The 72,089-nt window shown below is 40.3% G+C and overlaps 1 pseudogene; it reads right to left on the bottom strand.

Annotated features, from left to right (window-relative positions):
* Positions 1-35,092: 35,092 nt before the first annotated feature.
* Positions 35,093-70,056, bottom strand: LOC122690253 (annotated as a pseudogene).
* Between the last annotated feature and the right edge of the window lie 2,033 nt (positions 70,057-72,089).

The following is a 72,089-nucleotide window of genomic DNA, read 5'->3' as shown; positions in this document are numbered from 1 at the left end:
TTGTTTCTTTGCTTTAGCTTGACTGAGGTATAATTGATATGCCAAAAAATTACACATGCTTAACATATATATATTCTTGAATTTGGACCTGTGCATAAACTCATAATAATCACCAAACCAAAGTCCTAAATATATCCATCACCTCCAAAATTTTGCCTGTGTTCTTTTCACACTCCCCAGATTTTACAGAATAGGAAATTGAGGTCTAATCAGGTTTACTGACTTGGAAAAATATAGGCAGACCTGGCATCCTGGAATCAGAAATGAAGAGACAGATTACAGAAGTGGCACAGGTCAGCAGGAAAGCAAAATTTACTTGATTTTGGCCTGCTGTGTGGCTGAGACTCATGCAGTCTGTGTGTGGACATGTAAGGTACTAGTCTCTGCTCTTCTTAGTAGCAGGATAACCCCCAGCCAGGTTACCTAATCTCTGTATATCATCACTTCACCAGCTACAAAATGGTGTAGAAATCATATTCTCTACCTCCCCAGAATGTTGTGCAAAATACATGAGATTAAAAATGGTACACATTCAGGAAAGCTGAGTTCTTTGTCGTTTCCTGAGGTCAAGGATCCTGCTTTTTGCAAACTTTAAGTTCCAATCATCCTATGACCATGCATAAATGGTCATTCAATTACAAAACAGTATGAGGACTTACTGAGTTCATCTGATACAGAGTGTGATAAGAGCTGAAGATTGGAAAGTAACTATTTGGAAATCACTGCTTCTTCCTTCTCAACTAAGGTCTCAAAAGGAAAGGCTCTTTCCTAAATGGGATCTCATTTACCTCTATATCTATCTCATAGATTTTATCTGGAAAACAGCCAGCACAGGGGAAATGACTTACCCAAAGGTGGATGATGTACCTGGTGCCAGTATCCTACTGCAGTGTTCCTTTGCGAACCTCTTTCTGGATAATGTCGCATATATTATTCTGGAGAAATTAACACAGAAGATAAAAAGTGGAATGGGAAAGTATACACAATAAAGTGACATGGGGTGATGGTTTTGGTGGTTTCTTTCTCAAACCATATGGAGCTGGTCCAGTGATTGTTTCCTTCTTCCTAAATTAATTGACAAGTTACGCCAACGAAGAGATAGGACACAGAAGTTAATACATAATGGAAACTTATACATTTCTCTTCTGCTTAATCTTTCCAATTGTCATCATAGAGTAATGCTATTTGGATTATGTCAAGGGACACTCCTATAAAGGAAAGATGGGTATGGGATAAGAGGGAAACTAACATCTATTTGGTGTCCTATGTACAATATGCTGTGTATGACACCTGATATATTTTCTTCTTTTGCTCCTCAGAACAACTGTTTCCATTTTATAAATTAGAAAATGCAGACTCAGAAATGTTATATAATTTCTAAGAATTATATAATTTCTAAGAATATTATATAATTTCTAAGAATTATGTAAAATATCCTACCATAACTGTAGAGATCACAGAAATGCTAATCCTGAGGTAGTGCCCTCCTCATGTAAAACACTGCATCCTTTTTACTTTGTGGCGAGTCAGAGCTTAGGGTTAAGTGTTTTGAACTGAGTATTTTTTCCTTGACAATCATGCATGTATGTATGGCCACTAATACTTTTCTTTCTCCAGGTGGACACTTTCAATGACTATAAGCATCTAGATCTCAGAAAAGAGATCTTCTAGGACATGGATTTTCACTAAAGTGTCTGGCAAATAATATTCACCCAATAAAAATGCATTGAAATCACAAGTCCATGCATCAGTGAATGCATGGAGAGCTCCTATGACAAAATACCAAAATGGACAAAATGTGTAAACAGTTCACAGATGAAGAAATTTAAATGGCCAATAAGCACAAAAATATGTTCTAACTCACTAATAATTTAAGGAATGCTAGTGAAAGCACCTAAATATCCTTTCATTATCTATCATCTGACAAATACGAAATATACAAAAAACAAAAACCAACAAAAAATTCAAAAACATTTGAAAACTGGCTTGTATGTATGGGGGGGGTGGGTTGGGGAGGCTCAACTTCAGCATAAGTCAAGGAAACAGAACACAATCAGAAATAAATGTAAATATTATGAACAAAAGTTTAGAGGTGGGTAAGAAATGAGCATGCTCTGACACCTTATGACAGAATTTATTGAAATCAAGCCCCAGGGAAGATGGCAGGGAAATTTTTACATATGTACAAAAGTAAGCTGGTAAGAGGATATTTGCTGCAGGATTGCATGAAATAGGGAAGGAAAATGGAAATATAGGAAGCTGTCTAAATGTCCATAACTATGTGAGTAAAGGCTGACAAAACCATTTATACTTCTCTATGGGGCAGGACCATGATGGCTACTCCATTTCATCCAAGGGATTCCTGTCCACAGTAGTAGATATAATGGTCATCTGAGTTAAATTCACCCATTCCAGTCCATTTTAGTTTGCTGATTCCTAGAATGACAACGTTCACTCTTGCCGTCTCCTGTTTGACCACTTCCAATTTGCCTTGATTCATGGACCTAACATTCCAGGTTCCTATGCAATATTGCCCTTTACAGCATCTGACCTTGCTTCTATCACCAGTCACATCCACAACTGGGTATTGTTTTTGCTTTGGCGACATCCCTTCATTCTTTCTGGAGTTATTTCTCCACTGATCTCCAGTAGCATATTGGGCACCTACCAACCTGGGGAGTTCCTCTTTCAGTATCATACCTTTTTGCCTTTTCATACTGTTCATGGGGTTCTCAAGGCAAGTTACTGAAGTGGTTTGCCATTCCCTTCTCCAGTGGACCACATTCTGTCAGACCTCTCCACCATGACCCGACCGTCTTGGGTGGCCCCACGGCATGGCTTAGTTTCATTGAGTTAGACAAGGCTGTGGTCCATGTGATGAGATTAGCTAGTTTTCTGTGATTATGGATTCAGTGTGTCTGCCCTCTGATGCCCTTTCACAACACCTACACTTTTACTTGGGTTTCTCTTACCTTGGACGTGGGGTATCTCTTCACGGCTGCTCCAGCAAAGTGCAGCCACTGCTCCTTACCCTTAGAAGAAATGGGGTAGCCATCATGGTCAACGAAAGAGTCCAACATTCAGTACTTGGATGCAATCTCAAAAACGGCAGAATGATCTCTGTTCGTTTCCAAGGCAAACCATTCAATATCACGGTAATCCAAGCCTATGACCCAGTAATGTTGAAGAAGCTGAAGTTGAATGGTTCTATGAAGACCTACAAGACCTTTTAGAAATAACACCCAAAAAAGGATGTCCTTTTCATTATAGGGGACTGGAATGCAAAAGTAGGAAGTCAAGAAACACCTGGAGTAACAGGAAAATTTGGCCTTGGAGTACAGAATGAAGCAGGGCAAAGGCTAATAGAGTTTTGCCAAGAGAACACACTGGTCAAAGCAAACACCCTCTTCCAACAACACAAGAGAAGGCTCTACACATGGACATCACCAGATGGTCAACACTGAAATCAGATTGATTATATTCTTTGCAGACAAAGATGAAGAAGCTGTATACAGTCAGCAAAAACAAGACCAGGAGCTGACTGTGGCTCAGATCATGAACTCCTTATTGCCAAATTCAGACTTAAATTGAAGAAAGTAGGGAAAACCACTAGACCATTAAGGTATGCTACTGCTGTTGCTAAGTCACTTCAGTCGTGTCTGACTCTGTGTGACCCCATAGATGGCAGCCCAGGAGGCTTCCCCGTCTCTGGGATTCTCCAGGCAAGAACACTGGAGTGGGTTGCCATTTCCTTCTCCAATGAATGAACGTGAAAAGTGAAAGTGAAGTTGCTCAGTCATGTGCGACTCTTAGTGACCCCATGGACTGCAGCCTACCAGGCTCCTCCATCCATGGCATTTTCCAGTCAAGAGTACTGGAGTGGGTTGCCATTGCCTTCTCCGATTCAGGTATGACCTAAATCAAATCCCTTATGAATATACAGTGGAAGTGAGAAATAGGTTTAAAGAACTATATCTGATAGACAGAGTGCCTGATGAACTATGGACGGAGGTTCTTGACATTGTACAGGAGACAGGGATTAAGAGCATCCTCATGGAAAAGAAAGGCAAAAAAGCAAAATGGCTGTCTGAGGAGGCCTTACAGATAGCTGTGAAAAGAAAAGAAGCAAAAAGCAAAGGAGAAAAGGAAAGATATTCCCATTTGAATGCAGAGTTCCAAACAATAACAAGGAGAGATAAGAAAGCCTTCCTCAGCGATCAATGCAAAGAAATAGAGGAAAACAACAGAATGGGAAAGACTAGAGATCTCTTCAAGAAAATTAGAGATAACAAGGGAACATTTCATGCAAAGATGGGTTCGATAAAGGACAGAAATGGTATGGACCTAACAGAAGCAGAAGATATTAAGAAGAGGTGGCAAGAATACACAGAAGAACTGTACAAAAAAGATCTTCACGACCCAGATAATCACAATGGTGTGATCACTGACCTAGAGCCAGACATCCTGGAATGTGAAGTCAAGTGGGCCTTAGGAAGCATCACTACGAACAAAGCTAGTGGAGGTGATGGATTTCCAGTTGAGCTATTTCAAATCCTGAAAGATGATGCTGTGAAAGTGCCAGCAAATTTGGAAAATGCAACAGTGGCCACAGGACTGGAAAAGGTCAGTTTTCATTGCTATCCCAAAGAAAGGCAATCCCAAAGAATGCTCAAACTACCGCACGATTGTACTCATCTCACACGCTAGTAAAGTAATGCTCAAAATTCTCCAAGCCAGGCTTCAACAATACATGAACCATGAACTTCCAAATGTTCAAGCTGGTTTTAGAAAAGGCAGAGGAACCAGAGATCAAATTGCCAACATCTGATGGATCATTGAAAAAGCAAGAGAGTTCCAGAAAAACATCTATTTCTGCTTTATTGACTATGCCAATGCCTTCGACTGTGTGGATCACAATAAACTGTGGGAAATTCTGAAAGAGATGGGAATACCAGACCACCTGACCTGCCTCTTGAGACACCTGTATGCAGATCAGGAAGCAACAGTTAGAACTGGACATGGAACAACAGACTGGCTCCAAAGAGGAAAAGGAGTACATCAAGGATGTATATTGTCACCCTGCTTATTTAACTTGTATGCAGAGTACATCTTGAGAAACGCTGGGCTGGAAGCAGCACAAGCTGGAATCAAGATTGCCAGCAGAAATAATAACCTCAGATATGCAGATGACACCACCGTTATGGCAGAAAGTGAAGAGGAACTAAAAAGCCTCTTGATGAAAGTGAAAGAGGAGAGTGAAAACGTTGGCTTAAATGTCAACATTCAGAAAACTAAGATCATGGCATCCAGTCTCATCACTTCATGGCAAATACATGGGGAAACAGTGGAAACAGTGGCTGACTTTGTTTTTCTGGGCTCCAGAATCACTGCAGATTGTGATTGCAGCCATGAAATTAAAAGACGCTTACTCCTTGGAAGGAAAGTTATGACCAACCTAGATAGCATATTAAAAAGGAGAGACATTACTTTGCCAACTAAGGTCCGTCTGGTCAAGGCTATTGTTTTTCCAGTGGTCATGTATGGATGTGAGAGTTGGACTGTGAAGAAAGCTGAGTGCCGAAGAATTGATGCTTTTGAACTGTGGTGTTGGAGAAGACTCTTGAGAGTCCCTTGGACTGCAGGGAGATCCAACCAGTCCATCCTAAAGGAGATCAGTCCTGGGTGTTCATTGGTAGGACTGATGTTGAAGCTGAAACTCCAATACTTTGGCCAACTGATGCGAAGAGTTGACTCATTGGAAAAGACCCTGATGCTGGGAGGGATTGGGGGCAGGAGGAGAAGGGGCCGACAGAGGATGAGATGGTTGGATGGCATCACCGACTCGATGGACATGAGTTTGAGTAATCTCCGGGAGTTGGTGATGGACAGGGAGGCCTGGCGTGCTGCGATTCATGGAGTCGCAAATAGTCGGACACGACTGAGCAGCTGAACTGAACTGAACTGATGGGGCAGGAGGAGAAGGAGATGACAGAGGATAAGATGGTTGGATGGCATCACTGACTCAATGGACATGGGTTTGGGTGGACTCCAGGACTTGGTGATGGACAGGGAGCCCTGGCGTACTGCAGTTCAAGGGGTCGCAAAATGTTGGACACAACTGAGCGACTGAACTTAACTGAACTGAACTGATGGGCTTCAAGGCAAAATGGAAATAAAAACCCTGAAATTCCAGAGTTAGCTTCTGATCCGGAAGATAACAAAGCTGTGTCCCTGATTAACTGAAATCCCCTAAAGTCAGTCCTGGAGGAAGGCATAGCAGCCCACTCCAGTATTCTTGTTTTTGCTTATCTGGTGGCTCAGCGGTAAAGCATCCACCTGCAATGCAGGAGACGCGGGAGACATGGATTCCACCTCTGGCTTGGGAAGATTCCCCTGGAGGAGAGAAATGGCAACCCACTCTACTATTCTTGCGTGCAGAATCCCATGAGGGGCCTGGCGGGCTACAGTTTATAGGGTCGCAAAGAATCAGACACAACTGAAGCAACTTAGCAAACACACTCGCAAAGTTAATACTCTGTTCTGAATAATGGTCATAATAATGGGTAACTTGAATAGCCACTAGGATTAAAGGACATGAAATATAAAGTACAATTCCTTAAAACACTTCTACACATATCACTTGCCTTCCCTCCAGATCACCTGTCTCAAGGGCAATACCTGAGCTTCTGCCGGAGCCCCACCCCTCTCTTCAGGGATGAGCCAATGCATGTGGCCTGGACACTGAGGTCAGTTGACAGTAGGGGCAGGATTTTATCTCCTCTGTCCTCTTCCTCTCCCAATGGGGTAGGTGAGTGAGTACTGTGGGACAACAGCAGGGGTGTGTGACCATTTCTGCAGCCCTGAAAGCCCATCTTCTGAAAGGGCAGCTGCTCTGTGTCCTCAGGGAGGGTGAGGGATGGGACCTCATCCCATCCTGACACTTACCTGAAGAGGTGACCCAGGCTCTGTCACCATGATCTTGGGCATCTGTGACTGGGACTCGCAATACCTTTGTCACAGAGCTGTCCTGAGGGGTGAATGAGGAAACCTGCCAAGAGTGTATGGCATGTGGTGGGACTTCAGTGCCCTTTAAATGTTAGGGTACAGCAGTGGGGTCTATCTGAGCCCTGGTCCTAAGGAAGGCACTGCAAAAAGTGATTTCTCACTGATTCTCCTACAGAGATTACATGTATCTAGGGGAAGGGAGCAAACAACTCTCTGACAAGTGCTGACTTGAAGGGTTTGAGGTAGTAGGTCCTCTTGATTTTTTGGTGTTACAGAATCTCCTAAGAGCTGCTCCACATAATACCTGTGTGCTGATCCTAATCCAGTCCCCACGCTGGGAAGACAGGAGTGCCTTTGACTCACCTGGTGAGCTCAGTGAGAGATGGCACCAGGACAGTGGGCTGTGATGTTTGTCTAACTTCTGCTCCTGGACTGCTCCCTATGTCAATACACTGGTAAGAAATTCTAGACCTGTATCACATTCAACATGGCAGGGGTCCTCAGATCATGTCATGCCAGGATTTCAACCACATGCTGCCTCCCTTAGAGGCAAAAATCCACAAATTACTACCATTGCTTTGATAGACAAGTATCCATTCTTCCAGTCACTCATAGCTAAATATATATTTAGCTCAAACCCATACTCTTCATTAGAAGTATCCCATTAACTCTATAGTGGAAATATCCTGCCAGAGGTTAAATCTGAGATGACATGGCTCCTGCATGTTAACTTTTATACTTTCAAAGAATTGAAGATGTTTAAAAAAAATTCCCCTTTGGATCTCTTTTCCCCATTTAATCACAGACCTTCTCTCTCCCTCTCTCCCCCTTTCTCCTCTGTCCTTCAAAATCAAAGTTCCAGAAAGCATTTTCTGCATGTCTTGTTAACATTCTTCACTTCCCACTAACCTCTTATCTCAGTGTACTACTGAATCTGTCCCCATAATTGCAGTGGACGTGCTCTTACCAAGGTCACTAGGTAAATATGTTAGTACATGAATATTGCTCTAATGATTCCCTAAAGTATACATGGGCTTCCCTGGTGGCTCAGTCAGTAAAGAATCCGCCTGCAATGCAGGAGACCAGGGTTCAATTCCTGGGTCAGGATGATCCCCTGGAGGAGGAAAGGGCAACCCACTCCAGTATTCTTGCCTGGAGACGCCCATGGACAGAGGAGCCTGGCGGGCTACAGTCCATGGGGTCACAAAGAGTCGGACACGACTTAGCGACTAAACCACCACCACCACCACCAAAGTACACATGCTTATGCAGACTGCTTCTGTTACTGAAACAAATCTTTGACTGTTTCCCAGGTTCTGGAGCGTGAGGTACAAACCCTGGCTGTCCTGTTCTCTAAATGTGCAGCCCTAGGCCAAGTTCTCTCTTCCTCAGCTTTTCATCTACAAAATGGAGACAAGCAATAGTGTCTACCTCATAGGGGTGCCTGGACCATTAAATGAATTGATATGGGGAATACTGTTAGGACTTTAAAATGTAGCCATATTTAATTTTCATGTATATCTTTATTCGCATTACTATCCCCACAGGCACAAAAACAGGATACAGAGTGATGTTTATTCACAATGACATTTAAAGTATATGGTTAGCGACTGTGTTAGTTTCCTAGGGCTGCTGTTACTAATTAACAGGAACTTCATGACTCAGAACAAGAGAAATTCATTATCTTATCATTTTAGAGACCAGAAACCTGAAATCAAGGTTGTAGCAGGGCCAAACTTCCTCTGAAGCTTCCACAGGAGTCTCCTTCTTTCCTCTTCCAGCTTCTTGTGGCTCTTGGCTTTCTTGGTTCATGGGAGCATAACTTCAGTCTCTGCCTCTGTCTTCACATGGCCTTCTTCCCTGTGTGTGTGCAATCTCCCTCTTTTCTCTTATAAGGATGCCAATCTTGGGGGTTAGGAACTGTCCTAAATCCAGTCATCTCTCGAGGTCTTTAACTTAAATATTAAATATTAAATAACTTAAATATTAAAGACCCTATTTCCAACTAAGGCATGGGGGTGTTATGATTTGGAAATATTGGAGGGCACACAATTCAACCCACTAGAGTGACATAAGCAAGCTACAAAATTAAATGTAAGATGAGACCTTATGTTTTGTATAAATATATAAATGTATGCTTACATCTGTAAATATATAATACCTGCATAAGAATAATTCTGGAGGAATATAATATAGATGAAAACATTAGAAGGACTTTTCTTCAGATGGTGGGCTTTGAGGTATTATTTTATTTCCCTTTGTATGTCATCTAATTTTGGCTGTAATAAATTCCTATTGCCCTTGCAATTTATAAAATATTAAAAAGGCTGGAGAAACATAAGCATTTTCTGCCCCAAACACAGGAAAGTTATCCACTTTAGAAGGGGAACATTTCTGAAGCACAGGAGGGGAGACAGAATGTTGGAGGAGTCCCTTCCACAATGGAACAAGACACAGATCTCCAAATTCCAAACCATGCTAATTAAGATCAGTTGTTTCAAATTTTGCCTAGTTAACTGAGAAAAAAAATGGGACATTAATTAGTTTTATTCTGCTATGCCTTGATGAGGTTGAGGATCTAGTCAAATGAGAAGCACTGGTATGCTGGTTAGATGGTGGGGCTCAGAGGCCACCCAGAATCTGTTCACATCTTAATTTTGTGACTGGTTAGCCCTGCCCTCACCATGCCTCAGTTATCTGATGCTTACAGTTCAGAAACAATAGCTTCTCCTCGTAGGACATGGTGAGAGTTAAATGACCAAGTATAGGTTTAGCATTTACAACATTTTAGGGCCAGAAGGAGTCAGCAATAATATTAACCATTCTTATTACTGTTATACCTAAATTGACCATTAGTGTGTAAGGCTATTCTATTATTATGTAGGCTTATACTGATTGGCTTGAATTGAGCTCCATAATATTGACGTTTGTAGAAAAAGCAGTTCACATAACTGTATGTAGGGTATCATCTCATTGCTCATCTTAAATATACAGGTTATATTTGCATAACAAATTTGTGAAAACAAATACACTGTCAACTCTTAAGAGAACTTATCCATGAATAGTAGACTTTAAGGATTTCTAATTATTTTTGCTATCCTGAATTTTTCTCTTCTTAAGGTCCCCACAATTAACATGGGATTATAGATAAAGAGAATGGGACATTTGACTAAATAGTATCACAGATCATTATTGAACAATACTTAATTTTATCTATTTAACCAATGTGAAAATACAAGATTTTAAAAGCAAATACAAAAAGTTACATAGTTGTGAGCAAAACTTAGCTCTTTTACTATTGAAAAGACAGTTTTCTTATTTCAAGACATGATAATGACAACATGAACCACAGGAAATTATTTTGGAAAGACAGAAACCATCACTTTTCTAGGCAAATTATTTGAAAGGTACAGAAAAATCTTTCCCAATCTCTTATCTAGAGTCGACCAACGGTCCACAAAAATCTTGTCCTCTTAGTAGATGAAAGAAAATTAACTTTTAACATAGATACAATATTGATGTTAAAGCTTATTATTTAAACCTTAGAAGAACTGATGCTTTTGAACTGTGGTGTTGGAGAAGACTCCTGAGAGTCCCTTGGACTGCAAGGAGATGAAAGCAGTTAATTCTAAAGAAAATCAACCCTGAATATTCATTGGAAGGACTGATGCTGAAGCTGAAGCTCCAATACTTTGGCCACCTGATGCAAAGATCTGACTCGTTGGAAAAGACCCTGGTGCTGAAAAGATTGAAGGCAGGAGGAGAAGGGGACGATAGAGGATGAGATGGTTGGATGGCATCACTGACTCAATGGACATGAGTTTGAGACAACTCTGGCTCCTTTACTTTCTCTCCTTTACTTCCTCCCCTCTCCCCCACTTTAAAGTAGATGCTCTCTGGATTTAATGTAAATAATAGAGCAGTAATGAAACAGTAATGACAAGCAATATAGCTAGGTCATCTATATCTATTTAGTGTGTCCGGTATTCTCCTCTTTCTCATTCTGAAACACTCAGTTGTTCTATTAAAAATTTAGGACAAAATTACCTTTTCCTTTAGCAAAAGTGAATCTCCATACCTCACACCCTTTTTTATCTCCAAATATACTACTTTTCTTACATACAGAAATAAAATAATCTTCCATAGTATTTTTAGTAGTTTTAATTATATGTATTAATTAGAATTCTTGGTGCTTACAAGTTATAAACAATACTGAAAACTAGGAAGTAAGCAATTGTGAACTCTTCCATACCAACCTTCTGTCGATTGGCAAATTTATTAATACATTTGATAATTTCAAAAAGCATGTGCTTCCTCACAGTATAATCTTTCAATGTGGCACAAAACATTTTTTTGAGTATTTATTTATTTGACTGCTCTGGGTCTTAGATGCAGAATGTAGTATTTAGTTCCCTGATCAGGACGCGAACCCAGGCCCCCTGCATTGGGAGCTCAGAGTCTTAGCCACTGAACCACCAGGGAAGTTCCAAAATATTTTTACTAAGGGGACAGAAGTAGGTAAACCTAGACTTATGTTTAGCAATTAATGTGTCAGTGTATTAATATATTTGAAGTGCTTTAGATATTCCAAGAATATCCATAAATTAACCCAGCAAAATTCTAAGGTTGAAAGTTACTAAAAATATTTGGGAAACTATTTTTAAGGAGACATTATAAAACATAATTACATTTAAAGTTCTTTTATAAACTTTTATCTTATGTACATTTCTTTAATTCACTTGCTCTTAACAAATATGTTTAGATCACTCATGAAGTTTTAACAAGGCATTAAATAGCTAGGCATAATCTTGTTATTTTTCTTGATCACAAATATTTTAAGAGATAACATGAATTTATTACTAGTACATCTAGGCAAAATAAAAGTCGTATTGGTATTATATATAATGTTGATAACTCTGAAGACATGTCTCTCTTAATTAATTCAATGAACTTAAACTAGCTTTTTTTTTTTTTTTTTTACTGAAGATTACCTCAGATCATGCTAACTTGAAAAACATTTGTGTTAGTCTCTATTCTATTTCTGAGAGTTTAGGGATATTTAGTTATATAAGCACTTATTTTCCTTTAAGCCAATTAATTAGAGATCTTTTACAAATCTTTTACCATTTAGAGGTAGAGGAGAATCATACATCTCTAACAGACATGTAGACATACAGATAATTAGAGAGATAGCTGTCATTTAAAAAAATTTAACAATGATATAGTTACAATAATTTATTTATTTATTTATTTACAATAATTTAAAACACTAATTTATAAAAGAACAGTTGGATCCAAGTTGTGGAAAAAATTAAGCTTATCTGCTCTAGATGCCTAAGCTTTTACTACTATTTGTAGAGAAGACTTTTAAGGCTTTTCATTTGTCTAGATTCCAAATAGCTCTTTATTTCTTTAACTTCTGACAAGAATCACCTCCTTGAAGTTTGCATTTTAAAAGGGTGGCTCTCAGGTCCTAGAAAAGATGGAGTTGAAAGTTTATATCTCAAAGGCACTGAGAAAAGATGTAAATTTTCTCCAAGGATGAGCTTTGGAGCATATTTGCCTATTATCAAAGGCCTAGGATAATTATTGTTTGAATTGTCATTCTTTATCTTAAATGCAAGACACTTCTATCTCTAATGTTCTAGTTGTTTATGATTATCTGCAAGCATTTTGAGATGAATACCAGAGATCTGGAGATGGTTAAAAAAAATATGTAGGTTTTGAATTGCTTTAAGAGACACATTTCTGTTCTTGTAAAGACTCAATTTATAAAAAAGGGACAGTTTTGTTTGTTTGTTTGTTTGTTTTTAATCTCTCAAAGAACTAGGTTACAACTTGGATGTTAGCAAGGGGCTTGCCTGCCCATCCAACTACATTATCTTCAATTGTTTTTTACATCAGAGAAATTTCCAACTGAGTTGCAAATCAAGAATTCCTGTGTTCTAGATTTAGAGGTCTGTGCGTAGAATGTTTTAACAAATCACTCCACAAAGGCTTCAGCATGTTTCTTTTTCTCTGGCTATGTAGTTCCATTTCAGCTTAGGAGAAAAGTCTATAAAAAGGTACTATTAGCTCTTAACATCACCCACCAATTTGGCCAACTTTTGACCATAGAGCTCCTTTAAAAAATAAATCCTTTCACATATCTTATTATCAAGTTTCAGTCAGGAAAAACAGTAAATATTACTGGTAGTACTAAACACCTTTGAAATCTTTTCTCTTTTTTTTTCTTTTAAACCAAAGGTATACCTATCAAGTGACTCAATGAAAACCAAAGGCTTTTATGACTTAACCATGGATATAGAAGATGTCCCTAAAGAGGGCACAAAAGATTCATTCCTCCAAAGTCCAGAGCGAACCACCCCTAAAGCTGGCCAAAAGAAAGACTTGATCAATTCCCCCTAAGAGCAGGCAACAGTCAGTAGGACTCTAGCTGCAAGTGGGGTGCAACCCACATTTCTATCTGACTATAATCTTAGAACCTCCAAACTGACGTTCAAGTTACCTGAACACACAAGAAATGACAACCTATATGCCCTGGGCAGGTAGAAAGCCACGGCAAGTTCTCAGAACATACAACAGGACAAATGGGGAAATGATGGCTGTCACTGGGAGGAAAAAGATCAATAGCCAGTGGGTACCTGAAACCAAATTCACAATCACAATTCAAAGATTTAAATATTACAAATGTTTTTCTCCTGTCAATTGGATTTGGAAATGAAGAGACAATGTAAAAATTTTACCCTCCCTCTCCTGACAAGACACTACAGACAGAGATCCAGGAGAGCTGACTTTGGTGAGAATTCTTACCCTTAGCAGGCTTCTGCCAGTTTTTCAGGATCCCATCTGTAGGCTCCAGAGTAAATAGGATGCCCTGATGAATCCCTGCATGGTTGCCAAAATGGTAGGGGAAGAAAAATAATTTCCCTTCTACCTTTCAGTGTTCTTGGCTGAGATCCTCTGTAATAAAAGATATTAGCAAGAGAAAAACAAACAGAAGTTTATTAATATGACAAAATTCAACATCTATTTATGATTTTTAAAAAACCCTTCAGAAAGCAGGCATGGAAGGAACATACCTCAACATAATAAAAGCCATGTATGATAAACCCACAGCAAACATTATCCTCAATGGTGAAAAATTGAAAGCATTTCCCCTAAAGTCAGGAACAATACAAGGGTGCCCACTCTCACCACTACTATTCAACATAGTTTTGGAAGTTTTGGCCATAGCAATCAGAGAAGAAAAAGAAATAAAAGGAATCCAGATTGGAAAAGAAGTAAAACTCTCACTGTTTGCAGATGACATGATCCTCTACATAGAAAACCCTAAAGACTCCACCAGAAAATTACTAGAGCTAATCAATGAATATAGTAAAGTTGCAGGATACAAAATTAGCACACAGAAATCCCTTGCATCCCTATATACTAACAGTGAGAAAACAGAGAAGTTAAGGAAACAATTCCATTCACTATTGCAATGAAAAGAATAAAATACTTAGAAATAAATCTACCTAAAGAAATGACCTATGTATAGAAAACTATAAAACACTGATGAAAAAAATCAAAGATGACACAAATAGATGGAGAAATATACCATGTTCGTGGATCAGAAGAATCAATACAGTGAAAATGAGTATACTAACCAAAGCAATCTATAGAATCAGTGCAATCCCTATCAAGCTACCAACAGTATTTTTCAGAGAACTAGAACAAACAATTTCACAATTTGTATGGAAATACAAAAAACCTCGAATAGCCAAAGCAATCTTGAGAAAGAAGAATGGAACTGGAGGAATCAACCTGACTGACTTCAGATTATACTACAAAGCTGCAATCATCAAGACAGTCATCAAGACAGACAATGGTCCTGGCACAAAGAGAGAAATATAGATCAATGGAACAAAATAGAAAGCCCAGAGATAAATCCACACACCTATGGACACCTTATCTTTGACAAAGGAGGCAAGAATATACAGTGGAGAAAAGATAATGTCTTTAACAAGTGGTCCTGGGAAAACTGGTCAACCACTTGTAAAAGAATGAAACTAGAACATTTTCTAACACCTTACACAAAAATAAACTCAAAGTGGATTAAAGATCTAAATGTAAGACTAGAAACTATAAAACTCCTAGAGGAAAACATAGGCCAAACACTCTCTAACATAAGTCACGGCAGGATCCTCTATGACCCCCCTCCCAGAGCAATGGAAATAAAAGCAAAAATAAACAATGGTACCTAATTAAACTTAAAAGCTTTTGCACAATGAAGGAAACTATAAGCAAGGTAAAAAGACAGCATTCAGAATGGGAGAAAATGATAGCAAATGAAGCAACTGACAAATAATTAATCTCAAAAATATACAAGCAAGTCCTTCAACTCAATTCCAGAAAATTAAATAAAAGACCCAATCAAAAAATGGGCCAAATAACTAAACAGACATTTCTCCAAAGAAGACATACAGATGGCTAACAAACACTTGAAAAGATGCTCAACATCACTCATTATCAGAGAAATGCAAATCAAAACCACAATGAGGTACCATTACATGCCAGTCAGGATGGCTGCTATCCAAAAGTCTACAGCAAAAAATGCTGGACAGGGTGTGGAGAAAAGGGAACCCTCTTACACTGTTGGTGGGAATGCAAACTAGTACAGCCCCTATGGAGAACAGTGTGGAGATTCCTTAAAAAAACTGGACATAGAACTGCCATATGACCCAGCAATCCCACTCCTGGGCATACACACGGAGGAAACCAGATCTGAAAGAGACACGTGCACCCCAGTGTTCATCACAACACTGTTTATAATTGCCAGGACATGGAAGCAACCTAGTTGCCCATCAGCAGATGAATGGATAAGGAAGCTGTGGTACATATACACAATGGAATATTACTTAGCTTAAAAAGAATGCATTTGAATCAGTTCTAATGAGGTGGATGAAACTGGAGCCTGTTATACAAAGTGAAGTAAGCCAAAAAGAAAAACACTAATACAGTATATTAATGTATATATATGGAATTTAGGAAGATGGTAACAATGACCCTATATGCAGGACAGAAAAAGAGACACAGATGTAAAGAACAGACTTTTGGACTCTGTGGGAGAAGGCAAGGGTGGGATGGTTTGAGAGAAAAGCATTGAATCATGTATATTACCATATGTGAATCAGATCACCAGCCCAGGTTCAGTGGATGAGACAGGGCACTCAGGGCCAGTGCACTGGGATGACCTTGAGGGATGGGATGGGGAGGGAGGTGGGAGGGGGATTCAGGATGGGGAACACATGTACACCCATGGCTGATTCATGTCAATGTATTGCAAAAACCACTAGAATATTGTAAAGCAATTAGCTTCCAATTAAAATAAATAAATAAATTAAATATATATATATATATATATATATATATATATATATATATGTTTGCCTCATGTACACAGGGGGGATACCCAGGGAAATGAATTCCTTGCGATGGCTCATGTCACCACCTTAAATACAATCTTCAGCCAAAGGCAAAAAAAAAAGATGTTGGGGGTGGGAGGAGAGGCTAGTTATTAGAGGTTACCAAGAAAAGCAAGGTTAACAAGGGTAAGGTTTATTATGCAGACTGAAGTCAGTGCCTTCTCCATAGACAACAGTTCCATGTGTTTTAAGGTCCTCCTTCAGAGGGAGGAACAAAGAGGGAGACACTAATGGAGATTTCTGTGATAAATGTACATGTTCCTTACTAAAGGGTAACTTCTACTCTGTTTTGAGAGATTCTCTTGTGTCTGCTGTTTCTTAAAATAATCAGCTCAAAATATTCCTTACACCAAAGAAGCATATTTGGGTAACATGTTCTGCTACACTTCATAACAATAACTAGTACAAATATAAACAGAGAATTCATGGAAAGGACAATATGTATGTCAAGTAACATTTGAAAATACATTAGCTAACAAACTATATGAAAACATGAAAAGCTGTTATTTTCATTGGAAAAAGACAAGTTGCAGAATATGAATAATGGGATTCTATATTGAAAAAGAAAACCTATATGAATAAATATTTTTCTGTATCTCTGACTATGATAATGTTTCACCTACAGAGAAACACATATGGAGAACATGCACCAATCTATTGATAGTGGACACCACTGGGTCAGAGGACAGGTATCAAGTAGAAAGGAGAGTTGGGTAAATTTATGTTATAATTTCTGTATTGTTTGAAATATCATAAACAGGAAAATTCATTAAGATAAAAATTTGAAAACAGAAAATACTTTTTAACATATAAATAACATACTTGAAATTTTTAGTGTTTTGGAAATATATCCAAAGAATACTCATTTATAGAGAAAAGAAGCTGAGTACAATTTTTGACAATTTTTATGTACAAGTGTGTTTCGGTTTGGGTTTCTGTGGCTGAAACTTGATAGTTAATCTGTGTGCTTCTGTGCCTCAACTTTTATCACCCTAAATATTACAGGCTCTGAAACCATGCTCTTTGGGTTCAAATCCATTTTGTGTCACTTTCTAAGTATGTTAGCTTGGGCAAAGTATTCAGCTTCCCAGTTCTCAAGTATCTTCATCTGTAAAATAAAGATGAAAAATGTCACACTACAATTCTGAGAATAAATGTTACTTGACCCAAAATAAACGCTAGCTAATTTGAATACTTTCATATTTTTATGAGCCATTAGTATTCTTGTAAGCACTGAAATTATGGTGCAAATGACTGTTTACTGACACTTAATGACATTCAATTCGTGTTGTTAGTGAAAAAAGGTAGCATATAGCACTGTAAGAAAGGTGAATTTACTTTCAGACAGAAGTATGACTGTACTTGCAGAGAAAAACGAATAGGATGGTAAATATCTGGGTAAATAGACTGTTTTTCTTTTCTTACATTCTGTTAAAAGATAAACTGTGGCATATTACAATTTTTAGAAGAGTTTAATTGAACAAAGATTGATTCTAATTGAGCACCAAACAGGAAGTGATTAGGAGTGCTCCACTGATAGGAGCTAGGGCTTTCCAGGTGGCTCAGTGGTAAAGAATCTAACTACCAAGCTGGAGATGCAGGTTCGATCCCTGGCTCAGGAAGATCTCCTGGAGGATGAAATGGCAACTCACTTCAGTATTCTTGCCAGGGAAATTCCATGGATAGAGGAGCTTGGCAGGCTATATAGTCCTGAGCATGCATGCACACACATGCTGACAGGAGCTCAGAGAATGACTTACTTAGGGAAGGCATGAAAGCAAAGAAAAGAAATTATTTGGCTGGCAAGAGCTTAAAACCCACTTGGCTATTTGTGGTTGGCTGTCTTTAGCTTTTGATTTTGCAACCTTGAGGTATTCACAGGCTTACATTTTGGTTTTCTTACATAGGCCACTATGGCGTTAGGGCCACCTCTAATGGATTCCTTGTTTAATTACTTTAACAACTCCACCTTTTGGTATTAGTGCCACTCTCAGTCACCATTAAAGTTGTTCATGTCTTACCATGAAAATTCATAGATTATGATATCAGGTCCACGGAAGAATTATTTTTACTGTTTATCTCGTTGTTCATCTTGTTCCTGTGAAAATACATCTAAGACCTTTGAGAGAACACAGCAAGTAAACTCTCATAATGATGAGAATTCATTATAAGGATTTGACTACGACATTTGGTTATTTATGTGACACAAAACATTTTAAGATTACAGCTGGAATTATAACTGATAACATTCCAGGACACATTGGATTTCTAGGACTTCTGTACAATTTCTGGAACACTTATATTAAAAACATATATCAGACTTCTCTGGTGGTGCAGAGGATAAGAATCCACCTGCCAATGTAGGGGACACAGATTTGATCCCTGGTCCAGGAAGATTCCACATTCTGCAGAGCAAATACGCCCATGTGCTGCAACTACTGAAGCCAAATGCCTAGAGCCTGTGCTCAGCAACAAGAAGCCACTGATATGAGAAGCTCATACTCTGCAACTGAAAGGTTGTGGCTGTGAGCTGTGAATGACACTAGGATTCTTGGCCTCCAGAGGAGAGGATTTCAATCTAGGGCCAGAGGCGAGGCTTAATCACTCAGAGATTTTGTTTGGCAAAGTTTTATTAAAGTATAAAAGGGATAGAGATAGCTTCTGATATAGACATCAGATGGGGAAGAAAAGATAACCCCTTGACAATTTTTAGCAAGGCATCTTATGCTGGTTAGCAAGCTGTTGATCATAGATATAAGAAACACCTCATGGCTGAGAGAGTCACACCAGGTTTCTCTCTCACAGCATACATATCAGAACAAGGAGAGTCATCTACAGAGGAGATCTCTCTGGGCAAGATATATTGTATCCGTAAAACAATTGACATAAGTCTTGAAGGAAAACAGGCCTCCAAATGAGATACATAAGTTTCAATAACATAGCTTAAGAAAAGCACTTCCATGAGTCAGATGTATTGCTTGGTTGGGCAATTAGCAGCTCAAGGTTTGGGGAAAAGTTAGTTTAAGCAGACCAACTGTTGTCATAGCAACAGAGGATCAAAAGGAGCCTCCTACATGGCTAGAGTGCAAGCAAAGGAATATAGAAAAAAAAAAAAGAAGTCAGCCACTTGCAGACAAGCAGACGCTGGCTTCCTACTGCTGCTTGGGGACCCTGGCCTTCCTACCTGACTATTAACTATTTCACAACGAAGAGTAGCACCTGCTTTCCTCAACTAGAGAAAGCCCGCGTGCAGCAACAAAGACCCAGTACAACCAAAATAAATAAATAAATATAAATTTTAAAAATCATGTATCAATACAAATATAACCTAAGAAGGTTTAGTATCACTTATTTGATAATCCTTCCCATGTATTTAACCATATCAAATAAACCTAATTATCTTAACATCTTGTGTGAGTTAGTCACTCAGTCGTGTCTGACTCTTTGCGAACCCATGGACTGTAGCCCACCAGGCTTCTATGTCCATGGGATTTTCCAGGCAAGAATACTGGAATGGGCTGCCATTCCTTTCTCCAGAGGATCTTCCTGACCCAGGGATCAAACCCTCATCTCCTGCATTGCAGGCAGATTCTTAACCATTTGAGTTACAGGGAAGTCTTTAACATCTTACCAGGTGACCTTTGAGATTTTCCAGAGGTCTTCTGGGAAATCTCAAAGTTAGTTAAAGGTTAAAAAGACTCCATTTATAATTTGATTTTGAGAAGATGTCAAAAATTTCAAAAGATTTGAACATTTGATTAAATAAGATCATAGATCATTATGAAATAAATAAGTCTATTTAACCAAATTGACAGTAGATTTTAAAGGCAAATTGAACAGTTTCAATATTGAGAAGACTCAGTTCTCCCAAGAAACCAAAGACCTGGTAAAGAGAAGATGAAGCACTGGAAATCGGTTTGATAAGACATAAAATCTTTGTTTAGCAGGCAGACTACCCAAAGGGTAAAGAAAAACCTCTCCTAATGTTTTATCAAGATAAGGGCAATAGTCCAAGAAAATAGTCTTTTTAATAGAAAGAAAACCAAATTCTGACTTTACACCAATGTACTTTTGATATTGACTTGTTCTTTAAAAACATAAATTCATTCTAATTTAGCAAACTTGACCATGCATACAATTCTTTTCTCGAAAATATACAAACAACTCCTGCAGCTCAATTCCAGAAAAATAAAAGACCCAATCAAAAAGTGGGCCAAAGAACTAAACAGACATTTCTCCAAAGAAGACATACAGATGGCTAACAAACACATGAAAAGATGCTCAACATCATTCATTATCTGAGAAATGCAAATCAAAACCACAATGAGGTGCCATTACACGCCAGTCAGAATGGCTGCTATCCAGAAGTGTACAAGCAATAAATGCTGGAGAGGGTGTGGAGAAAAGGGAACCCTCTTACACTGTTGGTGGGAATGCAAACTAGTACAGCCACTATGGAGAACAGTGTGGAGATTTCTTAAAAAACTGGAAGTAGAACTGCCATATGACCCAGCAATCCCACTTCTGGGCATACACACCGAGGAAACCAGAACTGAAAGAGACACGTGTACCTCAATGTTCATCACAGAACTGCTTACAATAGCCAGGACATGGACGCAACCTAGATGCCCATCAGCAGATGAATGGATAAGAAAGCTGTGGTACATATACACAATGGAATATTACTCAGCCATTAAAAAGAATGCATTTAAATCAGTTCTAATGAGGTGTATGAAACTGGAGCCTATTATACAGAGTGAAGTAAGCCAGAAAGAAAAACACCAATACAGTATACTAACGCATATATATGGAATTTAGAAAGATGGTAACGATAACCCTGTATGCAAGACAGCAAGAGAGACACAGATGTATTGAACAGTCTTTTGGACTCTGTGGGAGTGGGTGAGGGTGGGATGATATGGGAGAATGGCATTGAAACATGTAAATTATCATAAGTGAAACAAATCGCCAGTCTAGGTTCGATGCATGATACAGGATGCTCGGGGCTGGTGCACTAGGATGACCCAGAGGGGTGGGATGGGGAGGGAGTTGGGAGGGGGTTCAGGATGAGGAACACATGTACACCCATGGCAGATTCAAGTCAATGTGTGGCAAAACCAATACAATGTTGTAAAGTAAAATAAATAAATAATTAAAAAAAAAAAAAAGATTCCCTTCCCACAAACCTTCTATACATTCAGATTTTGTCCTGTATTTTCTCTTCTTTTTCATTGATTCTATGCTAAATACATCCCCTAGCTGGTATTTACCCTTATAGCTACATATCAGAAAGAAGGCCACAGAGCCACTGAACTGTCAGACTCAATTAGTGGGTTACTGACACCAGTTTATGACTGTCTTTGAAACAACGCAAGAGGAAGAAATCAAGAGCCTATCACCTTTGTTCTTCATCACTGACTCCTGAAGACAAGTCCTTCCTTGCCTTATATAAGTCCCTAGGTTCCTCATGGAGGGGGGGGGTCACAGTTCTTGAGGCATGAACCTACTGTCTTCCCTTCTTTGCCAGCTGAGAATAAAAGCCACCTTTCTATTTCCTCTAGACTCTGTCTCCATATTTTTCATTTGGCTTTGGTGAATAGAGAATATTTTGGCTGGTAACAATGTCACTGTGTCAAAAAGTGTTTTCCTCTAGGACCTTTATAGTATCCGGTCTTAGGTTTAGGTCTTTAATCCATCTTGAGTTTATTTTTGTTTATGGTGTTAGATAATGTTCTAATTTGAAGGTAAGATTATCTTAATGCTACTTAAACGACTCCAAGGGCAGAGAAAAAAGTAAAATGATTAAGCAAGTATAAAATTGATTTTAAAAAATAACAAAAAAATTCATTAAAATTAAATTACACCCTAAAAGCATAAAAGGAATATGAAGGAATGTTCTTAAATATTAGCAAACACAATTGAGCAGCACATAAAAAACAGATCATGATATTATGGAGCTTATTCTAATAATGTAAAGGGGCTTCAATATGAGGACCTGGCACAGCCAAATAAATAATAAATAAAAATAAAAAATAAATAAGATACAGAGTATCATATGACATTATTCAAAATCTGGATACAATATCCAAAAACCAGACAAATCTCAAATTGAAAAAAGACAATTCACAGACACCAACACTGAAATGATGTGGATGTTGGAATTATCTGATCAGGAATTTAAAGTAGACCTTATGAAAATGTTTCAAAGATTACTTACAAATAAGCTTGAAACAAATGAAAAAAAAATATCAAGTCTCAACAAAGAAATACAAGATACAGAGAAAGCCAATTAGAAATTTTAGAACTGAAACATAAATAAAAAGCTCAATGGATAGACTGAAGAGCAGAATAGAGAAAAGAATCAGTGAACTTGAAGACAGTATGTTAGAGATTATACAATCAGAACAAAGAGAAAAGGGATTTTAAAAGAGAACAAACCCTCAGGGATCCATTGATCTAACAAAGGATATACTATGCTTCTCATTTTTGTTCTGGAAGGAGAGGAGAAAAAGTGCATGGGTGAAAATGGATTTGAAAAATAATGACTCAGTTAGTTCAGTTCAGTCGCTCAGTCGTGTCCGACTCTTTGCGACCCCATGAACTGTAGAACACCAGGCCTCCCTGTCCATCACCAACTCCCGGAGTTTACTCAAACTCATGCCCATTGAGTCAGTGATGCCATCCAGCCATCTCATCCTCTGTCGTCCCCTTCTCCTCCTGCCCCCAATCCCTCCCAGCATCAGGGTCTTTTCCAATGAGTCAACTCTTCGCATGAGGTGGCCAAAGTACTGGAGTTTCAGCTTCAGCATCAGTCCTTCCAATGAACACCCAGGACTTATCTCCTTCAGGATGGACTGGTTGGATCTCCTTGCAGTCCAAGGGACTCTCAAGAGTCTTCTCCAACACCACAGTTCAAAAGCATCAATTCTTCAGCGCTTAGCTTTCTTTATAGTCCAACTCTCACATCCATACATGACCACTGGAAAAACCAGAGCCTTGACCAGACGGACCTTTGTTGGCAAAGTAATGTCTCTGCTTTTTGATATGCTATCTAGGTTGGTCATAACTTTCCTTCCAAGGAGTAAGCGTAAGTAAAAGTAAGTCTTTTAATTTCATGGCTGCAGTCACCATCTGCAGTGATTTTGGAGCCCAAAAAAACAAAGTCAGCCACTGTTTCTACTGTCTCCCCATCTATTTCCCATGAGGTGATGGGAACAGATGCCATGATCTTAGTTTTCTGAATGTTAAGCTTTAAGCCAACTTTTTCACTCTCCTCTTTCACTTTCATCAAGAGGCTTTTTAGTTCCTCTTCACTGACAGAAGGTGGTCCACTGGAGAAGGGAATGGCAAACCACTTCAGTATTCTTGCCTGGAGAACCCCATGAACAGTATGAAAAGGCAAAATGATAGGATACTGAAAGAGGAACTCCCCAGGTCGGTAGGTGCCCAATATGCTACTGGAGATCAGTGGAGAAATAACTCCAAAAAGAATGAAGGGATGGAGCCAAAGCAAAAACAATACCCAGTTGTGGATGTGACTCGTGAAAGAAGCAAGGTCCGATGCTGTAAAGGGCAATATTGCATAGGAACCTGGAATGTTAGGTCCATGAATCAAGGCAAATTGGAAGTGGTCAAACAGGAGACGGCAAGAGTGAACGTTGTCATTCTAGGAATCAGTAAACTAAAATGGACTGGAATGGGTGAATTTAACTCAGATGACAATTATATTCCTGACCACTGTAGGCAGGAATCCCTTAGAAGAAATGGAGTAGCCATCATGGTCAACAAAAGAGTCCAAAATGCAGTTTTGGATGCAATCTCAAAAACGACAGAATGATCTCTGTTCGTTTCCAAGGCAAACCATTCAATATCACGGTAATCCAAGCCTATGCCCCAACCAGTAATGCTGAAGAAGCTGAAGTTGAACGGTTCTATGAAGACCTACAAGACCTTTTAGAAGTAACACTCAAAAAAGATGTCCTTTTCATTATAGGGGACTGGAATGCAAAAGTAGGAAGTCAAGAAACACCTTGAGTAACTGGGAAATTTGGCCTTGGAGTACGGAATGAAGCAGGGCAAAGGCTAATAGAGTTTTGCCAAGAGAACGCACTGGTCATAGCAAACACCCTCTTCCAACAACACAAGAGAAGACTCTACACATGGACATCACCAGATGGTCAACACCGAAATCAGATTGATTATATTCTTTGCAGCCAAAGATGGAGAAGCTCTATACAGTCAGCAAAAACAAGACCAGGAGCTGACTGTGGCTCAGATCATGAACTCCTTATTGCCAAATTCAGATTTAAATTGAAGAAAGCAGGGAAAACCACTAGACCATTCAGGTATGACCTAAATCAAATCCCTTATGAATATACAGTGGAAGTGAGAAATAGATTTAAGGGACTAGATCTGATAGACAGAGAGCCTGATGAACTATGGACGGAGGTTCGTGACATTGTACAGGAGACAGGGATCAAGACCATCCCCATAGAAAAGAAATTCAATAAGGCAAAATGGTTGTCTGAAGAGGCCTTACAAATAGCTGTGAAAAGAAGAGAAGCAAAAAGCAAAGGAGAAAAGGAAAGATATTCCCTTTTGAATGCAGAGTTCCAAAGAATAGCAAGGAGAGATAAGAAAGCCTTCCTCAGAGATCAATGCAAAGAAATAAAGGAAAACAACAGAATGGGAAAGACTAGAGATCTCTTCAAGAAAATTAGAGATATCAAAGGAAAATTTCAGGCAAAGATAGGTTTGATAAAGGACAGAAACGGTATGGACCTAACAGAAGCAGAAGATATTAAGAAGAGGTGGCAAGAATACACAGAACTGTACAAAAAAAGAATAATGGCTAGTAATCATCAAGTCTGGCAAAAAATCTAAACCTGCACTTTTAATTAACAATTCTTTATTCAATTTATTTAAGCTAAAAAGAAGTTCTCCATTTTTCTCACCACCCCCCCCCCCCCAGCCCTCACCTACTGCAACTACCAAACTATTCACTGTATCTATGAGCTTGATTTGGGAGGGGGGGTTGTTGTTTTAGATTCTAGGTAAAAGAGATCAAACAGTATTTGTTTCTTTTTGAATTACTTAGCATTATGCCCTCAAGATCCATCCATGTCATCCCAATCAAAAATATTTCTATTCTCTCTTATGGACAAATAGCACTCCATTAAATACATGTACTGCATTGTCTTTATCCATTCACACATTGATAGACACTTAGGTTGTTTCCATATCTTTGCTACTGTAAATAATACTGCAATGAACATGAGAATGCAAATACCTTTTCAGATTATTGTTTTTATTTTCCTTGGATAATACCCAGAAGTGGAACTGCCAGGTCATATGATAGTTCTTTTTTTTTTTCCAATTTTTTTCCGAACCTCAAGTGGTTTTACCTTAGTGATTTCACCTATTTATATTCCCATCAACAGTGCACAAATTTCTCCACATCTTTGCTGACACTTGTTATTTCTTATCTTTTTTTAATAACAGTCATTCTAACAAGTGTAAGGTGATATCTCATTTTGGTTTTGATTTGCCTTTCCACAACAATTAATAATGTTTAACAACTTTTCACGTACCTGTTGGCCATCTGTATGTATTTTTGGAAAAATGTCTGTTCGGATCTGCCCATTTTTAAATTGGATTATTATTATTTGCTATTGAGCTGTATATGTTCTTTGTATATTTTGGACATTAGTTTCTGATCAGATATTTGCAATCATTTTATCCCATTCAGTAGGTTGTCTTTTAATTCTGTTGATGGTTTCCTTTGCTGTGGAGAAGCTTTGTAGTCTGATGTAGTCCCGTTTATTTTTGTTGATTTTGCTTTTGTATCAGATTAAAAAACCACTGCCAAGATCTATGTCAAGGGAAGTACTGCTTATTTTCTTCTAGGAGCTTAATGACTTCAGGTCTTATGTTCAAGTCTTTAACCCCATTTTGAGTTCATTTTTGTGTATGGTTGAAGATACTGGTCAAGTTTCATTATTTTGCACATGGTTGTCTAATTTTCTCAACACCATTTCTTGAAGAGACTGTCCTTTCCCCGGTGTATATTCTTGGTTCCTTTTGTCATAAATTAATTGACCAGGGACTTCGCTGGTGTTCCAGTGATTACAAATCAGCCTGCCAATACAGGGGACACAGTTTCCATCCCTGGTCAAGGAAGACCCCACATACCGAGGAGCAACTAAGCCTGTGCACCCCAACTACTGAGCCCATACTCTAGAGCCCATGAGCTGCAACTACTGAAGCCTGTGTGCCTAGAGCCCATGCTTGCAACAAGAGAAGCCACCACAATGAGAAGCCTGCACACCAGAACTAGAGAGTAGCCCCCACTCACTGCAACTAGAGAAAGCCCACACACAGCAACAAAGACCCAGTGCAACCAAAAATAAAATAAATAATAAATAATTTATTAAAAAAAATTAGTTGGCAACATATGTCCCTAAATCTATATTTTTAAGAAATTGAGTGGACCCAAAGCAGAATAAATCTAAAGAAGTTTTGGAAGAAACAGATCATAGTCAAAGCTCAGAAAAGTAAAGTCAAAAGAAATCTAGAAATCCAGGAAAGAAACACAGTGTATTACCTATAGGAGAAAAGTGCTATAAAGGACAGGAATTTCTCATCAGAAATGATGTAGTCCACAAGGAAGTGGCACATTTTCCAAGTGCTGAAATAAAGGAATTGACAACCTCAAATCCTGTATCTAGCTTAATTACCCTTCAGAAATTATTGGAGATTAAAACGGCATTCTCAAATGAAGAAAGACTAAGGAAAAGTTTTCACCAGCAGATACACCCTGAAGAATGAATAGAGGAAACAAAATGGAATTAGTAAAAGAATAAATCTAGAAACATCTGGAAGGAAGAACAGCCCCAAAATATGATTGAATACTTTCCTTTTCCTCTTGAAATTTCCAAATTCTGTTTAATAGTAGAAGCAAAAAATATAACACCAGGGATGTCCCCAGAGGTTCAGTGGGTAAAACTCCACACTTCCACTGCAAGGAGCATGGGTTTAATCCCTGGTTGGGGAACTAAGATTCTGCATGCCATGCAGCATGGTTAAAAAAAAAAAAGCAGTATAATACTAACTGACGTGGCTTCAATGTATGTAGAAGAAAACTTAAAACCTCTTATTCTACAAATCGTAGATGATAAAGGGACTTTATTCACCACACCAATGGAAAGAGCTGGGCATGCAGACCCTTGCTGCTGTTTGGGGCACATATTATTTACTAATATGAGTGTATGAATCAATGAATGAGTGACAGATAAGGATACACATTTTCTCCATATTCTAAACAGGCAGTTTGGAAGTGAACATCACCTCCTTGGATATTTGCTTACTTTTGCCTCGATGATCTTTTCTCTTTCCTTAAAACATACCTCTATTTGAATGTAATGCTTTCCAGATGTTCCAAACTGTACTAATAGCGCCTATCTGATTTTGTCAGATCAATTCCCTGGTTATTAAATACTTCTTCTCTAAGGTCAAAGGATTCAGGGAAGCCTAGGAATTATCCCTTGCATCTTTGTTAATCCCGATCTTCAAGAGGTTAGAAGAGAGATGAATTTAAGATAAATGAAAGGGGCATTGTGGGCCCACACAGTAAAGCATGAAAGCTACCAAGAAAAGAATCCAAAGTGATAGGGCCAACTGTGTATGAAGGAACATCTCCAGATAACACATTCCTACAGATAACACATTTCTATTAACAGAAACAAACTATAATATCCCAGGGGAAATCCTGTGCAGAGATTCTACTAAACACGGTTTTAAAAGGTCAGTTAGTATGGACAACAATAAAATGCACATTTGAGTAAGGTGGGAATAACCCATGTGCCTCCTACTGCACAGAATTACCCAAACATAAGAGGGGGTGGTTGAGTCAACAAATTTAGTTCTGTTTGGGAAGTGGTCATGACGTTGGATTTAACTCTGCAGAAATAAGTGCACAAAAGCTAAGTCCAGCCTGCCCAAGGTCCACTTCTCCTCGGGGCCCCCACCCAGTTGCATGGCTCCATGCAGCAGGAGAAGGAGGCAGAATGCAAGGGGTCCCATCCACCTTGGCTGCGTCTGAGCCAGGAGGAAAGGTATAGGAAGAAGGAAAAGAACCAGTAGCAAGAAAATTCATTTCCAAGACAAAATAGCGTCTTGCCTCTGTTCCCCAGGAAATACAAACTTTCTGCTTTCAGGTTCTGGAGCATTCTAGAACTCAAGCCTTGAATCAGCATGGGTTCCACTTGAGCCCAAGTTGGCAGCATGTGCTGTTTGGGGGTCAAGAAGCCCAAGTTATCTGGAAGTGGAATATGCAGTCACAGGAACCAGTCCACAACTGTCCTCAACTGTAGTTCAGGACCTCTTCAAAACCACCAGCCCCTGCATGGCACCGGCATTTGGGAGAATGTGTCAAGCTTAACTCTGGGACCTGTTGATGCTACATGTGAATGAATCCTGCATTGTCTTCATTTAATTTATCTAAAAAATCATTTGGTGGGCCTCCCTGATAGCTAAGTGGTAAAGAATCCACCTGCTAAAGCAGGAGACACAGGTTCAATCCCTGGTCCAGAAGGATACCACATGCTGTGGGACAACTAAGCCCATGCAACATAACTACTGTGCCAGCACTCTAAAGCCTGTGAACTGCAACTACTGAGCCCATATGCTGCAACGACTGAAGCCTGCATGCCTAGAGCCTGTCCTCCACCAGAAGAGAAGCCAGCACAATGAGAATCTCCTGCACCACTACTAGAGAGTAGGCCCCGCTCACTGCAACTGGAGAAGGCCCGCGTGCAGCAATGAAGACTCATTGCAACCATAAATAAATCAATAAATCTTTAAATAAAAAGTATGTGGTAATGGTGCAGCTTTACTAAATGGGCAAATATTCAAGTCAAAAGATCTTCTGAGTTTTCTTCTACCAGGAATGGGAGCGGGGGAGAAGCAACACAATCTAAGAAAACATACGCATGCTCTTCAAGGCACCACTGTCTCATTTCTTGGAAGAAATGGTGAGACTGAGGAGACTGCCACCATCCTCTGCTGTTGCAATGCGGGAGACCTGGGTTCAGTCCCTGGGTTGGGAAGATCCCCTGGAGAAGGGAAAGAGTACCCACTCCAGTATTCTACCCTGGAGAATGGTGGCAGAGAGTCGGACATGACTGAGCAACTTTCAAAAAGAAAAATTCTCCGTTGTTCATGAGAATACAGAATGTGCAAGCGAAACATCAGGATGGGGCTGAGGACAGATGCCCTGGGCCAGGCTGCATCACCCATCTTACTGCTCTGCTGTGTTCTCACATCCTGCCACTTTCCCCTTACAATGTTAATGAAAGAAAACTTTTGAACAGGAAGGGAATTTTTTAATAGAATTCATGGTTTTATTTGCCAAGATAATAAAATTACTTTCTCCAATAACATATGACATCAATTTTTCAGAGTAGAGTGGTCATTTACAATTTATGAACATCCCTCACCCTGTACATGCCTTAGTTGTTTTTTTTTTTTTAATGCCTTAGTTTTAAAATCCTGTAACTCCACAAATTCACAGAAATCTAATGGGTATGATTTTCACATAGACGGGCTTCCCTGATAGCTCAGTTGGTAAAGAAGCTACCTGCATTGTGGGAGACCTCGGTTTGATCCCTGGGTTGGGAAGATCTCCTGGAGAAGGTAAAGGCTACCCACTCCAGTATTCCGGCCTAGAGAATTCCATGGACTGTATAGTCCATGGGGTCGCAGAGTCGGACACGACTGAGCGACTTTCACTTCACTTCGTCACATGGACAAAAGGTGTGATTTGTTCAGAATTAGCACAGAATCCAGGGTATGAATAGGACCTTGACCCCTTTGTTCATTTAACCTTCATCTTCACAATGTTTGCTTTTAAAGAAGCTGTGTGATTCTCATTGCCAGTATTGTCCCTTGTGTCATTTGATGGGATGCTCAGACACCATCTGCCTGGAAGAAGCTTTATCATACATTTGTACTAATCAGGTGATTGTGAAATAGCTTCTAGAAAAAGATACTATGTTCTTTATTCCTTGAAACAGAAAATTTAGCTACATACACCAATTACTAGATGTTTTAGCAAGAGCAAATATCGCAGTAGGATACCAGTTTTCTCATTAACACCAAAACAGGAAGGGGTTGTTATAAACAAATGTGATGACAGGTACTGTTAGGTGCCATGGATTGATAGCAGGATGGTCAGCTCTGGACTAAACCACCCACCTTCAATTTGCACAACAGTATCGATACTCAAGGTTATACTCACTACTGTTGAATTGTTCTATGTTAAAAGTTGTGTTTAAATTCTAAAGGTTAAAAAAAGCAAAAAAAAGAAATTGATGCTAAACTTTCAGGCCTGAGCATGTTTAGTGAGACTGGTCATGCAAGCATTTATAGTGCCATGCTCTTCAAGCCTATATTTTCTGATAGAAATGTTGCTCTATTTGTCTTCCCCAGTATATAGTGTTTTTATTTCATTGAGGGTGGGATCCAATACCTGCCATTTAACAAAATGAAGACAAAATAGAAAAAACAATAAACAAAAAAGGAAGTGTGGGGGGAAAACTAATGCACAAGAGTTGGGCTAGTTAAGTCCAGCACCACACTGAAGTAGACTCAGCGATTTTGGAGTGAAGAAGACTTACTCTCACATATTCTCTCATGCTCCCACAAAACTCCAGCCACAAATGTTCTCAAGTTCCTCTTGCCTTGCCATGGGGACTCGGGAGTTGACCAAGGAAAACTACTTGGCCCCATGAAGAATGGTACTGTCAGTGTCTGTCATGAAAGGAGCCTAGTCAGGAAGCAGTCTCAAAGTATATGGTCTTGATCACCTCATGAAGATGTGTGGCAAGAGGCTCTCAGGAAATATATGAAGTCTGGATCATCCACATGGCACCTCTGCATGGGAACATGGTGGCTCTGAACTGGAACTGAACTGCCTTCCACTCACTTGACCAAAGCAATGAGACTGACCAGTATGGGTGAAATGAGTGTGTGTGTGTGTGTGTGTGTGTGAGCACGTGCATGCACACGCGCATGCATGCCCACGTGCATGCACAGTTGTGTCCCGTTCTTTGCGACGCCATAGACTGTAGCCTGCTGCAGACTCCTCTGTCCATGAAATTTTCCAGGCAAGAGTACTGGAGTGGGTTGCCATTTCCTACTCCAGGAGATCTTCCCAACCCAGGAATCGAACCTGTGGCTCTTGTGTATCCTGCATTTGAAGGTAGATTGTTTACCATTGTGCCACCTGGGAAGCCCAAGGTAGGTTTAAAGAGAAGGGAATGTTTTCTGATTTCCTTTGTCCTTGAGGGCTCAAGCTGAAGAATACGTAACCACTGCTTGAAAGGAACCAGCTCCTCTTGGCTGGATTGGATCAGAGCTCATTTCATCCCAAGTCTTGAGTGCCTTTTCGTCTGGAAAAGTGGCTTGTCTCCTACTATACACAACTGGGACATTCTCTCTGTAATTATGAATTGTTTTACATAAACTAAAAGAGAATGTCTTTGATCACTAGAGTTTGTCAGTGTTGGATTGCTTCCACTGTGATGTTCTGAAACTTTTTCACCTCAACCTATTAAAGCAGCTCATGTTAGAGACACTTCAACATGAACGTTTTACAGTTGAGACATTATATATATTTTACTGTTTATAATAAATGCCATCTATACAAAGCCTGGTGTTAATTTTAACGTTGGCACAAGATCTGTTTTCCATGATATGTTAACATCTACAATTTCACTGTTGAGGCTATTTTTTATTGAGATTCTGAAGCCAAAGGAGCCTTGTGTTCTTTTTGTTCATTTTTCCTATTTCCTTGAAATACGAGATTTTGTATGGTCTTCACTGTGAAGACTTCAGATCAATCCTTGTATTACACTTGGTTGTCTCTTAGCTATATAACTTCTGAGTGTAACTCATTGAACTCTTCAAAGAAACATTATAAGGAATAAATCATAATAGGTGTGAAGGAAAGCAGGGTTGTGATACACCTCACTGAGCTGATGAAAGGGGTTGAGGTAATGAAGGAGGAGAAAAGCCTGAGTGATCTCAGGGACGATGCAGAGATGGAACAAACCAGAGTGTGGGGAGAGCTAACGGGTGGACAGAGTGTTCTGGTTAGGAATGTGACCCCGGGAGGCAGACAGGACCTCACTGGCAGATGGAGTCCATGGGACCTGGGGTCAGAGAGAAACTAAAGGGCGTGTATGGTCTCCAGGAGGTATGGGGGACCCCTTAGTCATGAATCCTTCTGCTTTATGCCTGCTTCCTACTTTAAAGGAGACTCTGGGAACTTAGCATCAACTCAACTTCCCTACTGTCAGTGGACCTGGTCCTTCTCTGCCCTGTAGACCAGTGACAGAAGCACGGGGCGCTTTACTCCTTACCAACGTTGTACACCATATCAGTGTATAAAGGGGCTGTGTAGTGTCCCATGGGAGCAACTATGGTCCTTCCCCAATCAGTCCTACACCCGGATGGCCTCAAATCCCTGGAGTGTCCCATCAGTTACCTCTGAGCCCTGTCTGCTCACCTGGCAGCCCCACTCTTCACTTCAGTCAGGATGGACTCCCCATCCCCTCCTTTCCATCTAGCCCCCTTAGGTCCTGCCCACTATCCCAGGTCCAGCTCCTCTTTCAGGAGTTTCTGATGACTCCAGTGAGCCCTTCCTCCTCTTTTTAAATTAGGGGGTTCTATAGAGGTGACACTGGAGAAGGCAATGGTGACCCACTCCAGTACTCTTGCCTGGAAAATCCCATGGATGGAGGAGCCTGGTGGGCTGCTGTCTATGGGGTCGCAGAGAGTCAGACACGACTGAAGCGACTTAGCAGCAGCAGCACAGAGGTGACACTGGAGAAGGCAATGTCGACCCACTCCAGTACTCTTGCCTGGAAAATCCCATGGACGGAGGAGCCTGGTGGGCTACAGTCCATGGGGTCGCTAAGAGTCGGGCACAACTGAGCGACTTCACTTTCACTTTTCACTTTCATGCATTGGAGAAGGAAATGGCAACCCCCTCCAGTGTTCTTGCCTGGAGAATCCCAGGGACAGGGGAGCCTTGTGGGCTGCCGTCTATGGGGTCGCACAGAGTCGGACACTGAGCAGCAGCAGCATAGACGTGACACTGGAGAAGAAAACGGTAACCCACTCCAGCATTCTTGGCTGGGAAATCCCATGGACAGAGGAGCCTGATGGGCTACATTCCACAAGGTCACAAAAGAGTCGGACACGACTGAGCGACTAAACAACAACACACACTTCTGCCTCTCTTTTGTACCTTTTGTATTTTTCTCGGGTAACCTCTTCCCTCTCCTCCAAGTTCTTCTTCTCCCTGTCCCTCAGTTATCATTTTGTTTTGTTTTGTTTTTTAGTTTTCCTATTATAAAATGGGATTTAGTAAAAATGACTACCTCACAGGGATGCTGTGAGCACCAAAAGTGACAATACATTTAAAAACCTTGGTAATGAGAGACGTTATCTGTATCTATTTCATCTTATAAATCTTCATTGCAATTTCTCTCACAGTAGGCACGAAGAATATAGAATGCAGTGTGCTGATTATTTACAAGAACATTTGGGGATGCTGTTAGTGAGCTAATATGCCACTGAAGACTGCTTAACAAAACTCCACAAACTATGTTGTCTGAAATGTCAAAAATGTATTCTCTCATAATTCTGGAGACATAAAGCCCAAAATCAAGGTGCTGGGCATGACCATGCTTCTTCCAAATGCTCTGGGGCAGTATCCATTCTTGCCTCTTCTCCGGTCTGAATGCTTCTGGAGCTCCTTGGTTTGTGGCAGCAGGGCCCCAATCTCCTCCTCCATCTTCACAAGGCCTTCTTGCCTGTGTGACATCTCTCTCTCCTTCTCTTCTTTTTCTTTCTAACGATTATTTTCATTTCCAGATTCTCAAGCTCTGCACAGTTTTAGTACTCCCTGAGAAATTAAACACTGTCATATCTCTTCCATAAAAATGGGAGGAAAAGCATCAGTATATACTAATGACTGACAGAAAACATTTACTAGTTTATCACAAAAATGCATTTATGGTAGGAGTTTCAGAAAGAGTAACTGAAAAATTAAAATTTACCTTAAAAAAGACGTTAGTCAGGAAAACTTTACACAGAAAAATAAATGGCTACATATGTAAATCTTAAATACATTATACTGTTTTATATCCTTTTTGGTCATGGAATACTCTGGGAAGATGTAATTACAAAACTAATTCAAGGAGTCCTTAAAATGTAGTCTTAAAAAATATTGGTTTGATGAAAAGAGAGATTTTAGTCTATTTTAGACAAATTTGGTAAGTTTCTAACTACACTTCATTTCAGCACAATCATCACTCAGGGGACAATCATTTATGAGAAAGGGGAAATTAAAGTTTAAATTAGCTTCCGAATTCTACCCATTATCACCCAATCAATATTGAAGTATATGTCATCAAGTATGCAAAGATTACAGAATTTCAGTTATGTAATTTGCAGGCAAAAAACATAATAATGTATAAGATCATTGACAAACTTAAGCTAGAATTATTAGCTCTAGGACATTTTATTGTATCATTACCTTAAAAGGATGGCAAACTAGACATCAGCAGAAATGCTGTTAAAACTGTTGTTTTTTCACTCCAAGTTTTTCATATTAATGAAATAAAAGGTTAACAGTCTCTAAGTTAAATTTCACAAGTGAAATTGCTGCTCTCTGATTTAACTTTCAGGGATAAGACAGGGCAAAATCCAAGTATCATCCTTTCCATTTTTGTGCATAAACACAAATAAGAGTCATTATCAATACAAATGGCAATGTAAGGAAACAACATGTCTAGTCAGGTTCTGCATCACAGGATATTACAACATAACTCTGCTACAGTAAATTCCCATTTTGTGTTTTGGAATAGCAGATTACATAGTATGGTGTGAAAAGCAGTAAAACGCACATGCTTTCTGTGTCATTTAGCAAAGAAAAGACAGGACAGAATACATTGCCAAACTCCACCTGCTACTCCATCCTAGACCCAGTTGTCTATCATCCACTCAGTTCCAGTACTTCCAAATTCTCAGTCTAACCCAGTCAGTCTCAAGCCAAGATTAACTCCTTTTGCACCAACTCTCCTTTCTCTCAGCTAAGTCATCATTTTCCAGAAAAGTCTGATTTTTCTGACTTCATGATTTAACCCATTTGAAGTCAAAGAAAATGCTGTAATACTGAAAGCAATTAAACTAGAGATGGAAATTAGTGTTGTGGAAGATACACTTCAAGTGCTCTGCGAATGTAATGAGAAAGTTGCAAGAAAGCAGATTTTAAACTCTACCTGGCTTCCTTAGTTACTTGGTATATTATAATGTTGCTCTGATTACTAGTCAGGACAAAGAAGTGCTCAAAGGCACTAAAATATGCACCTTGGGGGAAATGCATGGACATTAAGATTTCTTGGGAGTTGGCCAAGGCATTTTTACATCCATAAGGACCATCAACTTGAACTTAGTCCATCACAGTTATTAAAAAATGAAAGGAGTAGAACTCTTGCTTACAACTGCGTTTGGCAGAAACACATCCATATACTCTGCCCCTGTAATCACACAGGCCTTTAACCAGGGACAATGAGTGTGCCCACAGAGCAGCACTAATGAAAAATTTATAAAGAATCTATGATAGAGCTTCACAATCCAGCTTTACTAGGTTGTAAACACTCTTCTTACCCAAGCATTACTTTGTGTATCTGTGAAACATCTGAAAAATACTCTTCTTTGACTTACCAGGCTGTAGGGAATGAGTCATTTTATGTACAAGTGTCTATAGTAGAACTTGGTACTTTCTTGCATTAACTGAACAATGTTACAACTGGAACTTAAAAGAAGGGTGTCAATTTTCACTTTTTGAGGCTCTGTGAGGTACTGGATGCTCTAGATCAGTTTGTCTTTTGAAGCTTCTCTCTTTGGTATTCTCCTTCTGTCCATTTAGTAATTTGCCTGAAGGTGAAGACATAGCCCATAACTGATATTCATCTGGGGATCCTTTTAGCCAGGTTGGCCTCATTTGTTCTTGATTCACCTCTTTCTGAAGCTGCAATGCTAATAACCTATCCTGTTCATCTTGTTTAATGTCTCTCAAAAAACAGACGTTCCAAATCTATCAGTTTTGGGGTGAAGTGGACTTGTTTACTCTTGGTCTGAGGAAGCTTTGAGGACCATTTTTCTTCTTTTTGTAGAACAGCATGGATTGCTGACTGCTTCAGACAAAGACTCCTGGTTTTTCGCTCTGGAGATATCTTTACTGGTCAGTAGGTGAGGCGAGGCTCCTCATTTTCTGTCACAACTGTGTTATTTTTCAGTGTCTATGTCATATCTGACACTGTACATCCACTCTCTGTTTCGCCAAAAGACTTAAATGCAGCTTCTCCAGAAGAGGAAATTCCAGCTTTAGGTTCTTCATGACTGATGACACATGACTCTCTTTCATGACTGCTTTGTTTGGTTTTCACTTATCCTTCAAGGTACCATTCTCCACCACTGGCACATAACTGAGGTCTAGGTGACTCCACTGAAGCTTCTGCATCTCGCTTTTGAACTTCAAGGCATATTTGAGGAGAAAGTGCTGGCACATCTTCCTCAATTTCTGTGTCTTGCCATGTAGGTTTCTCCCGATCACTGCTGTCAGTTTCCTCAGACCTGGAAGTTTCCCTGTCTTCTTCTATGACTTCAGACTGTGACGCTGACTCAAGTTGAGAATTCAGTGACAAATTCTTTTGAATATCGCCAGTGCTTTTTTGTTTGCTCTTCCTTTTCCTTTGTGACTCAGTTGTGACGGGATTAGATGTTTTTGGAATCCGAGCAGAAAGCCGAGACACTTTCCTCACAGACATTGCTCACATTAAGGCTTGGCCTTCTTGCCAGCGCTTCATCACTTTTCAGTTGTTCTTCCATCTCTCTGAGCTTTTTTTCTGCCTGTCTCTTTTCCTCTTCTTCCTCCTCTGCCAGTAATCTCCGTATGTATTCTTCACTGGCTTTGTTTTCTTCCTCCTGAATGGCTTGTCGCTCTGCCTCCACCTTGCTTCTCTCCTCTTCATATTCTCTTCTTAATTCCCCAGGTTGACTTAATAGACGAACTGGCTGAGAGTCATCAACGACTTCCTCTGATTGTTGCCCAGAGACTCTAAGCCGGCATTCCTCTGGTTAGGGTTTTTGAATTATCTCCCACAGTTCCATATTGACAAGAGAATTTCTTCAGGTGCGGTACCGAGTCCACGAAGAGACCTGGCTGCAACAGAAAGGACAGCACAAATTTGCCTTCTCCACAGTTGATTCGAAGCATGCTTTACAGAGCGTTGGTTGCAAGGCAGTGTCACAGGCTCAATGAGGATTTCCACACAGATGTGGCACAGGCATCCCAACAAGGAAGGGATGGTGCCTTTGGGTACAGCCATTTTAATATGCTAATAAGGTGTATTCAACATCAATACCAGAATTCCAGGATTGAGAGCACCGGAATGTCTTTAAGTAAAAAGGTTCTGTGGGCCAGGTAAACAGTACGACCCCAGAAGGCGGTGTATTTGTCCGTGTTAAAGACAAGTATCCCAAAAGGAAGCAAACGAACGTTGACTGCCCCCAGGCACTGACAACCGTTGCAGTACGGCAGTGGTGGGCACAGGGCTCTCTAGTGAGGCAGAAGGCGGGCGCCAAGTTCCATTCCTCCCTGTTCCCAGGTGAGGCTTCTCCCTTAGTTCTGAGAAGCTAAGCCCGAGACCGCTGAGGTGCGCAGGCCCCAGGCCACCACTCCACGAAGACCAGTGCTTCTTCCGGGATGCCGCCCCAGCAGAGGGACTTCCGTTTGACCTTTGCTGTGGGGTCGACCGCACCTGTGCACCTCTCAGGGCTCTGAGCCGACCCTCCTCTCTCTTGCGCAGTGCAAGTCGCTCAGGGGTGTCTGACTCTTTGCGACCCTGTGAAATTCTCCAGGCCAGAATACTGGAGTGGGTAGCCTTTCCCTTCTCCAGGGGATCTTCCCAACCCAGGGATCGAACCCAGGTCTCCCACATTGCAGGCGGATTCTTTACGAACGGAGCTATCAGGGAAGCTTAATCTTGGGGGCAGTGCTGTAGCAATCTCAAAAGGGCTAGTGAGGTCACAACGCTCTCCCTCTCTCCTTTTTCTTATAGGACACCAATCATTCATTGTAGAGTCTACTCTAAATACAGGATGATTTCATGTCAATACCCGTAGTTTCATGTCACAGACCTTATTCCCCAAAATGGTCTCATCACAGGTTCAGGCATTGCGGTTTGGACATGTCTTTTTCAGGATACATGTCAACCCACTGTAGTGACAGGAGGGTTGAAAAACTAAAATGAGCTCTTACCTTTTGTAGATCGGTATACAAACACATGCCTACGTGCATAAATATATAAATGCCTGCATAAGAAAGAATATAATGCATTCTTGAACAATGAAATGCGGATAAAAACATTCAGCAAATGTTTGGGGGTTGTATGTTTTGGGCAAATGTTGTTTTTCCACTGTTTATTATGTTATTTATTTTTTACCTAAAAGAGATGTCTATTGCTCTTGCAAATGTTAAAAACATGAAATGGCAGGGAAGCAAGTACATTCTTACCACATCCCTAGAAAAGCCTTTAGAACAGTAATATTTTTCAGAGACAGGAAGAGAGATGAGAGGTTGAGGAAGTCCCTTCCTCCATATAACAAGAAAATTCCCCTCCAATAACAACCAAAATTATGAATATCAATGCTTTAAATTTCTTGTTATTAAATTGGAGGAAAATATTGGACCTCAGTTTGACAGTTTAAATTTTTAAATGGAGGATAATTGCATTACAATGTTGTGCTGGTTTCTGCCATACAACATTACAAATCAGTTGTAACTATATATATATATCCTCTCCGTCTCCACTCCCCTCCCCCCATCCTGCCCCTTTATTCATACAAACTCCAGTCTGGGTTCCCTGTGTTATATGGCACCTTCTCACTAGCTATGTCTTTTACACGTGGTAATGTGTATATATATGTCAGTGCTACTTTTGTGATTTGTCTCACCCTCTCATTCCCCTGCTGTGTCCCCAAGTCTGTTCTCTATGTCTGGTTCTCCATTCCTTCCCTGCAAATATGTTCATTAGTATCATTTTTCTAGATTTCATATATATGCTTTAATTTACTATATTTGTTTTTCTCTTTCTGACTTACGTCACTCTGTGTAACAGTTTCTAGGTTCATCCACATCATTATGACTGACTCAAATTTGTTCCTTTGCTGAGTAGTATTCCATTGTACATATGTACCACTACTTCTTTGTCCATGCATCTGTATATGCACGTCTAGGTTGCTTCTGTGTCCTGCCTATTGTAAATAGTGCTGCAGTACACCTTAGGGTACATGTTTCTTTTTGAGTTGTGAGTTTCTCAGGATATATGCCCAAGAGTGGAATTGATGGGTCATATGATAGTATTTTGTTGTTGTTGTTTTGTTTTTTTCATTTATTTTTATTAGTTGGAGGCTAATTACTTTACAATATTGTAGTGGTTTTTGCCATACATTGACATGAATCAGCCATGGATTTACATGTGTTCCCCATCTCGATCCCCCCTCCCGCCTCCCTCTCCATCCCATCCCTCTGGGTCTTCCCAGTGCACCAGCCCTGAGCACTTGTCTCATGCATCCAACCTGGGCTGGTGATCTGTTTCACCCTTGATAGTATACTTGTTTCAGTGCTATTCTCTCAGAACGTCCCACCCTCGCCTTCTCCCACAGAGTCCAAAAGTCTGTTCTGTACATCTGTGTCTCTTTTTCTGTCCTGCATATAGGGTTATAGTTACCATCTTTTTAAATTCCATATATATGCGTTAGTATACTGTCTTGGTCTTTATCTTTCTGGCTTACTTCACTCTGTATAATGGGCTCCAGTTTCATCCATCTCATTAGAACCGATTCAAATGCATTCTTTTTAATGGCTGAGTAATATTCCATGGTGTATATGTACCACAGCTTCCTTATCCATTCGTCTGCTGATGGGCATCTAGGTTGCTTCCATGTCCTGGCAATTATAAAGAGTGTTGCGATGAACACTGGGGTGCACGTGTCTCTTTCAGATCTGGTTTCCTCAGTGTGTATGCCCAGGAGTGGGATTGCTGGGTCATATGGCAGTTCTATTTCCAGGTTTTTAAGGAAACTCCACACTGTTCTCCATAGGGGCTGTACTAGTTTGCATTCCCACCAACAGTGTAAGAGGGTTCCCTTTTCTCCACAGCCTCTCCAGCATTTACTGCTTGTAGACATTTGGATAGCAGCCATTCTGACTGGCGTGTAATGGTACCTCATTGTGGTTTGGATTTGCATTTCTCTAATAATGAGTGATGTTGAGCATTTTTCATGTGTTTGTTAGCCATCTGTACATCTTCTTTGGAGAAATGTCTGTTTAGTTCTTTGGCCCATGTTTTGATTGGGTCATTTATTTTTCTGGAATTGAGCTGCAGGAGTTGCTTGTATATTTTTGAGATTAATCCTTTGTCTTTTGGTTCATTTGCTATTATTTTCTCCCATTCTGAAGCCTGACTTCTCACCTTGCTTATAGTTTCCTTTGTTGTGCAAAATCTTTTAAGTTTCATTAGGTCCCATTTGTTTATTTTTGCTTTTATTTCCAATATCCTGGAGGTGGGTCATAGAGGATCCTGCTGTGGTTTATGTCGGAGAGTGTTTTGCCTATGTTCTCCTCTAGGAGTTTTATAGTTTCTGGCCTTACATTTAGATCTTTAATCCGTTTTGAGTTTAATTTTGTGTATGATGTTAGAAAGTGTTCTAGTTTCATTCTTTTACAAGTGGTTGACCAGTTTTCCCAGCACCACTTGTTAAAGAGGTGGTCTTTTTTCCATTGTATATCCTTGCCTCCTTTGTCGAATAGTTTTATTCCTAATTTTTCTCAGGAATCTGCATACTGTTCCCCACAGTGGCTGTATCAATTTACATTCCCATCAAAAGTGCAAGAGGGTTCCCTTTTCTCCACATCTTCTCCAGCATTTATTGTTTATAGATTTGTTGATAATAGCCATTCTGACTAGTATGTGGTGGTACTTTGTTGCAGTTTTGATTTACATTTCTCTAATAATGAGCAGTGTTGAAGCATCTTATCATGTGTTTATTGGCCATCTGTATGTCTTCTTTGCAGAAGTGTCTGTTTATATCTTCTGCCTTTTTTTTTTGATTGGGTTGTTTGTTTTTTTTCATATTGAGCTGACTGAGCAGCTTATATATTTTGGAGATTAATCCTTTGTCAGTTTTTTCGATTGCAATTGTTTTCTCCCATTCTGAGGGTTGTCTTTTCATTTTGTTTATAGTTTCCCTTGCTGTGCAAAAGCTTTTAAGTTTTATTAAATTGTATTTGTTAATTTTTCTTTTATTTCCATTACTCTAGGAGGTGGGTCCAAGAGAATCTTGCTACGATTTTTGGCATAGAATATTCTGCCTATGTTTTCATTAAAGAGTTTTGTAATTTCTGGCCTACACTTAAGTCTTTAGTCCATTTTGAATTTGTTTTTGTGCATGGTTTTCCAAAGCATTGTGTGCCCTGATGACAATGAGTCTTATCAGGTGAGAGGTAGCAGTGGGCACTAGTTAGATGTGGGGCTCAGCAGCCACCTAGAATCTGTTCGCATCTTAGTCTTGTGACTGCTTAGCCCTGCCCTCAATGTGCTTCATTTCCCTGATGTTTAAAGTTGGGCAAGAGTAGCTCCTCCTCATAGACTGTGGTGAGGGTTTAATGAGAAGCTACAGGTTTAGCACTTACAACAGTGTGGGGAACTGAGGGAGTCAGCAATAATAATTAACAATTCTTAGAATTATCATACCTAAATTGGACATTGGTGATTCTATTCCCATTTTTATGATTACATGGGCCTATATCATGTGTGACTTTTTGTGACCCCATGGACTCTAGGCCACCAGACTCCTTTGTCCATGGGATTCTCCAGGCAAGAATACTGAAATGGGTTGCCATGACCTCCTTGAAGGCATCTTCCTGACCCAGGGATCAAGCCCCTGTCTCTGAGCTCTCCTGCACTGGCAAATGGGTTCTTTTACCTTAGCACCACCCAGGAAGCCCACATTAGCATTTCTCCAAAGAAAGCAATTGTATAAAATGATAAGTAGGCCATCACCTGATTACTCTGCTATAAGATGAACACTTACATTTATATAGCAAAATGTCTCAGAAACAAATATACACTCAAATGTTAAGAATTCTTCTCCATAAATAATATGGTTTTAAGAGGTTTTAATGATTTTTTCCTAAATGCATTTTCATATTGTTCTACAAATAAAGTGTCTTGGATAAATCTTCTTAAGTGAATAATGCAAAGAAATAAAGGAGAACAATAGGATAGGAAACACTAGAGATATTTTCAAGAAAATTAAGATATCAAGGGAACATTTTATGCAAGAATGGGCACAATGAAAGATGGAAACAGCAAGGTTCTAACAAAAGCAAAAGAGATTAAGAAGTGGCAAAAACACATAAGAACTATACAAAAAAGATAGTAGTGACCCAGAAAGCCACGATGGTGTGGCTACTCACTTAGAGCCAGACATCCTGCATTGTGAAGTTAACTGGGCCTTAGGAAACATGATTATGAAAAGCCAGTGGAAGTGATGGAATTCCAGCTGAGCTATTTAAATCCTAAAAGATGATGATGTTAAAGTGTTGCACTCAACATGTCATCAAATTTGGAAAACTCAGCACTGGCCATGGGACTAGAAGTCAGTTTTCATTCCAATCCCAAAGAAGGCCAAGGCCAAAGAATGCTCAAACTATCATACAATTGAGATCATTTCACATGCCAGCAAAGTTATGATCAAAAACCACCAAGTTAGGGTTCATCAATATGTGAACTGAGAACTTCGATGCACAAATGGATTTAGAAAAGACAGAGGAACCAGAAATCAATTGCCAGCCTCCATTGGGTCATAGAAAAAGCAAGCGCATTCCAGAAAAACACCTGTACTAAGTCACTTCAGCTGTGTCTGACGCTTTGCGATACTATGGACCATAGCCTGCCAGGCCCCTCTGTCCAAGGGATTCTCCAGGCAAGAATACTGGAGTGGATTGCCATGCCCTCCTCCAGGGGATCTTCCCGACCCAGGGATTGAACCTGTTTTGCTGATGTCTCCTGCACTGGCAGGTGGGTTCTTTACCACTAACGCCACCTGTTAGCATATGAAGTGAACACAGCTGTACCATAGTTTGTACATTCTTTGGCATTGCATTTCTTTGGGATTGGAATGAAAACTGACCTTTTCCAGTCCTGTGGTCACTGCTGCACTTTCCAAATTTGCTGGCGTATTAAGTGCATCAATTTAACAGCATTCATGTTTTAGGATTTGAAATAGCTCAGCTGGAATTTCATCACATCCAGTAGCTGTGTTCCTAGTAATGCTTCCTAAGGCCCACTTGACTTCACACTCCAGGATGTCTGGCTCTAGGTAAGTGATCACACCATTGTGGTTATCTGGGTCATTATGGTCATTCTGTATAGTTCTTCTGTGTATTTTTGCCACCTCTTCTTAATATCTTCTGCTTCTCTTAGGTCCATACCATTTCTGTCCTTTATTGTGCCCATCTTTGCATGAAATGTTCTTTGGTATCTCCAGTTTTCTTAAAGTGATCTCTAGTCTTTCCCACTCTATTGTTTTCCTCTATTTCTTTGCACTGTCCACTTAAGAAGGCTTTCTTATCTCTCCTTGCTATTCTTTGAAACTCTGCATTCAGATGGGTATATCTTTCCTTTTTTCTTTTTCCTTTTGCTTCTCTTTTTTTCCTCAGCTATTTGTAATGATTTCTCAGACAACCATTTTGCCCTTTGACATTTCATCTTCTTGGGGATGGTTTTGATCACTATCTCCTGTGAAATGTTATGAACCTCCATCCACAGTTCTTCAGGCATTCTATCAGATCTAATTCCCTTGAATCTATTTTTCACTTTTACTGTATAACCATAAGGGATTTGATTTAGGTCATATCTGAATGGACTAGGGGTTTTCCCTACTTTCTTCAATTTAATCCTGAATTTAACATTAAGCAGCTCCTGATCTGAGCCACAGTCAGCTCCCAGTCTGGTTTTTTCTGAGTGCATAGAAATTCTCTACCTTCGGGTGCAAAGAATATAATCAATCTGATTTTGGTATTGTCCATCTAGTGATATCCATGTGTAGGTCATTTCTTGTGTTGTTGGAAGAGGGTGTTTGCTATGACCAGTGCTTTCTCTTGGCAAAACTCTATTGGGCTTTGCCCAGCTTCATTTTGTACTCCAAGGCCAAAGTTGCTTGATACTCCAGGTTAACTCTTGACTTCCTCCTTTTGCATTCCAATGCCCTATGAAGAAATGGACATCTTTTTCTGGTGTTTGTTCTAGACATTCTCTGGGAATGCTTCAATACCATGCGGACTCACTTCATATAATTTGCAATTACTTACTCCAGCCTTATCAAGCAAGATTTAATGATTATTTTGTAATACTGTTTTTTTTTTAACATTTTCAATATTATAATTTGAAAATAATATGGCTCATTACATTTTAAAAAATTGCTACCCTGGACAGAATGAAATGTGAGTACTGAAAGAAATTAGGATTCTGACACATTCTGGAGGCTTCAGGACATAATGGGGAAAACTTTAGTGAAATCTAGGTTACATGACTAAGCACATATTTAAAAGGAGTTTTCCCCTTTTATCTAGCTTCTCCTAACTTCTAATTATGCTTGTTTTTGTTGTTCAGTCACTATATCATGTAGACCCTTTGCGACCCCATGGACTGCAGCATACCAGGCCTTCCCTGTCTTTCACCATCTCAAGGAGTTTGCTTAAATTCATGTCCATTGAGTCGGTGATGTCATCCAATCATCTCATCCTCTGCCACCAAATTCTTTTGCCTTCTATCTTTTCCAGCATCAGGATCTTTCCCAGTGACTCAGCTCTTCACATCAAGTAGCCAAAGTGTTGGAGTTTCAGTTTCAGCATCAGTGCTTCCAATAAATATTCAGGGTTGAATTCCCTGAAGATTGACTGGTTTGATTTCCTTGCTCTCCAAGGGTCTCTCAGGAGTCTTCTCTAGCACCACAAATCGAAGTCATCTATTCTTTGGGACTATTCAGTTCAGTTGCTCAGTCATGTCTGATTCTTTGTGACCCCATGAACTGCAGTATACCAGGCCTCCCTGTCCATCACTAACCCCTGGAGTCCACTCAAACCCATGTCCATTGAGTTGATGATGTCATCCAACCATCTCATCCTCTGTTGTCCCCTTCTCCTCCTGCCCTCAATCTTTCCCAGCATCAGGGTCTTTTCAAATGAGTCAGCTCTTTGCATCAGGTGTCCAAATTATTGGGCTTTCAGCTTCAACATCAGTCCTACCAATGAACACCCAGGACTGATCTCATTTAGGATGGACTGGTTGCATCTCCTTGCAGAACAAGGGACTCTCAAGAGTCTTCTCCAACACCACAGTTCAAAAGCATCAATTCTTTGGTGCTCAGTTTTCTTTGTAGTCCAACTCTCACATCCATACATGACCACTGGAAAAACCATAGCCTTGACTAGACGGACCTTTGTTGACAAAGTAATGTCTCTGCTTTTCAATATGCTGCCTAGGTTGGTCATAACTTTCCTTCCAAGGAGTAAGCGTCTTTTAATTTCATGGCTGCAATCACCATTTGCAGTGATTTTGGAGCCCAGAAAAATAAAGTCAGCCACTGTTTCCACTGTTTCCCCATCTATTTGCCATGAAGTGATGGGACCGGATGCCATGATCTTAGTTTTCTGAATGTTGACCATTAAGCCAACTTTTTCACTCTCCTCTTTCACTTTCATCACCAGGCTTTTTAGTTCTTCTTTACTTTCTGCCATAAGGATGGTATCATCTGCATATCTGAGGTCATTGATATTTCTCTCAGAAATCTTGATTCCAGCTGGTGCTTCCTCAAGCCCAGCGTTTCTCATGATGTACTCTGCATATAAATTAAATAAGCAGGGTGACAATATGCAGCCTTGATTTAGGTCATACCTGAATTGTCTAGTGGTTTTCCCTACTTTCTTCAATTTAAGTCTGAATATTCAGGACTACCTTCAGACTTAAATTGAAGAAAGTAGGGAAAACCACTAGGCGATTCAGGTATGACCTAAATCAAGTCCGTAATGATTATACAATGGAAGTGACAAATAGATTCAAGGGATTAGATATGGTAGACAGAGTACCTGAAAAACTACAGACTGAGGTTAGTAACACTGTACAGAAGGCAGTGATCTAAACAATCCCCAAGAAAAAGAAATGCAAAAGGGCAAAATGGTTGTCTGAGGAGGTCTTACAAATAGCTGAGAAAAGAAGAGAAGCAAAAGAGAAAAGGAAATATATACCCATCTGAATGCAGAGTTTCAAAGAATAGAAAGGAGAGATAAGCAGGCGTTCTTATGTGGACAGTACAAAGAAATAGAGGATAAAAATAGAATGGGAAAGCCTAGCGATCTCCTCAAGAAAACTAGAGATACCAAGAGAACATTCCATGCAATGATGGGCACAATTAAGGACAGAAACTGTTTGGACCTAACAGAAGCAGAAGGTATTAAGAAGTGCAAGAATACACAAAAGAACTGCACAAAAAAGGACTTAATGACAGAGATAACCTCGATGGTGTGATCACTCACCTAGAGCCAGATGTCCTGGAATGCAAAGTCAAGTGGGCCTTAGGCAGCATTACTAAGAATACAGCTCGTGGAGGTGATGGAATTCCAGCTATTTCAAATTGTAAAGGATGCTGCTGTTGAAGTACTGCACTTAATATGTCAGCAAACTTGGAAAACTCAGAAGTGGCCACAGGACAGGAAAAGTTGTTTCCTTCCAATCCCAAAGAAAGGCAATGCCAAAGAATGTTCAATTGACCATACAGTTGTACTCATTTCATATGCTAGCAAGGTAATGCTCAAAATCTTTCAAACTGGGCTTCAAGTATGTGAACTGAAAACTTCCAGAGGTCCAATATGGATTTAGAAAAGGCAGAGGAATGAACCAGACATCAAATTGCCACCATTCTTTGGATCATAGACAAAGCAAGAGAGTTCCAGAAAAACATCTACTTCTGCTTCATTGACTACACTAACGCTTTTAACTGTGTTCAGTTCAGTTCAGTCGCTCAGCTATGTCCAAATCTTTGCAACCCCATGGACTGCAGCATGCCAGGCTTCCATGTTTTTCACCAATCCTCAGAGCTTGCTCAAACTCATGTCCATCAAGCCGGTGATGCCATCCAACCATTTTATCCTCTATCGTCCCCTTCTCCTCCCACCTTCAATCTTTCCCAGCATCAGGGTCTTTTCCAATGAGTCACTTCTTTGCATCAGGTGGCCAAAGTATTGGAGCTTCAGCTTCAGCATCAGTCCTTCCAATGAATATTCAGGACCGATTTCTTTTAGGATTGACTGGTTTGACCTCCTTGCAGTCCAAGGAACTCTCAACAGTCTTCTCCAACACCACAGTTCAAAAGCCTCAATTCTTCAGCACTCAGCTTTCTTTATGGTCCAAGTCTTACATCCATATATGACTATTGGAAAAACCTTAGCTTTGACTAGATGGACTTTGTCAGTTAAGTAATATCTCTGCTTTTTAATATGCTGTCTAGGTTTGTCACAGCTGTTCCTCCAAGGAGCAAGTGTCTTTTAATTTCATGGCTGTAGTCACCATCTGCAGTGATTTTGGAGCCCAAGAAAATAGTCGGTCACTGTTTCCATTGTTTACCTATCTATTTGCTATGAAGTGATGGGACCAGATGCAAGATCTTCATTCTTTGAAGGTTGAGTTTTAAGCCAGCTTTCAAACTCTCCTCTTTCACTTTCATCAATAGGATCTTTAGTTCTTCGCTTTCTGCCACAAGGGTGGTGTCATCTGCATATCTGAGGTTATTGATATTTCTCCCAGCAATCACAATTCCAGCTCTTCATCCAGCCCAGCATTTCTCATGATGTACTCTGCATATAAGTTCAATAAGCAGGGTGACAATATACAGCCTTGATGTACTCCTTTCCCAATTTGGAACCAGTCTGTTGTTCCATGTCCGGTTCTAACTGTTGCTTCTTGACCTGCACACAGATTTCTCAGGAGGCAGGTCAGGTGGTCTGGTATTCCCATGTTTTTAAGAATTTTCCACAGTTTGTTGTGATCCACACAAAGGCTTTGGCATAGTCAACAAAGCGGAAGTAGATGCTTTTCTGGAATTCTCTTGCTTTTTCTATGATCCAGTGGATGTCGGCAATTTGATCTCTGGTTCTCTGCCTTTCCTAAATCCACCTTACTGGATTGCATATAAATGATTCCAGTCCAGTATGAATGGAATCATTTATATGAAATGTTCAAAAAGACTATGTATATAGCTGTACCCAGGGAATTTCCCCCTTTTACCCAGACTTCTGGAAAGTTTCTATCTGGTGCATTTGGGCTCCAGTGCATGCCTGTTTAGTTGTGTCCCACTCTTTGTGACTCCACGGACTATAGCCCACCAGACTCCTCTGTCCGTGGAATTTTCCAGGCAAGAATACTGAAGTGGGTTGCCATTTCCTCCTCCAGGGCATCTTCCCGACCCAGGGATCAAACCCGTGTCTCCTGCCACTTGCTTGGCACACAGATTCTTTACCACTGTGCCACCTGTGACGCCCCCAAAGGTCCCTATATCCTTCCTTCAGGCTACAATTAATGCTTCTGTCACAAGTGGCAGTAGTACACTGCCATTTTCAAATCTCTCTACAAAGATATTTATTTAGAGAGTGACAAACAAAACACCGTACCCTTTCTTAAAATCCAGCCTATGAATGTAAGCACAGAATGATTCCAATACTTTCTGAAAAAAAACCCTTACAATGTAAAAGACTGTGAAAACATATTCTGAGCCTACACATGATGAAATACCAGGTGGCAGAACTGCACGTAGACAGTGGTAGGTGAAAGGCAGTGCTGGTCCAGGGACATAACTGAGAGGTTGGTGAATGAGATCAGCCTCTGGGCAGCTGTGTCCACTATCCTGGCTAGAAGATGATAGGGGGTGGGAGAAAGACTTGGTAGCAAGTATAGGGGTGGGATAATGTAGGGTGAATGCTCTGCTCCCTGCGACAGACTTCTGCTGTGGTCCACATTGTGCATCATGTGACTCTGATGAGGGATGAATCAATGAACGTGAAGTACACTTGGGGTCAACAGCAAGCAGAAATGATTTAGTATACATATCAATATGCCGAATAGAATTGCTATCATTGTAAACAAACCGTTTCACCACATCTTTTTACTCTGAGAATTGTACTGCTTTCCGTTAAAAAAAAGAACAAACAAGGAGACGGTTATGATGCCACATGGGGGCCAAATCCAGTATGGAAGCTCTCAGAGTGCCGGGAGAGAGGGTGCTGGGCAAGTAGGAGGGAGAGATGGAGTTTGGGAGCTTGGAGTTTGGGAACAGCCAGGGTTTTCTGGATTTTCGCGTAACTGGAGCAATCCTCTCTATCCATCACTTTTCTGTGATGTTAAAAAAAATTCATTTCCTGAAATATGTAAACCTGAGATTGGAAGTCCACCTCTGGTCAGAACTGAGGGTAAAGATCCAACTGTGAGTGAGTATTTTATGTAGAAGAACCAGAGGGGACAGGGACAGAAACACACACACACACACACACACATACACACACACACACACACATTCCATTCAGTTTGAAAAATCAACTTCATTTCCCAATGAAATTGAATACCAGGAATACTTTCACCAAATAATGAATAGTACACAGTAATTTTTGTCACTTTGTTCACAAGTATTTTCTGCTTTCAAAGTTTTACCCACATACTGGTTTTCCTGAGTAGAGCATTTCAAACACTATATATGAGTAAATTTATAAATTGAAATTATCCTACCTCTTTCACCAGTCTTACTCCTACCCCCCAACCCAAAGGGGGCTGTTGTCATAGGATGGTACCTCCTCTCCAGGGACCTGTAGGTGAAAGCATACTTGCACACTCTCATGTTCTTTTCCAAGAGATTTCCTATCTTTTCTTTTCCACTTAATATTAATTCATAGGATTTAAAACATAATTTCATGATATTAGTTCTTGTGATTTTGGCATATTTTAACATGCTCATTGTTTCTCTACATTTTTAACTGAATCTCAGTTGAAATTACTTGCCAGTCTCCTTGATAGTAAGGTTGTTGGACAAATCAAAGACACTAACCCAATATCTGAGGTAGAGTTTGCAAATATTCCCCCTAAATTCTTCACAAATTTCTCTGGGCTTTAAAATTCCCTGGAACATACCGGGTATAGGAAGGGAAAACACTTTTGCCAATGCCCTTCACTTTCAACCCAAGATAATATAAATGTCTGTCCTTCCAGATTGGGCATTCCTCTATATTTCTCTTTGCCAGGAAGGACGTCAAGAAAGCCACTCCCACAACAGAGGAGAGACGAGACAGATACTCCAGTAACTCTTCCAAGCACACTTTACTTGGTGGGGATTCTTGAGAGGCTTCCTGTAGAGCATTTCGTCCAATCAGATGTCCCCTGTTCACATGGCCTCATTTGCATACGCCATATATAAATGGAAAATAGTAGCACCAAGACCGCTTTTCTATTTCAATCCAAGGGCCTTGAAATGTGTTTCCTTGGTGTCTGAATGTTTCCCTAATTCTATGTTTCCCCAGAGCGGTGTCTGGAAAGCCACTCTGAAAACAGACTTTGATGAGTGGAGGGAGATGGCATAGTAGACATCAGCAAGCACAGATAGCTCCCTAGGGTTTTGTGACTCAGTTCCCTGTATGGCATTTCATCCAGTCAGATGCTGCCTCTACACAGGGCCTCATTTGCATACAATGTATAAAATGAAAAATACATTTGCAATTGCCTTTCTCTGTCAACCCTAGATACACTAAATGTCTGTCCTTCCCGGCTGAGCTTTCCCCCCTCTCTATCATTGGCCAGGAGCCTGGCAAGGAAGTCAATTCCAATACACACGAGGAATAACAGAAAGAGCTAGCCCAGTAACAAATGCAAGCACCTATGACTCCCTGGAACATTTTGACCAGTGTTTCTTCCATTGCGTTTCATAAAATCAGATGTTGCTTTTGTGCAAGGCCTTATTTGCATAGAAAATATATAAATAGACACTATGGCTCCCCATCCCCTTAATCTTCATTTCCTGATAGTGTAAATTTTTGTCCCTGTAACTGAGAACTCCTCTAAGTGTCTCTTTGCCTAGAACGGCAGCAAGAAAGCCACTTGGAAAACAGAGCATGGAAAATGAGAGGATGGAGATAGCCCAGTATATATTGCAAGCACAAACGGCTCTCTGGGGTTTTGTGACACAGTTTCAGGTATTGCATTTCAGCCAATCAGATGCTGGGTCTGCACAAGGCCTCATTTGCATACAGGGTATAGGAAGGGAAAACACTTTTGCCAATGCCATTCACTTTCACTCCAAGATAATGTAAATGTCTGTCCTTCCTGAGTGGGCATTCTTCTCTCTCTCTCTCTTTCCCAGGAAGGGCATCAAGAAAGCACCTTCCACACCAGAGAAGGACAGACAGAGACAGACACTCCAGTAATTCTTCTAGGCACACTTTACTTCCTGGGGATTCTCGACAGCGCATCCTGTAGAGCATTTCATCCAATCAGCTGTTGCCTGTTCTCATGGCCTCATTTGCATACAGTATATAAAAATGGAACACCGTAGCACCACCACCACCGCTTTTGGCTTTCAATCCTAGACCCCGTAAGTATGTGTCCTCGGTGGTTGAACATTTTCCTAATTCTCTCATTGCTCAGAAGCACACCTGAAAAGCCACTTTGAAAACAGACTGTGATGAACTGAGACGTAACATAGTAGATATCGCAAGGACAGATAACTCCCTAGGGTTCGGTGATTTAGGTTACTGGATGGCATTTCATCCAATCAGATGCTGCCCCTACCCAGAGCCTCATTTGCATATAGTGAATATACTAACATGGACTGGAATGGGTGAACTTAACTCAGATGACCATTATATCTACTACTATGGGCAGGAATACCTTAGAAGAAATGGAGAAGCCATCATAGTCAACAAAAGAGTCCGAAATGCAGTGCTTGGATGCAATCTCAAAAACAACAGAATGATTTCTGTTCGATTCCAAGGAAAACCATTCAATATCACAGTAATTCAAGTCTATGCCCCAACCAGTAATGCTGAAGAAGCTGAAGTTGAATGGTTCTATGAAGACCTACAAGACCTTCTAGAACTAACACGCCCAAAAGATGTCCTTTTCATTACAGGGGACTGGAATGCAAAAGTAGGAAGTCAAGAAACACCTGGAGTAACAGGCAAATTTGGCCTTGGAGTACAGAATGAAGCAGGGCAAAGGCTAATAGAGTTCTGCCAAGAGAACGCACTGGTCATAGTAAACACCCTCTTCCAACAACACAAGCGAAGACTCTACACATGGACATAACCAGATGGTCTATACGGAAATCAGATTGATTATATTCTTTGCAGCCAAAGGTGGAGAAGCTGTATACAGTCAGCAAAAACAAGACCTGGAGCTGACTGTGGCTCAGATCATGAACTCCTTGTTGTCAAATTCAGATTTAAATTGAAGAAAGCAGGGAAAACCGCTAGACCATTCAGGTATGACCTAAATCAAATCCCTTATGAATATACAGTGGAAGTGAGAAATAGATTTAAGGGACTAGATCTGATAGAGTGCCTAATGAACTATGGACGGAGGTTCGTGACATTGTACAGGAGACAGGGATCAAGACCATCCCCATGGAAAAGAAATGCAAAAAGGCAACATGGTTGTCTGAGGAGGCCTTACAAATAGCTGTGAAAAGAAGGGAAGCAAAAAGCAAAGGAGAAAAGGTAAGATATTCCCATTTGAATGCAGAGATCCAAAGAATAGCCAGGAGAGATGAGAAAGCCTTCCTCAGAGATCAATGCAAAGAAATAGAGGTAAACAACAGAATGGGAAAGACTAGAGATCTCTTCAATAAAAGTAGAGATACCAAGGGAACATTTCATGCAAAGATGGGCTCAGTAAAGGACAGAAATGGTAGGGACCTAACGGAAGCAGAAGATATTAAGAAGAGGTGGCAAGAATACACAGAAGAACTGTACAAAAAAGATCTTCATGACCAGATAATCACAATGGTGTGATCACTCACCTAGAGCCAGACATCCTGGAATGTGAAGTCAAGTGGGCCTTAGAAAGCATCACTACGAAAAAGCTAGTGGAAGTGATGGAATTCCAGTTGAGCTATTTCAAATCCTGAAAGATGATGCTGTGAAAGTGCTGTACTCAATATGCCAGCAAATTTGGAAAACTCAGCAGTGGCCACAGGACTGGAAAAAGTCCGTTTTCATTCCAATCCCTAAGAAAGGCAATCCCAAAGAATGCTCAAACTACTGCACAATTGCACTCATCTCACACGCCAGTAAAGTAATGCTCAAAATTCTCCAAGCCAGGCTTCAGCAATACCTGAACTGTGAACTTCCAGATGTTCAAGCTGGTTTTAGAAAAGGCAGAGGAACCAGAAATCAAATTGCCAATATCTGCTGGATCATCGAAAAAGCAAGAGAGTTCCAGAAAAACATCTATTTCTGCTTTATTGACTATGCCAATGCCTTCGACTGTGTGGATCACAATAAACTGTGGGAAATTCTAAAGGAGATGGGAATAGCAGACCACCTGACCTGCCTCCTGAGAAATCTGTATGCAGGTCAGAAAGTAACAGTTAGAACTGGACAGGGAACAACAGACTGGTTCCAAAGAGGAAAAGGAGTATGTCAAGGCTGTACCTTGACACCCTACTTATTTAACTTATATGCAGAGTACATCATGAGAAATGCTGGGCTGGAGGAAGCACAAGCTGGAATCAAGTTTACTGGGAGAAATATCAATAACCTTAGATATGCAGATGACACCACTGTTATGGCAGAAAGTGAAGAAGATCTAAAGAGCCTCTTGATGAGAGTGAAAGAGGAGAGTGAAAAAGCTGGCTTAAAGCTTAACATTCAGAAAACTAAGATCATGGCATCCAGTCTCATCACTTCATGGGAAATAAATGGGGAAACAGCAGAAACAGTGGCTGACTTTGTTTTTCTGGGCTCCAAAATCACTGAAGATGGTGATTGTAGCCATGAAATTAAAAGACGCTTACTCCTTGGAAGCAAAGTTATGACCAACCTAGATAGCATATTAAAAAGCAGAGACATTACTTGGCCAACAAAGGTCCACCTAGTCAAGGCTATGGTTTTTCCAGTGGTCATGTATGGATGTGAGAGTTGGATTATATAGGAAGCTGAGCGCAGAAGAATTGATGCTTTTGAACTGTGGTGTTGGAGAAGACTCTTGAGAGTCCCTTGTTCTGCAAGGAGATGCAACCAGTCCATCCTAAATGAGATCAGTCCTGGGTGTTCATTGGAAGGACTGATGCTGAAGCTGAAATTCCAGTACTTTGGCCACCTCATGTGAAGAGTTGACTCATTGGAAAAGACCCTGTTGCTGGGAGGGATTGGGGGCAGGAGGAGAAGGGGATGACAGAGGATGAGATGGCTGGATGGCATCACCGACTCGATGGGCATGAGTTTGAGTAAACTCCGGGAGTTGGTGATGGACAGGGAGGCCTGGCATGCTATGATTCATGGGGTTGTAAAGAGTTGGACATGACTGTGCGACTGAACCGAACTGAATATACTGGGAACACAATTATCACCACTGCCGCTGCTGCCGCTTTTGTCTTCCAAGCCAAGACACTGCAAATGTGCTTCCTTGGTGCCTGAACTTTTCACTAGTATGATCATGACCTGGAAGGGTATCTGGAGAGCCACCTGGAAGACAGATTGTGATGAATAGATAGAGAAAGCATAGCAGATATGGCAGGCACAGATAACTCCCTAGGGTTTTGTGACTCAGTTTCCTGTATGGCATTTTATCCAATCAGATGCTGCCTTTTCTCAAGGGCTCATTGGCATACAGCCTATACAGTGGAAAACATTTGCCACTGCCTTTCTATTTCAATGTTAGATACACTAAATGTCTGTATTTCCCTGCTGAGCATTCCTCTTTATCACTGGCCAGGAACCTGGTAAGGAAGTCACTTCCGATACAGACAAGGAATAACAGATAGAGATAGCCCAGCAACAATTACAAGCACAGAGAACTCCCTGGAACATTCTGTCAAGTTTTTTTTTCCATTGCATTTCATAAATTCAGATGTCGCTTGTGTGCATGGCCTCATTTGCATACAGGATTTAGAAATAGACACTCCCGAACCCCATTGCCTTACTCTTTCCTTCCACATATGCTAAAGGTCTGTCTGCATAACTGAGAACCCCTCTAAGTATATCTTTGCCCAGAAGGGCGGCAAGAAAGCCACTTGGAAAACAGAGCAAGATAACAGGATCCAGGGAGCGCAGTATGTATTGCAAGCACAGATAACTCCCTCCTGTTTTGTGACATAGTTTCCTGGATTGCATTTATCCAATCAAATGCTGTGTCTACAGACATCCTTATTTGCATACAGAGTATAGGAATGGAAAACACTTTTGCCAGTGCCATTTACTTTCAATCCAAGATAATGTAAATACCTGTCTTTCCTGAGTGGGCATTACTCACTATCTATCTTTCCCGGGAATTCAGATGTGTTAAGGCTTGGACACTCTTGTTAAGCAATATTGTTCAACACAGTACAGTGATACAGGCAGATTGAAAAACTAAAATGAGTCTTACCTTTTGTACAGAGCAAATGAATGCCTCTGTACATGCATGAATACACAAATTCCCATAACAGAAAGCATTGGGGAACATATAGTCCAGATGAAAACATTAGTAGGGATTATCTTTGAGTGTTATATTTAAGGTATTTTTATATAATTTCCTTTTATATGTTCCATTTTTTTAACCTATAAACATGTGTTACTCTTGTAAATACAGAAAATAATAAAATCAATGAGAAACACAAGCAATCTCTGCTCTGCCTACAAGAGAGCCATAAATTTAGAACAGGAGGATCCCTGAGATACAGGAAGGGAGAATAAGATGTTGGGGAGCCCATTCCACAGTATAACAGGACACAATTCCCAAAACTGCAAACCATACTACTTACTATCAATATTTTAAATTCCTACCGATTAACTGGGGCAAAAGTATTGTGCCTCAGTTTGATTAGTTTTGCTGTACCCTGATGAATAGTGAGGCTGAGCGTCTTATCAGGTGAGAAGCAGTAGTGTACACTGGTTACATGTGGGACTCAGAGACCACACAGAATCTGTGTACATCTTAGCCTTGTGACCATCTACCCTGCCCTCACTGTGCCTCACTTCCCTGATGGTTGAAGTCCAGCAACAGGGGCTTCCCTGGTGGTCCAGTGGTTAAGACTACATACTTTGCAGGTTTGATCCCTGCTCTGGGAACTAAAAATCCTGCATGGCCCATGGTGCAGCCAGAAAAAAAGAAAACAAAAACATAAAGTTGGGCAACAGTAGCTCCTCTTCATAGGTGAGGAGGAAAAGACTAAGTGTAGGTTGAACATGCACAACAGTGTTAGGTAGTGAAGAGGTCAGGAATAAATATGAATGATTCTTATCATTATTATCATACTGAAATGGATCATTAGAAATTATAGGATCATTTTTATTATTCTGTGAGCTTATACTGATTGGCTTGAATTGACCTATGGTGTTTGTCATAAAAAAGTAGTTTATAACACTGTAAGTAGGATTTTTACATCATTGCTATTCTTAAAAATGCATAATTATACTGGCATAGTACAATTTCTGGAAAAAATATGGAGTCAAATGTGGACACTTCTTTCTTATCCATAGAAATAGACCTTTAAGACTTTTAATGACTTTTCTCCCTTCATGCATTATCTACCCAGTTTTATTTACAACAAAACTGTGTGGTTTTCAAGTGCAAAATATAATAAGAATAAATAGGCCTAGCCCTTCCCTGGTGGCTCAGACGGTAAAGCGTCTGTCCACTGAGGGAGACCTGGGTTCGATCCCTGGGTTGGGAAGATTCCCTGGAGAAGGAAATGGCAACCCATTCCAGTACTCTTGCCTAGAAAATCCCATGGATGGAGGAGCCTGGTGTCCGTGGGGTCGCAAAGAGTCAGACATGACTGAGCGACTTCACCTTCTTTCTTTCCCATAGGAAAGTGGGTCAGCGTCAAAATGGGGAATCCCTAAGCCACGGGAATTAGGTAACAGGTGGTCTCAGAACTAATTTTTGAATCTACCACATGACATTCCCAGTTGGGCAATGTCAAGAATATTATATATGCCTAGAGGAATGGCAATCATGTCTTTCAAATAAACCTGGCAGTCAGATGACATCTCCACTTCCCAGGATTTCAGTGAAGGTCATGAGATGAAAGTAGTTTCACAAGATGCTTACTTCTGTACTCTCCCAATTAAAGCCCCTTGAGGTATAAGCAAGCCATAGTTTTAACCACCAGTTAGCCAAGGAGTGAATTCCATGGGAAAGGAAAAGGCAAGGGTCTGCATGAGATTGCCCAGCCCCACAGCAACAGGGGAGAATGCTTAAGCAGCAGGATTTGGGGGAAAGTTTAGTCACAGGATCAATCAGACAAAGTCCCCAGGCACAATCAACATGTGAGAATGAAATAAACCTTAAAGTACCTTCCTGGAACTTCCCTGGTGGTCCAGTGGTTAAGAATCCGCCTTCCAATGCAAAGGATGCGAGTTTGATCCCTGGTCAGGGAAGTAAGATCGCACATGCCGTGGGGGCAACGAAGCCCGCGTGCTGCAAGTAGAGAGAAGCCACAATGAAGAGCCCATGTGCCACGATAAAGATCCCACATGCCACATCTAAGACCCAACACAGCCAAATAAATAAATAAATACTAAAAAGAAAACTGCAACCTCATCACTAGAAAAAAGGAAAAGAGAAGAAAAGGAAAGGAAAATAAAATAAAATACCTTCCTTATGCAACTAAAAATAATATAAGAAAAGGAAAATATACATATGCCCAGCACTTCAAAAAAAATTCAAAATGGGATACATGCCCAAACCAACTGAGGGATCTGAGTGTTACTCTGAACACAGGAGGACTACCTTTGATCATGTCATCTTTCACCAAGATGACCCACGCTAGGTTCTGGATGTATGGGCCTAGCTGAGCAACAGTGTGAATGAAAGACAGAAAACTAGGCCTGGACAAAGAGAAGAAGTTTCATATTCAGGAGGCACTGAGACACTGTTTAGAGCTAGCTAGACACCCAGCAACTCTAAGACTTTGAAAATGGCAGACTAAAAATAGTATCTGCTGATTCCCTTAGTGCCTCCTACAGCACAGAAACTGAGAAAATTGGTGTGTCCATTTTAGAAGCTATAGAAGCTCTGAAAGAGAATACACATGGCATAACATTCATAACATATACATTTCCTTCCCGCTCCTTCAAATCCAAATGATCTCTATGAGCTCTTATTATTTAAGTCATCTCTTTTCTTGGGGGAGAACATATGGAGAAACTATTCATAGTTGAAGTTTTACAGTGTTGCAAAACAGATATCTTCTGTTGGTTTGTTCATTATTCCTCACAACAGATCTGTGAGGTAGATAACAATATGCCATTTCCTAGATGTCCCAATCTACGGTCACACACATCTACTTAGAGGCATCTCTCTTCATTTTCCATGGGTTACTTTTTTCCAATTAAAGGACAATTTTTAGAATAGAAACAAAAAGTTTCCTTTGAAGAAGATTATAAAATTAACTGTTGTATGATCCCAATGCCCTTTAAAGTATTCATAGTGTGTATGTGAGTGCGTCAGTGATAGCTGCTCAGTCGTGTCTAACTCTTTGCGACCCCATGGACTGTAGCCTGCCAGGCTTCTCTGTCCATGGAATTCTTCAGGCAAGAATATAGTATTGGGTTGCCATTTCTTTCTCCATCACATGTGTGTAAAGAGAATGAAGGGACATATAGTTTTCATTTCCTGCTTACTCCTGAATCTACATCACATTTCTTTATTAAATGTGAGTTAGGGACTTCCCTAGTGGTCCAGTGGTTAAGAACCCACCTTGCAATGTGGGGAGAAATAAATATATGTATTGTAATTGATTATATTTTTTAAATGGAAAGCAAAAACTCAAATTCATAAAAATGATTACCTATAAGATGACAAGAGGAGTAGCTCAGGTTGGAAGGGGATATATATTCTCATTAAAAATATAATACATAATTACTGACTCCATGTACTGAAAAGGTCAAGAAACAATGACCAACCCAGTAGCAAAGAGCAATTCCACTTGCTCAGATTGAATTAGACACTTTTCACACTAAAAGGAACTGGGCTTCTTTGGAGAAAAGGCTGATTCCAGGACTAAGTGAGGATTGTAGCAGATGAGTCTGAACCAAACTCTCATACCAGAACATGCGTCAAGGAGACAACAGCCACCCTAAAAACTCAGAAGCCAACTGAAATGGTCTCACAGTCCAAAAATAGAACAATTTGAACATAAAAAATGTTAATGCCTGCGATGGATTAAAACATCAAGTATATAAACATCTAGAGCATATGATGACACTCTAAAAGAAAAAAAAAAAAACACCTCAATTTTCACCTTTGGAGGATCCCACAGAAACAACTCACTATCTTGAAAAGCTTCAACTTCAGCATCAGTCCTTTCAATGAATATTCAGTGTTACTTTCCTTTAGGATTGACTGGTTTGATCTCTTTGCTATCCAAGGGACTGGAGAAGGCAATGGCACCTACTCCAGTTCTCTTGCTTGGAAAATCCCATAGACAGAGAAACCTGGTAGGCTGCAGTCCATGGGGTCGTGAAGAGTCTGACACGACTGAGCGACTTCACTTTCACTTTTCACTTTCATGCATTGGAAAAGGAAATAGCAACCCACTCCAGGGTTCTTGCCTGGAGAATCCCAGGGACAGCGGAGCCTGGTGTGCTGCCATCTATGGGGTCGCACAGAGTCGGACACGACTGAAGTGACTTAGCAGCAGCAGCAGCATCCAAGGGACTCTAAAGAGTCTTCTCTCCAGCACCACAGTTCAAACCATCAATTCTTCAGCACTCAGCCTTCGTTATGGTCCAACTCTCATATCCATATATGACTACTGGAAAAAAATCATAGCTTTGACTATATGGACCTTTGATGGACTTTTCTACCTATTGGGATCAATGCAGATATTTAAAGCTGAGTTATAGGAAGGAGAAGTTGACACCAAAATTATACATTAAAGGATTCAAAATTTTAACACCAAGCCACAGCAATGCTTTTCAAACTTGGATGATATCATAACAAACAGAGAAATTATTCAACATATACACACTGTCCCAATCCACCTCACTATTTTAGATCCAGCAGACCCAAGGTGAGCCCAGAAATAGGCTGTTTCGGCAGGCACTCCTGGGCGATTTTGATAAAGTTGTCTATGGACCACTTTTGGAAAAATCCTGACCTATACAACTGATGTTAGTGTACTATTAATTTAATGTCTGCCAAAGGTGACACTGGCAAGAGGTGTCTGATAGCTGGTGTGTCTCTGTTAATGTAATTACTCAAAAATACACCAGTCCTCTCTTCCCACCTGCAACCACAGAATGCTTTCACACATGGATTCACAATTAAGCTCCTTTGGATGTTTTTCTTCTTCTTTTTGGCCATGCCACCACATGGCTTGTAAGATCTTAGTTCCTTGACCAGGGATTGAATGTAGGCCCTTAACAGTGAAAGTGTGGAGTCCTAACCTCTAGACTGCCAGGGAATTGCCTCCTTTGGACTTTATCTACAATATCAGCTCCTCATGACTCACCAGCAGACTACCTCCAGACTCCAACTAAAACTCTTTCCTGAGTCTCCAGTTTGCCAGCTTTCCCCATCAGACTCCACAAAGCCTCCACAGATTAATGAGTCACTTTCTTAAAATAAATCTCTCTATATAAACATCCCATTGATTCTCTTTGAGAAGTCTGACTGATACAAATATTAAAAATCAAGTATCTTTTCCATCCTAGAGTAACCTGTGCTTTCAACCAGAAAGATTTCCCAGCAATAGTCAGCTACTGACAAGTTTTGAGAAAATACAGTACCTGGAAATTATAGTAAAAAATACTCCCATGACAATAGCATCAAAAAGTATGACCTACATAGAGATAACTTATATTGTACATCTGTGTCCACAAATGTGCAAGGCCTAAACTCTGAACACTGTAAAACACTTCTGAGAAAAAACTAAAGCAGGTCTAAAAAATGAAGGGACATATCCTCCTGGGTCAGAAGACTCAGTATTGTTAAAATGTCTATTCTTCCCAAACTGACCTATAGATTCCTTGCAATCCCCCCAAAAATCCAAGTGTTCATTTTTAAAAAGAAACTGACAAGATTATTCTAAAAAGTCACTTAAAATGCAAAGGGTTTAGTTTACAAAAAACTACTTTGAAAAGAAGAAAAAAGTTGGAGGATAAGCACTATCTTATTTCAAACCTCATAAATCTATAGTAATCAAGGCACTGTGGTATTAGGATGAAAGTAGAAATGTATATCAAAAGGACAAAATTAAAATCCCAGAAATAGACCCACACATATATGGGCATCTGATTCTCCACAAAGTTACAAAGTCAGTTCAGCAGAAAAAGAAGTCATTTCAACAAATGGTACTGGGACAAGTGGATAGCCATATGCATAAACATGAAGTGTGTATCCATGGGGCTTCCCAGGTGGCACTAGCGGCAAAGAATCCGCCTGCCAATTGGGGAGACGCAAGAGACCCGGCTTCTACCCCTGGGTCAGGAAGATTCCCTGAAGGAGGAAATGGCACCCTACTCCAGTATTCTTGCCTGGGAAATCTCATGGACACAGGAGCGTGGCAGGCTACTGTCCATGGGGGTTGCAAAGAGTCAGACACGACTGAGCATCTGAATGCAAACTTTGATTCATATAATGCACCACATACAAGAGTTAACTCAAAAAGAATCACTGACGTAAACATGCAAAACCAACACCATAAATGAACAAACTGATGCACTGAATTTCCACAAAATTGAAACTCATGTTTTTCTGAGAACACTGTTGAGAGAACAAAAAGACAAGCCATTGAATGAATGAGAGAAAATATTTGTAATTCTCAGATCTGCTATCCAGAATTAAAAATCTCCCAAAGGTCAGTAGAAAACAGACACTTCAATAAATAAGTGGACAAAAGATTTGAACAGATACTTCACCTAAGATATACACCTGTCAAACAAGCACATGAAAAGATGCTCATCATCATCAGTCATTAGGAAAATATAAGTTAAAACTATGAGAAATCACTACACCCCTCTGAGAAAGTTCAAAATTAAAAAGAATACCATACAAAATATTGGCAAGGTTGTGCAGGATGAAACCCTCATATCTCATACACTGCTGGTGGAAATGAAAAATGCTCAGACTACTTAGGAAAAAAGTTTACCAGTTTCTTAGATAGTTAATTTTACAACTACCAATTTTACCAACCATTCTACTTGTAAGTATTTACATAGAAAGAAAAAATATATGTCCCAGGAAAGAATTACATATAAATGTTCATAGAAGGTTTATTTCCAAGAGCCCCAAATTGGAAACAACCCAAATATCCATTAACAGGTAAATGGACAGAACAAACTGTGGTATATCCAAATAATGGGATAGTTCCACATAACAGGAAAAGAAAGCTAATCTATAGCGACAAAAGTCAGTGGATACCTATGAATGAGGTAGGCTGAAGTAGAGAGAGAGGCAGAAGAGAATTTGGTGGGCTGATTACCTAAGAACACAAGGAAGCTTTTTGAGATGATAGATATGTTCATTATCTTGACTGTAGTATTAAATTCACAGGTGCATACATATATCAAACTTAGAGCATATACTTTAAATATGCACAGTATATTATATGTTGACCATACCTCAATAAAATATTTGAAATATATTTATATATTTATAATTCTCTGATGCAATTAATCAGGTGAAAAATTCTTACAATTATGCTCTTGTAGTAGTAACAGATCCACATTATATGTTATCAAATTGGTCATGCTCCATATAACCAAAGTCATCACATGCAATAAAATATACCTAAATATTTAGGGTAAGTGGATGTTCATTTCCTTCTGAAGTACAGAAATAAAAATATTACATCCCAGGGAAATCATAATGATATTTAACAGGAACTGGTTATTTCAGGGAATGTGGTGAGTATCATTACGTTAGGACAAACTCTAAAGTAAAAATGCTTATTTTTAAATAATAAATTCTATGGCTGACATTTTAAACTAGCACTTGGAAATTGTCTGTTTTTTTTAAACATGTCATTAGAAAAGGGAAGAAACTATTTGTAGCAGGGAACAATCTATATTACAATGACAAATTGTTAGGAAGATCTAACTACAGCGTATTTCCATACCCATCTGAGAGATACAAAGGAATCACTGATTATTATTTATAAGGTACATTTACTTATTTAAGTCTATTTATTACAAATGAATGTTAAAGACCAACTGCCTTCCAAGTCGGACAATCCATTGCTTTTCAGCACATAAAAAAAGGAAAAAGTCTTCTTTCAGGTGGGCCTCAGTTCAATTCAGTCACTCAGTCGTGTCCAACTCTTTGCAACCCCATGAATCGCAGCATGCCAGGACTCCCTGTCCATCACCAATTCCCGGAGTTTAACTCAAACTCATGCCCATCGAGTCGGTGATGCCATCCAGCCATCTCATCCTCTGTCAGCCCCTTCTCCTCCTGCCCTCAATCCCTCCCAGCAACAGGGTCTTTTCCAATGAGTCACATTGAAACTCTTCACATGAGGTGGCCAAAGTACTGGAGTTTCAGCTTCAGCATCAGTCCTTCCAATGAACACCCAGGACTTATCTCCTTCAGGATGGACTGGTTGGATCTGCTTGCAGTCCAAGGGACTCTCAAGAGTCTTCGCCAACACCACAGCTCAAAAGCATCAATTTTTCAGTGCTCAACTTTCTTCACAGTCCAACTTTCACATCCATACATGACCACTTGAAAAGCCATAGCCTTGTCCAGACGGACTTTTGTTGGCAAAGTAATGTCTCTGCTTTTTAATATGCTGCCTAGGTTGGTCATAACTTTCCTTCCAAGGAGTAAGCGTCTTTCAATTTCATGGCTGCAGTCACCATCTGCAGTGATTTTGGAGCCCCCAAAAATAAAGTCTGACACTGTTTCTACAGTCTCCCCATCTATTTCCCATGAGGTGATGGGACCAGATGCCATGATCTTAGTTTTCTGAATGTTGAGCTTTAAGCCAACTTTTTCACTCTCCTCTTTCACTTTCATCAAGAGACTCTTTCGTTCCTCTTCACTTTCTGCCATAAGGGTGGTATCATCTGCATATCTGAGATTATTGATATTTCTCCCAGCAATCACGATTCCAGCTTGTACTTCATCCAGCCCCGTGTTTCTCATGATGTACTCTGCATATAAGTTAAATAAGCAGGGTGGCAATATACAGCTTTGACGTACTCCTTTTCCTCTTTGGAACCAGTCTGTTGTTCCATGTCCAGTTCTAACTGTTGCTTCCTGACCTGCATACAGGTTTCTCAGGAGGCAGGTCAGGTGGTCTGCTATTCCCATCTCCTTCAGAATTTTCCACAGTTTATTGTGATCCACACAGTCGAAGGCTTTGGTGTAGACAATAAAGCAGAAATAGATGTTTTTCTGGAACTCTCTTGCTTTTTCGATGATCCAGCAGATATTGGCAATTTGATTTCTGGTTCCTCTGCCTTTTCTAAAACCAGCTTGAACATCTGAAGTTCTCGGTTCAGGTATTGCTGAAGCCTGGCTTGGAGAATTTTGAGCATTACTTTACTAGCGTGTGAGATGAGTGCAATTGTGCAGTAGTTTGAGCATTCTTTGGGATTGCCTTTCTTAGGGATTGGAATGAAAACGGACTTTTTCCAGTCCTGTGGCCACTGCTGAGTTTTCCAAATTTGCTGGCATATTGAGTACAGCACTTTCACAGCATCATCTTTCAGGATTTGAAATAGCTCAACTGGAATTCCATCACTTCCACTAGCTTTTTCGTAGTGATGCTTTCTAAGGCCCACTTGACTTCACATTCCAGGATGTCTGGCTCTAGGTGAGTGATCACACCATTGTGATTATCTGGTCATGAAGATCTTTTTTGTACAGTTCTTCTGTGTATTCTTGCCACCTCTTCTTAATATCTTCTGCTTCCGTTAGGTCCCTACCATTTCTGTCCTTTACTGAGCCCATCTTTGCATGAAATGTTCCCTTGGTATCTCTACTTTTATTGAAGAGATCTCTAGTCTTTCCCATTCTGTTGTTTACCTCTATTTCTTTGCATTGATCTCTGAGGAAGGCTTTCTCATCTCTCCTGGCTATTCTTTGGATCTCTGCATTCAAATGGGAATATCTTACCTTTTCTCCTTTGCTTTTTGCTTCCCTTCTTTTCACAGCTATTTGTAAGGCCTCCTCAGACAACCATGTTGCCTTTTTGCATTTCTTTTCCATGGGGATGGTCTTGATCCCTGTCTCCTGTACAATGTCACGAACCTCCGTCCATAGTTCATTAGGCACTCTATCAGATCTAGTCCCTTAAATCTATTTCTCACTTCCACTGTATATTCATAAGGGATTTGATTTAGGTCATACCTGAATGGTCTAGTGGTTATCACTACTCTCTTCAGTTTAAGTCTTAATTTGGAAATAAAGAGTTCATGATCTGAGCCACAGTCAGCTCCAGGTCTTGTTTTTGCTGACTGTATAGAGCTTCTCCATCTTTGGCTGCAAAGAATATAATCAATCTGATTTCAGTATTGGCCATCTGGTGATGTCCATGTGTAGAGTCTTCTCTTGTGTTGTTGGAAGGGTTACTAAAAAGCATGTAGCAGCTGATGGAATGAAATCCCACCTGCCAAACTCTCCCATGATGAGATCAAAGTAGCTACTTTTAAGCTAGTTTGTGAACCTTACAGAGATATCCCACAACGTACTTTTGTCAGATCTATGAACTCACTTGAGTCAGGCCTCATATCCAACTGAAGATGTGAAGTGTTGCGGTCTCCTGAGGACTGCTGCCCTTGAACCTGGAGCAGAAGTTCCATCAGTCAACAGGACACTGATCCTCAGAACCTGTCTCCTTCAGACACCTGATGAGAAAGGCCACAGGCATGAGGGCTGCACAGGGAGAAACACATCCAGCAATCACCATGGTTTACCAGTGTAACTGTGTGCCCTGCACTGTGCTAGGTACTGGGTAGTGACAGTGACATTGAAACAACCGGGTAGTGATCGTAACAACCAGATGTTACAATGAGCTTCCCACCGTGGACTTTTTCTTCTCCTTTTCTCATCTACCCCTTAACAACAACGTGGAAAAGGAATAAGAAGTGGCCTGAATTCATAGATTTCATGATCCCACAAGAACCACATGGCCATCAGCTTACTCATGTGTTATCACTGAATGTTCTTAGCGATCCTGTGGGGAAAGCATTCTTATCCCCATTTTACAGAGGGGAAAGCTGAGGCTCAGAAAGAGTTGCTACCTGTCTCACCTCCTGCATTCCTGTCTTTAGGAGGAAAGTGGCTCCAGGACACCCCTGGAGCAGGACACTGCACTCACTGGGGCCGGGCAGGACCCCAAAGCTTTACCTATGAGACAGCTGGGGCACCGAGCCCCAAAGTGGGAGAGCGGTGACTTGGATGTGGATCCTTGTCTCCCCACACCCCAGGGCAGTCCAGCGCCCATCACAGGAACTCTCCCAACTCAGTTCCAAACAACTGAAGGTGAAATCTGCTCTTCTCGTCAGGCACTTCTGTCTCCATTAAAAAGTCATCAATGTAGCCTTGTTGAAGTCACGTTTCTATAGTAACTGCCAGGCACAGGCAGATCCTCCACCACCTTAAATACCAATACCTTCCCATGCTCCTGCACTCCCTTGTCTTTAGCTTAGAGTAAAACACCTCAGCTCTTCAGGCTGCAAGTGAGAAAACATACTCATTAGAGCCACTAGACTGGGACCTTGGCAAACTAGCAAAAATCTGTCCAGTATGGTGGGACAAATTATGTGCTTGTGGTCAGGAATTGCATTTGCTTTAAAGAGACAGAAGGGAGCTTCCCTGGTGGCTCAGCAGTAAAAGAATCTGCCTGCAATGTAGGAGAGGGGGTGAGGGGTGGGGTTTGATCCCTGTGTCAGGAAGATCCCCTGGAGAAGGAAATCCACTCCAATATTCTAACCTGGGAAACCCCATGGAGAGAGGAGCCTGGCAGGCTACAGACAATGGGGTCACAAGAGTGGGACATGAGTTTGTGACTAAATCACCACCAGGTCTGTATTATCAGAACATAAAGACCCAGCAAAATATCCTACTGTTCTGGGAGAAGAGTTAGCCCTCCCTCTGAGGGTGAATGTGTACTATCATAGTCCATGCCAAACAGCCATCTGCAAAGAAATAAATTCTCTGGTCACATGACTGAATGATCTAGAAACATACAGAAAAATGTCACTGAAAGAATCTCAGAGTGATTTCAGGGAGGCAAAGCTAAAATATTTAACAGGCAGAAACATAAGTCATTTGAACCATACATTGGTTTTTCTTGAGGAATTCTTATCCTCCATTCCTGATAGTTTCTTCCACATGGAGGAACAGGCACGACCAAACCCATGTGGCCTCTCTAGATACTCACCCCTCTATCTAGAGAATCACTTCCCTGATTAGTGAGGTTGGATGAACAAATAGGTTGCCTAGCCCAGGGCCTCTTGCTTCCCAGTTCTTGAAGCAAGCTGCCCTTTTGGAGCACGTTTGCTCTGCTCTCAGGAGTGGGTCTACAAGCAGATCCATAGCTCTTCTCTTTTCTGTCTCACTGGTTCCCAAACTATTCCTACGGTTGTGCTCCAAAATGGTTGTGTTTTTAAGAGGCCCTGAAAATACACTCCTTCACATCTTGACTCTAAACCAGCTAAGAAATATGAAAAATAAAGAGAAAAATACATCAACTTTGTTCCTTATAAAGGTGATATTGTAGAATGTGCCTTAGATTTTACACAAGGCAAGTGGGCTTCCTATTCATGAACCCCGGCACTGCACAGACTTGTCCATCCTGCACTGATGTATCAGGACAGTCAGAAAGGACAAGGACTGCAATGCATATCTCTCTGCATTCTAGTGAAAGCATCCTATGTGCACCCAAGAAAAGTGGCTTCCTTGCAAGTCTATTCTTGTAGTAGTAGAAATTGTCTTAGGACACCCTCTTCAAGAAAATCTTCTCAAAATGGGTAAATACTCCTTGTTCTATGTACTCACCATGACATCTTCTGAGGATACGGCTTTCTCTGTGTCTCAGGGAGCAGTTTGTATCAATACTCTCTTCTTCCCTTCACAAGCATGACTAAATGGAGCCTCGTGTGCAAGGGGATTCAAATAAATTTCTAAACTCCAAGGTTACAATGAAATCACATGTCATTAAATTTTCTCTTGGAAATCCCTTTTAAGAAGGAATTGAGGAAATGTTCAAAAATTATACCTGCACATAAGCCCACACAAAGATTATAGCCAGGCAACTGTAGATAAAACATGAATAAAAATAATAGCATATTTCATATAAGGATATATATGCATGTAATAAAAGTATAAAGATGTGTATTAAGAATCAAAAATCCAGGGTATGGTCCAGTGGTCAAAATTTCACCTACCGATGCACAGGTTATAGGTTTGATCCCTGGTGGCAGGGCTAAGATCCCACATGCCTTGTGGCCAAAAAACCAAAACATAAAACAGAAGCAATACAGTAACAAATTCAATAAAGACTTTTAAAATGGTCCAAATAAAAATAAAACTTTAAAAAATGTATGTTGTTATGTATAGGAGCTGGGATTTATCTTAGGTAAGGTAGTTGAGTGGCAAAAGACAAAATAGCATGGTTATTATTGTTAAAGGTTTAAAATTCAGAAGGAAGATATGAAATATTAATACTTATATTAATATTAATACTTATATTAGTATCACACAGCAAAACTATTCACAGAGCCAAAACCACAGTATATGGCAAGGAATATAGGAAGAAATGCACTAATAATAGATATTTCTAACATACTTCCCTTAATCCAAAATAGTCAAGTAGAGAAATATTTACTCATTGCAGAAAAGACTTAAACAACACAGTCTCAAGAGTAGATCTGATAGATGAACATACTGAACTGTGAAGGGTCTTAGACAACACACTTTTTAAGATGAACATGGAACATTCATGAAAATTGACTCTATTTGAGGCTGGTGGACAAATCTTCGGCCCAGATGGAAATACAGATTAAAAATGGCAGAATTTGACGAGGATAATGTTAACAAAAACACAACATATCAGAATTTAATTAAAGCAGCAATGAGCAACACTAGTGCATGCTCAGTCGCCTAGTCGTGTCTGACTCTTTGCAACCTCATGGTCTATAGCCCGCCAGGCTCCTCTGTCCATGGGATTTCCCAGGCAAGGATACTGGAGTGGGTTGTCATTTCCTCCTCCAGGGGATCTTCCTGACTCAGGGATCAAACCTGTGTCTACTGCTTGGCAGGTGGATTCTTTACCCCTGAGCCACAAGGGAAGCCCTACAAAGAACCAGGCTTCCTTGGAAAAAATGTCTGATTCCAGGTTTGCGTAGGGATTGTACCAGATGAATCTGGACCAAACTCTCATATAAGAAAACACAATTAAGGCACAAAAGTCAGCCAGAAGTAGCTCACACAGGCTAAAGACAGAACAATTAGAATGTCAAGTAAGATAATGACTACAATATATTAAAACACATCAGATATAGAAAAATCTAGAGCTCGTAACACCATTCTAATGGGAAAAAAAGTCCACAGAAACCAACTTACTGCTCACCTTTGGAGGAGCCTAAGGAAACAACCTGCTGTTCTGAAGAGTGAAAAAATTGTAAAAGAATTAAACATTCATCCTATCCTTCCATGCAACCTAATAGTTGAATAGGAAATTCTTTTTATAAAGGAATTCCAACTAACAAATGCATACAAAATTTTGAAACCTTAAATGCAGATTTGTCAATGATATTTGGAGGCCACAAACTTCAGGTGAAAAACACATGGGAAATGTTACAATGGCAGTAGCAGGCTGACAACACATGAAACCAGTAATCAACCTTAGTGTGACACCTGGAGAGACAACTAGACACAATGAGCCTCCTGGAAGAAGGCTATGGAGTAAACACCACCATATCTGATGGTATGCTTGCCAAAAATATGAATTGGATATAGCCTCTGAATCTAATCACCAATCTAAAGGGGGAGGGGACAGAACAACATAAACAAAACAATAGGGATAGAGTCAGCAGACTGATAGTTTAGTGGGTGAAGAACCCAACTGCAATGCAGGAGGCACAGGAGACACGGGTTTTATCCCTGGGTTGGCAAGATCCCCTGGAGGAGGAAATGGCAACCACTCCAGTATTTTTACCTGGAAAATTCCATGGACAGAGGAGGCTGGTGGGCTACAGTCCATGGGGTGGCAAAGAGTCAGACATGACTGAGCACAGCAGACTCTAGAATGCAAACTCCACAGAACAAAAGACATAGCTTCTTATGCAAATAAATTGGAGGATGTGATGGTTAATTTCATGTGTCAACCTGATGGGGCCACAGAGTGCACACACATTTGGTTAAACATTATTCTGTGCATCTATGGGGGTTTTTCTGGATGAGACTAACAATTGAACAGGTGCATGAAGTAATATTGGCAGCTTGTTCCTGCACTCAGACTAAATGAAAAATGGGCTCTTCTTGGGTCTTGAGCCTGTTGGCTTTTGGACTGGAACTTACACCATCGGCTCTCTTGGGCCCAGGGCTTACTTGCTGACCATAGATTGTGGGACTTCTTGGCTTCTATAATGACTTGAGACAATTCCTGAAGTCAGTCTACTCCCCCTTCTATAATAGGCTATTGGTTCTTTTTCTGACTAATACAGATTTTGGTACCAACAGTGGTTTTAAAGGAAGAGAAATTTAAGGTTGAGTTTTCTGAACTGGCCTGGGCGCAGGGGAAGGTTTCTGGAATTGGCTGTTGAATCTGATCAGATTTAAAGGTGCTATGGACTATATTTCCAGTAGTAAAGAGAGCCCTGATAGTCCATGCTGTGATCTGGGAATGGATATAACCTAAATGTCACCACTGCAGACACTTAAAAAAAGAAAGGATGTGGGTGACTGTGTATATGATACTTTCAAACATTTTTGCAAGATAACAAATATAAGAAGATTGGTTGATTGCCCCTAATGTCGCTAGACAAAATGGAGAAAGAAAATGATGAGCTCAGAAATTGGAATTCCCAGCTCAAGTACCACATAAATAATCTGTAAGCTTTCATTAGTGCCCTAAAGGAGACCCTTATTTCCTGTAATCACAAGGTGAGACTGTTTAAAAACAAATGCAAAACCTCATCCTCCACAAAGACAAGCCACTGATTGGAAGAAAATATTTATAACTCATATATCTATAAAGGACTTCTATACTGAAGAAAGAATCAAAAGT

This window comes from Cervus elaphus, chromosome X (genome assembly GCF_910594005.1).
Source record: "Cervus elaphus chromosome X, mCerEla1.1, whole genome shotgun sequence".
NCBI lineage: Eukaryota > Metazoa > Chordata > Mammalia > Artiodactyla > Cervidae > Cervus > Cervus elaphus.
The sequence above is the reverse complement of the archived record's forward strand: the minus strand, read 5'-3'. Positions and strand labels throughout refer to the sequence as shown.